At 40.0% G+C, this 71,218-nt stretch overlaps 3 protein-coding genes and 3 long non-coding RNA genes across 13 annotated transcripts in view; 4 read left to right on the forward strand and 2 right to left on the reverse strand.

Annotated features, from left to right (window-relative positions):
- The first annotated feature begins 1,517 nt into the window (after positions 1-1,517).
- Positions 1,518-4,000, forward strand: LOC133735901 (uncharacterized). 5 transcript variants are annotated; one of them, XR_009859345.1, is made up of 7 exons: positions 1,518-1,641; positions 1,782-1,843; positions 2,153-2,250; positions 2,724-2,908; positions 3,417-3,468; positions 3,654-3,772; positions 3,979-3,999. It is a non-coding gene; the product is annotated as an uncharacterized LOC133735901 (long non-coding RNA). The 5 variants fall into 5 exon arrangements; XR_009859335.1 differs by having other exon boundaries at positions 3,417-3,772; positions 3,979-4,000; XR_009859341.1 differs by having other exon boundaries at positions 3,421-3,772; positions 3,979-4,000.
- A 194-nt stretch (positions 4,001-4,194) lies between these two features.
- Positions 4,195-6,146, forward strand: LOC133734890 (ferrochelatase-2, chloroplastic-like). 2 transcript variants are annotated; one of them, XM_062162532.1, is made up of 7 exons: positions 4,195-4,253; positions 4,367-4,425; positions 4,600-4,647; positions 5,339-5,413; positions 5,490-5,591; positions 5,692-5,776; positions 5,869-6,146. In XM_062162532.1, exons 4-7 carry the CDS (start codon positions 5,345-5,347, stop codon positions 5,895-5,897), a joined length of 285 nt encoding a protein of 94 aa, XP_062018516.1. In that variant the 5' UTR covers positions 4,195-4,253; positions 4,367-4,425; positions 4,600-4,647; positions 5,339-5,344; the 3' UTR covers positions 5,898-6,146. The 2 variants fall into 2 exon arrangements, with proteins under 2 accessions (XP_062018516.1, XP_062018506.1); XM_062162522.1 differs by lacking the exons at positions 4,195-4,253; positions 4,367-4,425; positions 4,600-4,647 and having other exon boundaries at positions 5,084-5,413.
- Positions 6,147-6,934: 788 nt separating this feature from the next.
- On the forward strand, positions 6,935-9,798 carry LOC133712864 (uncharacterized). Of its 3 annotated transcripts, none has more exons than XR_009848228.1 (3): positions 6,935-7,841; positions 8,653-8,759; positions 9,476-9,798. It is a non-coding gene; the product is annotated as an uncharacterized LOC133712864 (long non-coding RNA). The 3 variants fall into 3 exon arrangements; XR_009848028.1 differs by having other exon boundaries at positions 6,935-7,161; XR_009847820.1 differs by lacking the exon at positions 6,935-7,841 and having other exon boundaries at positions 7,852-8,759.
- An 11,478-nt stretch (positions 9,799-21,276) lies between these two features.
- LOC133714028 (protein SENSITIVE TO PROTON RHIZOTOXICITY 1-like) lies at positions 21,277-22,584 on the reverse strand. The gene has a single exon (XM_062140373.1). It carries the CDS (start codon positions 22,522-22,524, stop codon positions 21,460-21,462), a length of 1,065 nt encoding a protein of 354 aa, XP_061996357.1. The 5' UTR covers positions 22,525-22,584; the 3' UTR covers positions 21,277-21,459.
- A 4,256-nt stretch (positions 22,585-26,840) lies between these two features.
- LOC133724024 (protein WUSCHEL-like) lies at positions 26,841-27,649 on the reverse strand. The gene is made up of 2 exons (XM_062150859.1): positions 27,124-27,649; positions 26,841-27,034 (listed from the first exon to the last, which is right to left on the reverse strand). The coding sequence occupies exons 1-2, from the start codon at positions 27,647-27,649 to the stop codon at positions 26,841-26,843; spliced, it is 720 nt and encodes a 239-aa protein (XP_062006843.1).
- A 41,072-nt stretch (positions 27,650-68,721) lies between these two features.
- Positions 68,722-71,218, forward strand: part of LOC133714731 (uncharacterized) — a 3,768-nt gene continuing 1,271 nt past the window's right edge. The window contains exons 1-3 of the long non-coding RNA XR_009848912.1: positions 68,722-69,326; positions 70,011-70,087; positions 70,967-71,218. The exon at positions 70,967-71,218 is cut by the window's right edge and continues 1,271 nt beyond it. This is a non-coding gene — a long non-coding RNA (uncharacterized LOC133714731). The remainder of the gene's footprint in view (positions 69,327-70,010; positions 70,088-70,966) is intronic.

Below are 71,218 nucleotides of genomic sequence, written 5' to 3' on the forward strand. Positions count from 1 at the left end.
GTCGAGGCAGCTGTGGTGTTGAGCACAGGTGAGCCATCCGAAGGTGGGAGCGACCCAAAGTTGAGGAGAGGTGCCTCTTGTTGCTTGGGAGCAGCCTGATGGTCCTCTTTCATCTGGCGCAATTCAGCCAACAATTCAGCTCGAAGAGCTGCAAGAGAGTCATGTAGATCTCCAATTTTTGCTGATGTTTCATCTTTATGAACCTAAAGGTCAAATTCAACATGTGATAGTTCACCGGAAGTGTGTGGCTGGATTCCGGCGCCACCGCCCCCTTTGAGCTTCACCATCCCCCGATCGAGGGCTCTGATACTAGGTTGTTAGGGGCTCGGCCCTAACTACTGGAAATCTAGGAAGAGAGAAAGGAGAAAACGAAAAGGATAAAGCAGAGAAAATGAACTTTTGTATTAACTTGGTAATTGCTTCTACATGATAGCAGCATATAAAGCTGGACGTTGACATGCTGGACGCGTGTCGCAGCGACATAGGCACAGTACAATGTAAGATTCTTCTACAATGCTGAATTAAACGACATTACACTTAATGGAAACACCCCGTTTTGAAACCAAACGACCATAATGAAAATACAAATAAACTGGAATGGAAATTAATTAACTTTCCTAGTCACCAGGAGTACCCACTAACTTTCATAACAACTCGACTCAAAGAAACATAATTATAGAGTCTTCTCTTTATTCAATTCCAATTCCATTTCCGATTCCGATTTCATGCTTTTCTTCTCCCATATATCTGCTGCTGCTAAAGTACTGGACCTTCTCATCAATTTCTGCCTTGCAAGTGCAGCCACTAATCCTAACCCTAGTCTTGCTGCGGCTGTTCTCAGTCCCATACCTCCAAAACGCCTAAAATTTTTAGGGTTTTTTTTTTCTTTCCTTTTTGCATGGTTTTTACATTTTATTTTATCCGGGGGCCAATCCAAAATCAATGGAGGTCCACATGCCAAATGAATGATTGGCGGGTAACATTTTAACCTGGATCAGATTCGGAAATATAAAGATGAACTTTGTAAATACTATGCCAATAATGCCTTCAGACGACACATTTCAGACGACAGAATTTTTGTTTTCTGTCGTCTGAATCTTTTAAAATTCTTTAGACGACATATAAATTAATTGTGTAGTCTGAATAGCATGAGAATCTATACTATTTCAGTTTTTTCATCTTTTTAGTAAGTTAGAAAATTAAGACGACAGATATCTGTCGTCTGAAAGAACTGATAAATTCGCAATGAAAAAGTGGAAAGTTAGGACAACATTTATATGTCGTCTGAGTAAACGGAAGACAAGTAGAAAATTAAGACAACATTCATATGTCGTCTAAGTAAATGGGAAACAAACCCTAATTAATCTATAGTATTCCCAGTTCCCTCCCTTAGCTAAAACAGAAAAACTCGGGCTTTCCCACTCATTTTGCTAGGACCTTTCCCTTAGCTGAAAAAAAAAAAAAAAAAACCAACCCTAGATCTAAAAACACAATTGCCGCCTCTCACTCTCAGTCAATCTCTCCCTCGCACGCTCTCACACTCTCATGAACCTGAATCCCTCAATCCACCCTCAATCCCTTTCACCCTCTCCAGTTCACACACACTCCCATCCTCCTGCGATTCCGGCAAAGCAAGTTTGGGTATGTCGTCTGAGTAATTTTCAGATTCCCTCTTTACCCATATCAAATTCCCTCTTCGTTTCATTACAACAGAACAAAAAGAACAAATGGGTTTCCTCTACTTCAGGTCTCCTTGACCTAATTTCTTTATATCAACGCAGATAGAAGCTTGAGGACTGAACCCCAACTCCAAAATCAAGACCAGAGAAGCTTCGACTTTCAGGTACTCTCTTCTCTCCCTAATTTTCAATTGGTGGGTGTTCAAATTTATGGGTTTATGGTAGGGATTAGTGTTTATATTTGTGGGTACTGTTGAAATTGCTTCCTCATGCTCTTGTTCTTGGAAGAGAGATCTCCGGTCTTGAACGAGCTCGTCAAGTACTATAGGTTCCCTTTAAATTTTCTTCTTTGCACAGAATCAGGCGAATCCAAATGCATTTAATCATTGAAGTGTTGGGAAGCACTATTAGTTTTACTAATTCAGTCACAATTAGATGACTAAATGATCCTAGTTTGATGAGTTTTTTTGTAGGGTTGATTTTAAATAGGACCTACAAAAGAGACATTTCAAATCATGAGATCACAATTTGGATGGTCCTCACATGTTGTCCTCAGAGCCTTCAAACTTAGGTCCTAACCAGATCATCTCGGTGTTTTTGCATCTGTATATGTATGCTTCACACGCACGCGCACGCACACGCACAAATACGCATATATATATATTGACTCAAGGCTAAATAATTGACAAGTTTCATGTTGTTTACTAAGGGCATAGACTTGTTCTACCGTTTTAATATGATGTTCACTTTTGAATGAAGAAAGAGACCATTTTTTCTTATAAATTTCGTTACTAGGGACTCTGGGTATATTCCAATCATTCATGTCTATATTATCATTTGACTGATATTCAATTTGTTCTTCATTAACTATGTCAGAGATCCTATTTAGGGAGGATCTAGACGAACTGGAGGTGACTGAGTTGGATCTATATATATATATATATATATATATATATATATATAGATATGTGTGTCTATCAGATGCAAGTCATTGTGCTCCATTAGTCATTGTATTGTTCTCAGTTGTACATCTTTGTGTTGTAGGGGCAGGGCATGTTGCTGGTGTACAGACGATTATGAGTGCTAGGGTTCCTATAATCAAGCTTGTAGACTGTGGAACCGGAATTGAGTGTGATTTATCAATTGAGAACAGGGATGGCATTGTAAAATCCCAGATTGTCTACATAATATCTAGAATTGACGAAAGGTTTCAGAAACTGAGTTTTATGGTAAAGAACATATAACTCATGTCTGATTTCTGATGTTTGACTGTATAAAAGTAGCACTTTCTCCTTTACTGTTTACCCGACAGTCTCAATTTATCTTGCTAAGTTCACGACATGTTGAGTCTAACACTATACACGTTTTAAAACCCCATTTATATCTACTACTTGTTTTCAAAGAAACACTCGATATATATATATATATATATATATATATATATATTTTTTTGTGCTATGCTTTGTTAATAGCGTCCATGCAGTTTTAGTTTGCCTTTTGATTATGTTTCTCCTTTTGATATCAGGTTCTTAGACATAATTGACATGGAGGTTTTTTACTAATTAGATGACATGCATGCTAATGTTGCATTATAGTAATAAGAAAAGAAAGTCTAAAAGAAAAGTTTAGGCCATGGAGAACACAAAAGGTACTGAGAGGGAGATAGGGACTCTGTCACTAACTGGAAATTGTCGGTTGCCTGCTGCTGCTGATGCTTCTTTATTGTATTTCTGCAAGGAAGAGAACATTTGACGAAGCTAACTTCACCCGGTACCTTTAACAGCACCAGGTTATGAATTTTGACGTCTATGATCTGAATTTGTTTAACCTTTTGATTTGGGTATGGGTTTTTAGTGTACTATTGTGTTCAAACTAGTTGGAATTGAAGTGATTTGCAACAAACCAAGTTTCATAGAATTGTTGTTCTTTTGGAACTATTTGTGGCTCTCTGTTTGATTATTCATGTTCCTGCAGCTGAAATTCCGTATCTAACATTTCGACATGAACCTCCTGAAGGGCAAGATCTCATACTCAATTTAGTGGCCATTTGACCAGCCTCTCAGCTACCTGCGAATCTATCTCGCCGATCTATGGTATCTGTCTAATCTAGGGTTTCTAATCCATATTCCAGATTTGGTTTCTTTTTTCTTTTTGTTCGTATTTTTTCTGATTTAGGGTTGTATGATAATTGTTTGATGAGTTTAGCTGTTCGGATTCCAAATTTGAGTTGATTGTTAAGTCTGTTTTGTTCCTTGATGGATTAGTGGAGATGATTGACATGTTGGTGTCTGAATTTTAGGGATACTGGTATTGGGATGACGAAAGAGGAACTCATTGACTGCCTTGGTACCACTGCTCAGAGTGGTACTTCAAAATTCTTGACGGCTCTGAAGGTCTCTCTCATAATGCATTGTTTTGCAGTCTACTGAATCTTGTTTTTGTTTATTGATGCTTTTGAATCTGATCTTTGTGCTTATATCTTGTTTGGAAAATAAGGATATTGGTGCAGACAACGGTTTGGTTGGTCAATTTGGTGTTGGGTTCTATTCTGCTTTTCTTGTTGCTGACAAGCAGGTGCAGTTTTGGTTTCACACTTTTTTTAGTCTTATGCCTTGTAAAAACTATCTGCTCATGGTTGAGCTTCTAGTCTGGATGACTGTCTTGAGCAGTAGCTCTTATGTGATTAGGGTAGAAACTGATCCAGAAAATATCATTAGCCGGGACGCAGATCAAACTATATTTAAGGGTACCTAACCTCCTTCATTTCTTATTTCATGACATTTGTTCATTTTGCATGTGCCTGTGTTGTTTGTTGGCCAATGAATGTCTGTCCAGCTATTTGTTCAATTCTTTTTTTCAACACTATGTCTGGATGGCCATCTTATGTCTGGATGGCCATCTTATATTTTTCTTCTTGCAGCCTGATGACAAGTATGAGTTCTCAGAGACTGCCCGGATCCAGAGTTTGGTAAAGAATTACTCGCAAATTTTTCTAAAAGAACTATTGTATTATTCACTAAATCACTGTACAATTTCAATCTTGCTACATCTCTTTTGTTATAACTACTGGCGCCTGACCTTCTTTTTTGTAGGAAGCTCACAGACAAAGTTGCAGTTGCTGGCTTCTTTGTTGTGGCTTCTTTTGCAGACATTATTTATTTATAATGTCAGTGATATCACAAGTATTTAATTATGTGGGATTAAATTTACATACAAGTTTCAGATACTTACTGGGACTCTCATGTTGAGCTGTTTGAAGTTAATGTTTGTGGATTTGGAAAGACAAACTCCTAGACTGGTGTCTTGCACAACATGAACTTAATACGACTTTAAATAGTGGATTGTGGAACAATTGCTGCTACAATAGTCAAGTTTCTGTTTTCAGATTACAGGGTCTTTATTTTCTTACCTTCATTTTTTTCCCCTGAAATAGACTTGTAGAATTGGCATGCATTGGATTCCTCCTTTGGTTTTTGTTTATACATTTTGATTTTGCTGTTATATTGAAGTTTACATTTGTTATCTATTTCGAATGCAATTGTTGGAAAGGTAAAAGTTATTAGAACCTATTGTTTGTTTATTTGTCTTTAGTTTTTATAATAGTGCTTTTGTGTGAGGACCATATTGATGTAGTTAAATTAATTAATTATAGTTTGCAGGGGTTGATGTTAAACAAGGAAGGGTATGCTTCTATAGGAGGTGGTTCACCCTTGCGTAAGATGACAGATGAGCAGGTAGATATAATGCGGCTTAGTCTGTTCTGTTCATGAATTTTTGTGCTAAAAAGTTTGTTTACTACGTGATATACAGGCAAATGCACTGAAAATGGCTTTGGAATCAAAGGACATGTCGGTGAATGTCTATGTGGGAATGCGGTACTGGTTCCCGTTCACTGAGGAAGCAGTTCATCAAGTGAGTGTTCTAAGTCTTGTAGAAATCATGTGTAATGACTAGGTTGGTTGTAGAAAATATATTGTCCATCAGATAACCAATGAAGTTTGCATTTTTGCAGCTTCGGGACTCAACAAATACATGTAACCCTTTATATGACTGCAATTGCTTCCCAGTCCACTTTGGTACAAAAACCTATTGTCAAGGTACTTAACTTACACTTTGATGCATGAGAGGCCTTTCAGTATTGAATAAATTGGTTTAAGTTCATCGCCTTCGTTTGATGTAACAATTGCAGGTCTTACCAGAAAATGGCCTGTAGGTTAGGTTATCAGGGTCAGGAGTAACAGGGAGCCCTCCTACAACTGTCACCCACAATGTTGAATATTGATTGGAGATGTAGGGTTATTCTTTACTGCAGTGCGTACTGATATCCAATTTATGCTACTGATGGAAATGTACTTTGGTGGGTTAATTTATGCAATGTACTTTGGTGGGTTAATTTATGCAATGAGGAATTGATCTTATAATTAATCTGCCTTTTTGATGACTACTGTACAGAAACGCGAAGTTTTATTTTCTATCAGACAACATAAAACTGAAGTTCAATTGATTATCAAATAACAGAAATGCGAAGTTTTATTTTCTATCAGACAACATAAAACTGAAGTTCAATTGATTATCAAACAACAGAAATGCGAAGTTTTATTTTCTATCAGACAACATAAAAACTTAAAACTGTGGTTGGAATACAAAACAGACGACATAAAAATAAAGTCTTACAACTATTTAGACGACAGATGAGCATAATTTACCCAATTATAAGTGATTTACAAACAACAATTAAATGTCGTTAAAAATGCATTCAAACAATAGATTGTCAAACAAGTCTTTATTTTGGTAACTTCAGACAACATATATATGTGTTCTTATTTGTTTTCAGATGACAGAGGTTTTATTAAAACTGTAGTTTGTACCTCATGTCAACAACATTAATATGTCGTTGTATGTGATTAATAACTACAGAAAGTTCCAAATCCTTCAAAGTTGGGTTGCTCAGACGACAGAGCCTTACGAAACTTCTGTAGTCTGAGTGAGAACAGACGACAGAGGATATCTGTCGTCTGATGCCATAAGAGATGACAGCTGGATAGACTACAGATAATTTGCATATCAGACGACAGATGATATCTGTCGTCTGAAGCTATTATTGGCATAGTATAGGTTATGACAAGCTTAAAAAATAAGAAAGAGAAAGGGGAGGTCAGGTATATATCACATACATATATACCCGGCCGGCCCTCAAGAAATTATACTATATACCAAAGGGCGTCGCACTGTGCAACTGTTCATTCGAGGTGCTACTGTTCATTCAAGCCTGAATTGAATGACGATTTTGCCCTTGGTGGTTACGTGAATTACAGTTGCCCAATTTTTATATTTTGAGCATCGTGTCGTTCAGCAGAAGAGACTGGAAACGCAAAGGGGATAGGTGGTGGTTGGTCCTTTCACTAATCGAAAGAAAGACTGAAGCGAGTAGATCTTGCGTTCTTGGAATCGAAAGAAGAATAGAAAAGGTTTTTGATTGAAGGTGTGTTTTCGGTCGATGCATATGCTATTGGCTATTTGAATTGGTGGTTTTTGTTGTGGTTAGGTTTTGATTTATTTGGGTTTTTCTATGTTTTAGGGGTGGTTGAGGATAGCTGGTATTGCGCTTGAAAGAAAGATTGAGGGGAGTAGATTTCTTTTCTATTATATATGTTTTCAGAAAATGGTGGCATGATGTTTTGGAATAGGTAGATTCAAGTGTACCTTCTTTAGGAGCAGAAAGTACATACAATTTAGAAAAATGGAGATTAATAGTTTATAGTGGTCAACATGACCATTGAATCTGGATTTTTTTTCTTCAGAGATCCCTCTTAGCTGTGGGATATGCAGTTTCTCTTTTCATTTGCGGATTGATTTGACTGTACTGACTACAATTGGAACAATTTTTTTTAACACAAAACTCATAAACTTAAATAAAAATACCAGTACATATGTATAAATAGAAACATCTATTAGTTCATTTACCAGTGGGCAATATTTGATTCTATCTGGGTGTACCTTTGATTCTGTCTGGGTTCTTTTATTTAATAATATCATAGAGCTCTAGCTTTATTAAATCGACAGTTAACTTCTCTTAGAGGAAAGACAGAGAGTTCAAGGTCTGCATCAAGTGGGCAAACAAGCCCGACCTTTATCAAGCAATTTAATTCCTAGATGCTGTATGTACGTCTTGGTTCCTTTCAATAATAACATATACAAATTGGTTTGGTTCTAACTTGATATCCTTTGTACATATATTGTGTATTCGGTAGGTCATTTTTTAACACTGATCTGGTCCCCAAGGTGACCTTGAATATGGCCGGCTTGGAACACTGGAGAGGATGTTACCAATTTGTTCTGAATAATAATAATATGTTTGAAAATATTTATTTTTTGCTGCTTCCTTTTGATATCTTGGAAGTCGTTGCCTTTGTTTTGTGCTTGCTCAGTTCCTCTGAGCTCTAATTTTCCCTCGCTTGGAAGGGTTTGGCAAGCTATATTATAAGTCTAAGTACATAATGGTAAGTCAACTTATCCTCTGTGGTCTAATGGGAAAGAAGCAATCAAGCTATATACTATATTACATTTTCAGTGTCCCACATTGCGTTTGAAGTATTAACTTATCCTCCGTGGTCTAATGGAAAATAAGCTGACAATCAGCCATAATAGTTTTAAGTAGAACCACAAGGTGGTCAACAAATATTATATCGTTCCCCATTTTTTTAGTTGTCTTAGGTACTAAAACATAGATAAGCAGGTTGGGAACATCTATTTTTCAGTTGTCTTAGGTACTAAACTAATGGTCTTCATTATTTAATTTCACAAGTACAGAATGCTTGGGTAGAAAGTCAATTGCTATGATATTGGAATGAAGTACAGAATATCTGTAGGCATTTCATTTGGTTTCTCATACAACTGCTAATTATGTTCACTGCCTAGCACACAGAGTATAGTCATATATGTCTTGATTTTAACTCTGATTATTTCTGTGCAGTTTCAAGCAAAGGGAATGAATTTGATTTGGAGAAATACTGATGGACCAAGGGATATTGTTTAATGTTTATGAGCCAAACAATAACAATCTGAAGTTTGGACTGAAAGGTCAGCCTCTTATAATTGATGCAATTCTACTGAATTATTATTCGTATCATTACTCTGCCATAGAACAGAAACCACTAGATGTAATGTGAAAGCATAGAGTAGTTAACTTCATGGTAAAACCTAAAGAGGCATAATGGAAGATTTAGTCTGTCATGTAACAAATCTGCTTTGCTGATGCTGTAATTGTGTGTTTTAGTCCTTTTTTGAGAATTTTCATTTCATCAGCTGAATGCCAATTTACTATTGCCTAGGACAGTTTCATGTGGAGAATGGTAAATTCTCAATTCAAATTAAGCTTTGATTTCAACCATGTGTGTGATTTTTTTTTTTTTTTTTTTTTTTTTTTTGCATTTTAATGAATGGCTAAGATCTTGATTGAACGTGATTAATCTTTTTTCTTGGAAAAAGTATGTCTGTCAGTTTGAGTGGATAATGCAGTTATTCTTTTGTTATACAAAATTCAATTATATATGCAAACTTTTGGTTATCGAGTGTGTTCAAGTAACAGAATGTAACATAAATACTGTATCGATAGATTGATAGGAAGTATTGACTGCAAGTTTATCTTCATATGATAGCTTATATGTTGGAGTTGAAGTAATGTAAAAATTTTACTTGAAACTTTGCTCTTGCATGATAAAATCAGATTCCAAATATAAGAAAACAAAGGTAAGCACACTGATATTGTGATTTTTGTGAGATGTAATCTAACGCAGACTCAAAAGAAATTGTAGACCAGCTCCAATGGCATGGGTTCTCTCAAGAAGAATGTGGTAACATTGATAGAGTTGTTAACATTGTGAAAAAACTTCAAAAAGCAATATGGTGAAGATAATGAAACTACTGGAGAGCAGATAAAGACTCTAGATATAGCAGTACCTGAAGGTGGGATTCACGTGAAGATGGCATTCGTTTATGGGAATGATAGAGAACTTTTTGTTGCATGCGATTATTTAGCTATTTCACATTCTTCTGTACACTGGATTTGAATAGCTTGAATTCACTTTCAGATTTAATATATTATGATCTTGTTGATGTTCGTTCTCTTTGGTATAGAAAATTGAAATTAGGTCTTACAGTTGCAGCATGTTTTGGAGACTTGGAATGCTTCTTAGATCAAAGATAAAGCGTTTTTTTTTTCATTAGATTATGAATTACTCTATTACGTATAAAATTCAGGAAAACATATCAATCCCGCAGCATCGCGCGGGTTTCCTTGCTAGTATTCCTCTATTTTGGAGCTAAAAGCCATGATCATAGAAATATAGCACTACATAAGACAATTCAATCGGATTTGAGGTCAGAATCGAGCTGGCGGAAAAATGAATGTATGAAACGTGGAATCAAGCTATGAAATTAATTTAACTTAATAAAAAGCGTAATTTGTAGACTCAAAGTTCAAAGTTAATTGTGCTTTTGATGATGACTTAATGTTCACATAATAGAACGTTCAAATTTGAAATTCAGAATTCGATCCCTGTTATTCTTCAAATAGGGAAGTAGAATATATGATTATTTATTAATTTCTTGAAAATTAAGAGGCAAAGTTCATGCTACTCACTAAACTTGTATTCACTTTTCTTACGTACCAACGTTGTTCTATTTAAAGTCGTTTGATAGCACTAGAGAATTTTGTGATTTGGTGATCATGCATGTAATGAGCAAACTAGCAAAGTCATGATGCAATAGCCTTGTGATGGAGCTGATGAAATTTTTGCTTTAACGTCCGTTTAGTCTTGTGAATACCAAGACACTCATGTTCCCAAAATCAAACATAGGCGCCATCTAAACTTGAAGTGGACATCTCCTTCTTTGGCTTCTTCATCGAGCTGAACAATGCAGCTTGTTGATTTTAAATTTTTCGAAGTTATTCCAATTATCAATGATGTAATTTCACGTGCTCAGCTTCAAAGTATTTAGTTTGTGAGGTTCATGGCATTGAATTTTGTCTTTTTTATCAAAGGTATTAAATTCTGCAATGTATACCCATGGCATGGTATAAAACTTCCGTCGTAAGATCTTGGCACGGTTTGCAATCTTCATGCCTCATCAGATCAACTAAAGCTTTTGAGCTCCGATCTTTATGTAACAGACACATCATAAACTCGGTGCCGAAATAGCCAACTATTGATTGCTATGATTTCACATGCAGCTCTTGTAATACTTCTTGCGCGTACTGCATTTACTTGGGTAATAGACTCATTTGAATAGATTAATTACTGTACAATTCGTACCGAAACGATCCATTCAAAGTTTCAAACTTTACTGGAGTATTTTACTCCATAAAACTCCCATGCTACAAGCTAGCCTACAACATTATCTGATTACATTTTTTGATGAACAATTCCTTGAAAGACATACAATCTCATTCATGGAAGCAACAGCCTTTGCCCATGCCCGCATCCTTGCTTTCATCTCTTCTTCTTTGTCCGCCATCGTAGTGTCTGCTTTACCACCTGTATTGTTCTGAATCTGAACTCCATAGCTTAAGCTTTGCTCGCTTAGAAGATATGGAGGCTCTTTCCAAGCACCATTAATCTCCAACTCTTCTAGATCAATCCCGGACTTCGCATAATCCATCCCTGCCATTGCATAAGCTTCAACCGACATTTTTTTCTCAAGTATTCCTACTAGTTTTTTTTTTTCTTTCTCTTTCTGCAAGTGATTTGAAGAAGATATTAATGCACAACATTTATATATGCATTAGTACTAGAAAAGGCACGGGTACTTCATGCTCAAAAATCAATGGGGAAGAAAGATAATGCTTCTGTCACTGCAAATGTCATAAACCATCCATATGCATTCTCAGTGTTCTTGAAATTCCCGTGACCAGAAATGTCATAGTCCTGCTATATGTAAGAAATCTCAGTGTTCACATGTTATCGTTGAGAATTGGTTAAGGATTGGTAAAAGTACTTCAGTTGATCAATCAAAAGTGATCCAGCTTTTGGCCATTACTACTCTTGTTTGGACAAGGAAAATCAAACTGCGACCAAATTCATTTTGTATTTTCTATTTTTCTGAATTTCTTCTTTCTGATCTTAGTAAGGAAATGTCAAAAATTTAAGAAGATGAAATTAAGCGAAAAGAAAGGGAAAAAAATTGCACATGAGTCCTACGTGCAATTTAGCATTTGTAAAAACGATAAGCTCTTCATGAGAAAGATGAGTAACCCAACCTTATGAAATCTTGAATATATGGCGAAATTGATGAAATATAGTAAAATTAAAGAAGAATATTAATAACATGAAGGAAATGAGATATGATGATAAACTATAATCGCATACTTAAATTTGAAACTTGATAAAAACAGAAGGACTAAAATTTATATCTAGCTAAATTTAAACCTATCAATCGGTGACGAGCGACTCACATCATGCATGCTTATAATACTCTCAAAATGTATTTAGCTATTATTAAAACTTTCTTTCCCCTTCACGTGAACTAGCTTGGGTTTAGAATAAATTACCTTTACTTCCTAATTAATAGTTGGAAAGAAGATAAATTTAGCGTTTAGTAGCAGTTGTTTTTTTTTTTGGTAAAAGGGTTTAATTAGTAGCAGGTTCAGGTGGGTGTATTGATGGAGTAGAGAAGGATTGTTATTTTTCTTCAAGCTCTATAAATCCACCTATATGACAGTTCAACTTGTATTCAGTTGAGCTTGGATAGTACGTAAAATTAACCAGCTGACCTCAAACAAAGTATTAAATTTGTAAGAAAGCCGAGCTAAACTTAAGCTTTGAAATACTCGATCCGCTCTTAAAGTTGAGTTCGTTTCACAAACAAGTAGAGCAAATATGAGCTCAAGCTTGAGCTTGATGAGCACCCGTCCAGCTTTACCAGACCTTGTACGTACTTGATAAATTGTATTTGACGGCTTAAATTTGGACATGCACTTTGATACTCGACTTGACTCGACAACCATTAAAACCATGCCATCTTTTGTTTATAATAGAGGCTGATTTCACACATTGTGATTTATGATCAGTGGACAGTAAAAGCCTAAAGGGAGAACATACATTCGTATTTATACTGAGGGGACTTAACAACGGGTCATAACTATAATTGATGTAAACAAAAGAAATGGAGGCCACAAATACAACAACTAATTCAGTAATGCAGTATATAATATATCCTCTAACACGTACATATTAGGGTTTCTCCTCTTAAAGTAACTCTTTTTAAATTATGGTAAAATTAGCTTTTACTTCTCAAAAACACTCAAATACAGACTCAGAGGATGGGAAAATCCATAGACAAAAAGCAACATCAGATTGTTCATGGAAATATTAGTGGGACTTATACATCTGGAGCTCAGGATCGCCCAATATCGGCTTTGTACTCTTCTCTAGTTAAGCTTTCCAGATAGGTTGCAACGGCTAGCTTCTATGTTGGTGACATTAACCCACATTTTCTTACTAATAACCTGAAGTTGCTCTCCTCTTTCTGGGCTTCTTCTTAATTTCTTTCCACGATCTGCTTCCTCTTTTCCTTTTCCTTGTTCTTCTTCATCATCCGCTAGTAAATGTGGTGGAGACAACTCCAAGTCTCTACGCTCCCATTCTTCAAGATCTATAGCAACGGAAAAGCAATCTGTACCAGCCATAGCCAAAGCTTCCAATGAGACAGACATGATAATATTCTTGCTGCAGTTTTGGTATTTTGTAGATTCTTTGAAAGTGAGCGCTGCAAGTTCAATTCTGTGATAATGAGCTGATGATCACTTGAATGACAATGAATCATCACATGCATTATATAGGCGAGCAATTTTTATCAAGAAGAGTCGTATTGGTTTCATAGTTTTTTTTGGAATTAATGTTCTCGTGAAGTCTATCGAATAATAATGAGCTAGCTAGCTAGGTCAGACTAGACTTTTTGTATATCTATACATGGCATATGGACATATGGTGAAGTAGGATCGATTAAAACCATGACGCAAGCTTGTCACGTATAGCTAGCTACTAACCTTGTATTTACAAGCACCAACTAAACCCTTCAAGTGTAATGATTCATATTAAACGTGCTTGTTGTTCAAACTTCATATTAAGAGTCCCACCTTTTTAAAGTAACAGAAACTCAAAAAGTAAGATTTTGATCTTGATGCGAGTAATTTGGCAGAGATTAGTGAAAAAGAAGAAAGAAAAAAAAAGTTAGTAAAGTGTGTATGGTGTACCTATGCAAACATCATCAACTCAATAACATATATTAATTAATACTAACCTGATGATGATGCCATTATTCTCAAAATTAAGCCCTTCTATTCTGCACAGATCGACGTATTAGTGCAATCTATTATAAGGCAAGATTAATTATAAATTGCTGGTGATTTGTGAGAGTATGAATCCGCTTTTTGTAATTATGCACGTACTTGCCAACAGAATTCTTCCCAAACCGGCCAAAGACCCACTAGCTAGCTAGCTAGCAATCTAAATGCACCTTTAAATGACCTAATCCACATTTTACCTGGATTTCGTAGCGACCAATAAGTATTGGGTTTTGAGTCCATCTGCAACACAAATTCTATGTTAAACAAGGATGCTGGATCAAAATTAAGTAATTACATGTTACAATCCGGTAACTTGTTCTGCAAGCTTATGCAGGACAAGTTGTTCTTAGTATATTAAAATGGATCTCACATGAACTGATTCAGAAAAACAAGGCCCAAGATAGCTAGGTATCCTTCACGATTGCGTAAATATTGGAGTAAAAGGATACTCTTTAGTTACTTTAAGGATGAACTTTGGACATCAAAATAATGGGTAACAATATATAAAAGCATCTAATTTTGAACCTGGAAAGTTTTATTTCATACATGCATTAAGCTAGTTTCTTAGTAGCATCTATATATGCATATACTATAGCTATGGATAATCAACAGAAATCGGAATAAAGAGAAAATACATGAACTCAGCCTTGTTAAATATATATATATATATATATACACACACACACAGATTCTATCCAGAACGGAGCTCCGCTTTGAAATTAATGTGTGAAGTTCGAGTTTTGGTCACTTTTCGGTCGCATATCCACATCTCAACCGTTCAGTTTTTAGGTACTAGTGTATAGATCATCGCTGCAAATTTTCAGCCAAAATCCACCGCACTCACTACCACTCTGCAGCGCTTGGTGGGCCCCCTCCACCCCTCATGGAAGCTCCGCCGCCACAATTTCATCTCCACCTCAGTCGTCGTCCCCACTAAGCTTAGCCACCTCTCCTCCTCCTCATCCTCCACCACTCCCACCAATAAGCCCCGCCAAAACTGCAGCTTCCTAACCTAAAACGGCTCTGTGACGCCACTCTACCGGCTGCCGGAGCTCGACCTGGAGCTTCTTTCCCTCAAAAGCTCGAGTCCTACACCTCCCTTAAGGACCTCCTCCCCTCCTCCTCCTCCTCCTCCTCCTCCTCCTCTTTAGTCGCCGTCCAGTCCCCGATGCCCAACTTAACCACCAACTCCGGCTACGAGATTTCCATTCGTAACCGCCTCGTCAAGCGGGTCGCCTGGGCTTATCTCCAGCCCATGTCCTCCACTTGCGGCCCACACTTGCTCCGCCGCCTCTGGCTCAAGTGCACCCCTGCTTCTCCTTCATCACCCACTGCCTTCTCCCCTTTCTCTCCCATACTTCGTTGTCTTCAGGTGCAGCGCCGCCATCCTTTTGGGAATTTCATTTAGAGAGAGAGAGAAGGGCAGAGACAGTTCGCCGGAGTGGTTGTTGGGTTTGCTGTCGGATTTTCTCTCCAATTGAGTTTTGCTGGAAACTTAACCGGAAAAGCTTGAACTGGAGCTGGAAGTTATGGCGAAGAGAAGAAGCCAGAAAGAGATGGAAAATTATAGAGAGTAGTGAGGAGGACAAGATCGATCTGTGGAGAGGGAGAGAGAGAAAAGCAGAAAAAATAAATAAAAAAAGAGAGAAAAATTAAAAAAAGAGAGAGAAAAAAATAAAAAAAGGATCTTGGGGGTAGAATAGTCATTTTAGACCTATTTTGAACCTATTGTGTGAGAATTAGAAAGAATAAGGACTATCCAGTTTAATTTGAAAGACGAGGAACTAAACTGTTTTTCAGGGAAAAGTTTGAGGAGTAACAAGTATTTAATCCTATATATATATATATATATATATATATATAGATTCTATCCAGAGCGAGGTTAGAATTTAGGGTCATTTTTCGGTCTCATATCCACATCTCGACCGTTCAGTTTTTAGGTACTAATGTATAGATCATTTCTGCAAAATTTCAGTAAAATTGATAGTCGTTAAGGCATTGATAACTGCCTTAAAGCTAGCACGGTTCAGGTTGGATAGATTCAGTTCGTCTATTGGTTTAAGCGAGTTAGATACCTTAAAGATCATCAATTGGGCTGAAATTTTGCAGAGATGATCTATACATTAGTACCTAAAAACTGAACGGTCGAGATGTAGATATGCGACCGAAAAGTGATCCTAAACTCTAACCTCGCACTTTAATTTCAGAGCGAGGCCTCGCTCTGAATAGGATATGTATATATATAACTGGTTTGTTTGTATTGCAGGGTTTCTTTTTTGGCTTTTGTTTTCTTAAGTTAGGGAGCTAGCACTAATTAGATTCTACTCCTGGAGCTCTTTTATGGATTAAATCCAAATTTTGCATATATATATATATATATTTGAGGCCTCACACTTTAATTTTAGAGTGAGACCTCGCTCTGGATAAATATAATATATATATATATATATATATATATATATATATATATATATATTTTATGAAAATTGTGCATATATGTTGGTTGGATTTTGTTGCTTCCTATTGCTGAAGTGCATGTTTCTTGTTTTGTATGGGAAATTCTAAGATATCTACATGTATGTGATACCCACATTTATAGATATGACAACAAATTTGTTGTCATTGTAGTAAAGAGAGTCATTTTTGGGTAATTTTAGTTTAGGTTTAGGGTTCTTACTCCACCTATGATATTTTTACATGTTTAGGAACAAATTATTGTTGATGTGGTAATTTGGTTCAATTATATGCAAATGTATGAAACAAAATATGGTAACTTTGTTGTCAGTGTTGTAAATTATTGGTTCAATTAAATTGTAATTTTGGTTCAGTTAGTTATAAAATGAGTGTGTAATATATTCATCCAAGTAGAATAGACTTGTATATCTCTTTTGTACATTATAAAAAAAAAAATTAAAAAAATTCCCGTCTTCGGAGCTTTTAGTTCACAAAAAGAAAAGACTAAACAAAATGAAGAAAACATTTATGCATGCATGGTCTTCTGGCACATGCATCAGAAGCATTTTAGTTTCTTTGATGAAACCAAAAAATAAATAAAAAAAATCAAATTGAATGCTAAGTAATACTTTACTATCCATTTATGCGCGCATAGTGTGGAACATTACAATCTCAGATTGAAACACAGCTTTAGCCATTCCAGAACCTTAATCTTCATGTAATAAAGATCATCTCTTTCAGCAGCAGTAGTACCACTCTTTTCTCTGAATTGGAAGAAGTGATGATCAGTATCAGTACTTTGCTGATCACCATCATCATCAGCCAACATATATGGCGGCGGTGGATCTTCGCCAGGCTCCCACTCTCGAAGATCAATACCACATTCGTTGTAGTCTGCACCTGCCATTGCCAGAGCTTCAATCGACATGATTCCTCGCTCAAGTTAATCTCTCAAACAATTACTATACTGAAATCTCACAACGTTTGAAGATATCTATCTGTTTATGTATTATGCTTCCACGGCCGTTTCTTATATATGGTTTTCTTCTCAGGGAAAGTGATTAACACGGGAAGGCATTGCATCCATGAACAAGACCGGAGCAAGATTGGTCAATCCAAAGACTCTGACATCATGACTTGGCAAATTTGATTATGTGAATGCATTTAAGGGAACCACTCGTGCGGGCAAGTATTTGACGTCACTTGGGAAATCAAACAAAAGTTTGACATGATTGTTTGCACGGTTGCATACGTAGTACTTGTCGACGAAGGAATTGTAAGAATATGGAGTGCTCTTTCACATTGTGAAAAATTAAAATTATGAAAATACATATTACAGAAATTTAGGCATTTTTATCAATTGCCAATTGGTTTGCATATAATACTCAAATTATTTTGCCATAATATTAGAAGCAGGTTCACTTGCCTACATGTGCGCAACAATTATACATGTTCCACGTCACCAAACATAAGTTGTCTATATATTTAACTTAAATACGTGAAGAAGTGTGAGAATTAATGTTTCACATTAAAAAAAAAAATATTGAAAAAACAATATATAAAAAATTTAGACTCTTCATCCATTACCAATTAATATTTCAGATTACATTATAAATACTGTTCTTGATTTGAAACTATGAATTAACTACATAAAGTTAGTAAGTAGAATTATCTGTCTTAGTTATATGGGTTTGACTTGTCATCATTTGCCAAATGCAGAATATACACACTAGTGTTGGAATATTACTAAAAAGGGGAAAAGTCATTTGAGCGATTGCTTTGGTGAATTTAGTTATGTCATGCACTACGTTCGCTCAAAAAGAAAAAAAAAATGTGCGTCTTGATTAATCAACTCCTCTCACCTCTTCCTCCCTAGCTCCCTATTATTCCAGAGTTTAGTTAAGAGAGATAGATTCTAGCTAATTAAACAGCTAAGTCATGACTTCCCAGAAAAGCTAGACCACCATTAGCTTCAGGTTTAGTCTAACAATGTGATCGATGCATGTAGATATCTAGCAGAATCATGCATCACCCAGGGTAGTCTTCAGTTCAAAGTTCTAAGTTATGGAATTAGATTGCAGATTTCATAATCCAATTTTCGATCGGATCAGACTCATCTCAGTTAATAAGAATCGAAGTATCGAACTGGCGGAAGAATTAATGTGTGAAATTTGGAATCATGCAAACTAGGAAATTAATTTAACCTTAATTTTCTTAGAAGCGTAATTTGTTGACTTTTGGAATTAGAATTAGAAGATGGACTTGAGTCACGGGACAGCAGAAAGTTTCATTTTCCCTAGCCTGTTATTCTTCAAGAAATTCAAATAGGGAAATTTCCATATGATATTTTCTCACCGGCAGTGTTCTCGTGAGTACGGATAACCTATATTCACTTTGCTTACTAATTAGCATTGTTCTTCTATTTGAAGTCTAAGGTTGATAGCACTATAGAATTTTCTGATTTGGTTATCATGCATGTATATGCAAAGCCATGATGCAAGCCCTGTTACGTAGCTGATGACATTAATTTCCAACTTATTTATCAAACTGTCTATTTGTATAAGAATTAACTATTTTAAAGAGATGATTCATGTAAAACACATGGTTTTAAAGTTGAGCACAAAACAAACAAAAACAAATTAGTGTAGAATTCGAATCTGGATAGAGAGTATCACAGACAATACGAGAAAGATGGAAGGGCGATTTGTTTTGGGGTTCTCTTGTGGACTAGCTGTTGACTAGCCTTTGCCTGACCTTGGAGTTAGCGGGATTAGAGGTTGAAGAAAACATGTTCTTTTTATTTAAACGGATATTCGCAGGATTGAAGCCTTTCGGAAATCCTCCGCTTCACTTGAGCGGTTGACGCAATCCAAGAGGAAGAGGAAGTCAAGCCGTAATCAAGCTTGCCTTGAAGGATCTGGACAAGTTCTTTCTTTCAATATAAGTTACCTAATATAAAATCGGCGTTCTTTGCTACCTATAAAATCGGTGCAGTTGACAGACTAAACAGTGTCGAAACGGTTTCCATAATTGAGGTGCAGTTTTGGTTTGATGTTTGTAAAACTTAAGTCACGGAATTGGCTTGTAGACAATAGTTCAAATACTGTCAGTGATGTTTGAGTAAGAATTTGAAGACAGCACTTGACAGTATATTTGATATATAGACCATAGGCAGTATAGCTAAATGTATGAATTGGGTTCTTTGGTTAATCCCATCTTGTAAATCCTCGTATGACGAAGTGCTCCTAATAGCTCAAAAAGAATCTTGATGTAAGATATAGCCGGACCTCCCCCTCCAACCAATATTCCTAACAATCCCGCTGCCAGATTCCAAAGGTAAGTTGATCTACATCAATTTGTTTGTCTGAGCCTTTGAAAAATTAAAAGATCCGACCGTGCGAAAGGGGATCTTGATTCTCTATTGTGCTTGTTGTTATTGTTTCAATCCTAACCGTGCATTATAGATTCAAGAGTTGATTTATCATTTAATCTCACAGCATATGCCCCACCTTATAACCTCACATATCCATGGCCCTTGTAACTCAAACACACTTGACCTCTATGAGTAACAGTCGAGCAAACGCAAGCGCATAAAACCCTAGGACCCTGAAGAGAATCTTCCCAGAAGCCATGGATCCAGCTGATAAATGACACCAAAACCCTCTTGTTTCCATAATAGAAATAGTGTAAGAGAATCTTATCACAAAAACTTAGCTGGAACTTAACCAAAACCGTACGTGGTTTCCCATACAATATCCTCTCTGTGTGAATATCTGTGTGATGCTAATCTGAAATTGCTAGTTTTTCTATTAGTATAAATACATCTCACCGTAGAAGGGTTTGCTTTGAAAACGAAACCCCCAGTACCCCATCTTAATAATGCACATTGACTTCTCTCTGCCATTGCGTGCCAACAGAAGAAGCGAATCTTCCGAAAGGAAAAACAGCTGCACAGAGAATCTTCAATGTATTATAATCTCTACGGTCCCCAGTGTATCTACCCATCTCTATTGGCCTGCCAACAACTCCTTCGTAAGTTATAGGCACTCAAAAACAGAGCATTTTCAGTAAACAATGTACAGAAATGGCCACAATATGATGCTATGTGCTCGCTTGCTCAAAAGCAGCTTTTCCCGAATTATTCTCTGCTCCCCCTTTTCTAAAAGTGGAATTTGTAGCAAGTAGAGGTTCGGTTAGACAAAAGGCACAAGCCACTAAATGCACTAAAAGCCAATAAGCAGGTGGTGGAAATATTAGAAAGTATCCAAAAGAGAGAGAAATAGTACAGATCCTATCCTAATTAAGCATTCCACAATTTTGGCCTCTCTAACAAAATAGCACTGGCCTCAGGACTTTGAGCTTGTCGCAAAAGAAACCCAAGTCACCCAAAAAACTACACACATTAAGCACCACACAACCCATAGAGCTTCAAATTAAAACCATTTCTAACCATTCTCATCCTTGGGAGCTATAGAGAGGCTAGAAGAACATGTAAATCTTCTTTTGCGAAAAAGTTTACATAACATTAATGTATCATTGCATTAACTAACCGTAGAAAGACCGGCTCCCTACAACACCTGTACATCAAGACCGGATTGAACTAGTCCGCCACTACATGGACGCAGTCTACCAGTGTACGAATCCGGTCTACACTAATGTATTGTAGGCGAATCCTTTCATGTACAACTTTCATTGCTAACAAGTAGAAATCTCCTACAGTTGTAATCCAACTATAACAATACTGCAATCTAAACCCAATCCATGATATCAAGCTACAACAGTCGAGAACAAACCATATTGAACGAAAAAGAATGTGATTTTATTAGACATTGCAACAGAGATTGCAAAAAAAGAATAAATCTTCAGCAACAAATTTGCAAATCTCCAATCACAAAAATTATTACACTGCATCATATACACAGCTCTATAATCTAAACAACAAAAATCCAGACCCAAGCAAGTAACTGATCATCATCACTGTTACAAATCAACAAACATATCCTCCAAACAAAACCCTTCAATAGATCCCAACCCACTAAACAACTCGTACGAAAAATCAATGTCCTCATAAACCGGATTCGAACCCTCACCCTTCCACGAAGTCGTTCTGTGCCTTTCCTCTCCATCCTCCTCCTCCTCCTCCTCTTCCATAGCCGTCGTGACCACACAACTCGCGGCGCCCTTGCTGTCGTCCTCCACGGCCGGCATGTGGCCCTCGAACAGCGCCATGTGCCCGAACAGCTTGCTCTTCCTCGAGAAGCTCGTGCCGCACGTGCACCGCCACCGCGCCTCGCCGCAGTGCTTCAGGTGGCTCTTCAAGTCCGCCACCACCGAAAAACTCTTCTTGTTGCAACGATTACACGAGTACATCTTCGGACAGTGGCTCCGCTTGAAGTGATTCTTCACGCAAATCACCGACTTCAGCGCCCGGAATTTCGCGTGCCCCTTGTTCCGGTTGCAACCGACGTAGGGGCACGAGAACCGCGTGTTCCGTCCGCCGCCGGTACACACCTCGCCGCCGCCGCCGGCAATCTTCTCCGGCTTCGCCAGCGCTTCCGGAGTCTTGAACTGGTTGCCGTGCGCTCTCATGTGCATCCTCAAATTCGCGTCGCGCTTGAACCCCTTGCCGCAAATCTCGCAGTAGTGGATGTGCTCCGCCAGCAGCTCCACCGCGTCGACCTCCACGATCTCGGAGTCTCCGCCGCCGCAGCCGTCGTCGTCGTTGTTGTTGTTTTCCTGTTCTTTCTTGACCTCGGGTTTCCGGGTCGGGTCGGGGTTCGGGTCGGGTCGGGGGATGCGGGAGCAGGCGAGGAGGGCGGCGCCGTTGGAGATGATTTCGTGGATGGCGGAGGAGATGCCGGCGGAGACCATGTCCATCTGGTGGGGGGTGATCAGGGCGTTGTTGTTGATGGATTGGGTGAGGAAGAGCTGGAGGGAGTCCATTCGGGTTCGGACCGTGTCGAGATTCTGGAGCGGGACTCTCGGGTCCGGGTCCTCGGAGTAGTAAGCCGTCGGGAACTGAAGTGATTGGCCGGGAAACGACATCGTATCATCAGAAAGGGAGGGTCTTCCTTTTCTTTGTTTATGGCTCTGGGTTGGATCGACTTGATATAAACTGGGACAAGGTGGGGACTAGGGGGAGGGGGAGGGGGAGGGGACTGCACACGTGGCGAAAATGACTGGGCTGATCTGGGACCGTTCAACGAGGCGGGGAGTGTGGGACAGGGAGGGGACAGAAGCCGTCAGATACTGTGATCGTGGATCCCACTAACGGAGTAGACCAATCGGAGATAATGGACCAGACTGGTGTAAGAAGCCAAGTCGTATCTGGGTTTCTATGAATTTGGGGTTTCTTCTGGGGAGGCTTGGGTTTGGGTAAAAAGATTTAATAGAGAAAGGGGCTTGGGAGGAAAAAGGGTCGTGAGAGTAGTCAAAGAGGTGGGATTGAATATAAGAAAAGGGATGATGATTTTAGAACAAGACATGTAGAGTAACGTAAGAAAGAAAGTGCAGTGTATCGGGTGAGAGAGCTTGTGACTGACGATGTTATCCATGCCATTGCCGATGCCAGTGGATGAGGAAGCTTCATAATTAAGCTCGTTTACCCATTAACTCTTCATTATGATTATATAATGTATTTTCACTTCATACTTCATTATAATACAATTTTCCGTAACTTAAATTACCCTTTAAAAATCATGATTTGTAAGAAATAAATTGAATCAGAGATTGTTTAACTATTCAATTGGATAAAATAAATAGACGATATTGATGACAATTACTATAATGAAATGAAATGAAATGAAACAATCATATATTTCATGTAAACCAATGACTAAGATGCCTCTAATTTTAACGCTTGGGTTGGACTCAGGTTTGGGTTTTTTTGGGAGGTGGCATATCTTGCTCTTTATCCTGTACTTGTTCCTAGAATGCTGCTATGGCTGGGTTGACTGTTGCGACGTACACCAAGAAGATCTTAGGCGTCAAGATGTTCAAACCAGTGGATCCATTTTAGAGCAATGTAGGGCTAGAGAGTTTTTTCAATTCCGTATTTTGTTTTCTACAGTTCCTTTAGGATTTTAGTCTTTTAGAAGCTTCTGCTTTGGATTTTAGTCGTTTTATTCGAGCATTAAATTGTAATTTGGGGGATCTTTGGAACTCTCTGATAGGAGCATTTTAAAGTGGTATTTTAATAGTTAATTCCTCACATTTTGCTTAGTTAATTCCTTAACGAATCGATTTTTAACTCAATTTCTATTTTCTTAGGTACATTGGAGTAAATGATGGTGAAATGAGCATTAGGTCCACACTTACCTATAAATGGTGGAGAAAAATGGAAATGTACTAAAATGTCAATTTTACACATTTTCCTACTCCGGCTAGGAGAAACCAAGCCAAGCAAGGAAGAAGGAGCGGCCGCCGGACCAAATGAACTTCAAATGAGCTGAAACTTTCCAGATCCATTCTGCACATCCTAAGGATCATTTCTTATGAAGAGTGCCAGAGCTATAATTGAGTGGAAGGCCTTCAAACAGTCAGCCCAATTTCCTGCAGAAGCAAAACTGGAAAACTGGACCTGTAAGAGGTCCAGCAGCATTTCCAGCCCAAAGGCATGGAAATAAATTCTGAAATTTTACCAAAATGATCTACACTCATGGTAGATCATTTCATATGAAGAAGTCACGAGCCAAAACTGAATTCCTGTTGGAGAAATAATTGAAGGAATAAAAGGGCAGAAACTGACCTAAAACAGCTCAACACCACATGTTCAAGTTTCCTACCCACATGAAGAAAGCTAGATGCTTTTCTCTTTTTCCTTGGATATATTTTTCTGCTCCAATAGATCATCATCACTTCCATACTTCTGCACCTTCATGCCTTGCTTTCATTTCATCATTACTCCATCTTTTCATATTTTACAAACCACTTTCATTATTTTTCTTCCATTTATCATTTCACTCTTCTTTTTCTTCCCTATATAAACACCTTCTCCTCTCACTCTAAGCAAATTCCTTCATCCATTCCATCTTCTTTGTCTCTCCATTTCCTTTCCATTTTCCTTTCCAACATCCTCTAGGGCAAGCCACGAAGTTCAAGCAAGGCCAAGGAAGAGAAGAACCAAGCCGTGAGCATCATCTTCCATCCTCCACCTTTGAAGCTTGCTTTCAAGTCTCAAAGGATTCAACATTATTCACCCATCTTCATCTTCCATCCACGGTGTAATTCGACCTCTACTTTGTAACCTTTGCTTTGTATTTTGTTGGTTTTGCCTTAGTTGACATATATGTTTGAACAATTGTTAATTTCTGGAATTTTATGATTAATTGAGAATTTTCAGATTCATATATTGTGATTCGAGAGTTGCTTATGTGGGTTTGTTTAATTAAATTTGCGTTATAGATAACTTTTGTATTTTAATCTTATGTGGTTGTAAACACTTAGGGTTTCGATATGAATGGTGCTAGGTTTAAGAACATGAAATCTACTTTTCGTTTTGTGTAAACTTGAATCAAAGTAGTAAAGGTTTTGTACAAAGATCGAATTTAATTAAAGAGAATTGCAATTAGGTGGACTTTTCCATACTAAGTTGTACACTTGAGTTGATAGCCTTTCTCTATGTGTAATGCGTTAAACATGACATGATTGACTAGCTTTCTAGGGTTTGATTGCATGTTTGATAGGATTAATCTAGGTGCTTTCGCTTAGGTTAATTAGCATTGAAAAGTAAAAAATGGGAATTCATTTGCTTTCGAATGTTTCACATGATCAACTCCTTTCTCATGACTTAGATGAACAATATTAGGGTTTGAATCAATTTTAATCATAAGTTTCGGTTTTGATCTTTGTTCCTTCATTCCATTCGTATTTTTATGTTTTTGCATTTTATTTGTTTTCTTAACTTAGTTTATTTTCGAATCCAAAATCCAAAATTCCCCCTTTTTCGTAAATATGTTTATACTTGTGAATATCTTTGTGTTTATATTACTTTGTTTTAATTTTAATTGTTTAATTGTTTGACAATGACAGGTGTACCCTCAATCCCCGGAATAGAACGATCCCTATTTGCCATATACTAACGATGTTTTCAGGGTTAAATTATGCGCTTGCTCAAAGCGTATCAATTTTTGGCGCCGTTGCCGGGGAATTGAAAAATCACTTGTTTTTGTTTTTAATTATTGTATATAAACTGTTTGATACTTAGTTTAAATTAACTAGGTTGTTTTTTTTATTGTTGAATACGAGTTTTAATTGTAAGTTGTAAATTGAATGGAATAGGTGAAGTCGTTTTTATTAATATTGGCCTAAACCCCTTATTGGTACCTAGTTCAGGTCCCTTAAGGTTGAGGGCGGCCTTTATTAACATTCATTGAACTGTCTAACACACTTAGGACCTTTTACATCCTAGTAAGAATATCCTATGTGAGATGGTGTCTAGGAAGGGGACAACGTTCATGACGGGTTTTTGAATCCAGAAGTGCTTATAAATGGGCCTAGCTCATGCCAAAATGGATTTTTCCTCTTGTGTTCGCCCTCCCCTACCTGGCCATTTCAGTAAGGTTGCCCAACGGATGTAGGAGGGACTTTGTGTCTAGACGACTATACTTGGGCCGCACGTCCACTTGATTTACCGCTTGGAATTAGATTTGATATCAATAATGTTTATAACAAAAGAAATACTTGTGCATACTCTTTACGTGTAAATTATTTTGTTGTTTCACACTTTATACTTGTAAAAATACTTTTTTTACGTTTTATACTCACTTGTATACTTAACTTGTGTCTTATGTACAAAATACTTGTTAATTATACTTGTAGTTTGTAATTCATAGTTACTTGTTTATTTTTTTTGTATTTCTTTGTTAATATTAAGTTACTAACTTTATTTAATGTAGGTACCGTCTGGCTGCAAGACGTAAAATACAAGCGCTGCTTGGGAGACAACCCAATTCAAAATATAATCAGATTTGCTTTCTCTTCCCCTTTTACTCCTCCATTTTCTTTTTGTTTTAGTAGTTATTTTCGTAAATTCCATCCCTATATGCTTACTTATTTCATTGCATGCTTTTAATTGATTATATTGAGGATAATGCAATATTTAAGTGTGGGGGAATGGATTTATATTTTTGTCTTTCATTTTGAATCCTATAAATATTTTTGTCTTTCATTTTGAGTCCTATAAATATTTTTGAGTCCTATATTTTAAAAAAAAATAATAATAATAATAAAAAAAAAAAATAAAAAATAAAAAAATAAAAAAAAAAATAATAAAATGCATTCATTCAGTCTTATTAAATTCAGCTTTTTACAAAAAAAAATAAAATAAAATAAAATAATAATAATAAAAATAATACACTGTACTATGCCAAATCAGCAGCTCCGGAGGAGTTGAGACTGAGCTCAAGGGAAATGCGAGAGCCACCGCCATAACCGCTACCTCCCTCGGAAGTAGTCTTCATGTTGCCAAAGATGTCCTCACCAGGCATGGGGAACAATGGAAGGGTTTCAATCTCCTGGTGATCTCCTCCTCGTTGTTGCAGGGATGTTTGTCCTCCTGTTGTGCCAAAAGAGTTGTACTGGTATTAGTGTTGAAGTGTGAGGAAGAATATGAAACAAAATTTAAATCAAGAAATCCTTCATTACCAGTAGAATCGGTGGAACCAAAATTGAGATTAATGGATCTACCATCATCAGTAGAACTAGTGGACCCAAAATTGATGTCAATGGATCCACCAGCTGGCCCAAAATTGATGTCGATGGATCCACCAGCACCAGTAGAACCAGTGGACCCAAAATTGAGATCAATGGATCCACCAGTACCAGGAGAACTAGTTCCCATGGGCACTTGAGCAGCCTGATTGCACCTCTTCATCTGCTTCTCTCGAGCCCTGACATTCTGGAACCAAAAATAAATGTTCTTGCCCTCAACATGTCCATACTGGTTCAGCTGGAGACAGATCTCGTGAATGTGCTCTGTAGTTGGGCACTTAACTCCCTTGTCGTAGTAAAGATCCTTGAGGATCCTTATTTGATCTGGAGTAGGAACCCACCTGGCACGGCTTCGCCAGAAATCTGTGTTGGCACTACTCCCGGCTGCTTGGTTGTTTCCTCCATCCTCGATTTGTTGCGGGGTTTGTAGCTCCATCAGTTGCAGAGTTCGTGGTTCCATGGTGATGGGTTGAGGGGATGTGAAGATCGAAGAGTAAAGTTGTCAAGTGTTTGAAGGAGTTGTTGTTAAAGGGATTAAGGATGATGATGGTGTGTTGGAGATCTGAAAGTTCAGAGGAAAGATGGGATTGAATCAACTAGATGGGAGAGAAGATCAGAAGAGAAGGATTGAATCGAAGAAGAAATATTTTGAGTTTTGAAAGAAGAGGAAAGCTGAAGAGTTGGGAGAGAGGGGCTGGAACTCAGGAGAGATTTTCGTTCCTTTGGAGTGAACAGTTGCGCCCTCAGAATGCACCTATTTATAGAGCGAGGTGAGCAGATCTCCACCGTTGGATGGACGATTCCTGTGATTCATTCTACGCGTTGGATTAAAGTCGCCCTGAAACCCGGAAAAGTTGTTGGCGCGTGGAGAGCGTGTAAGGGGACCGAGGGAATCTCGAGGCGCTGTGGCAGACAGCTGTAGCCGAAAGCAGATTTGACTGCCGTAAATCACGGAAGGGATAAGCCGTGACACAAGTGGGCCGTACTTGGGCCTGTCTCGGATCAAGGCATCACTGTAGCTGTGGGTGGAGGCCTGATGGGCCGAGTTTCAGAAACAGTTTTGGACATGATGGGCCGAGTTTCTGAAACAGTTTTGGATGAGTTGGGCCGGATTTCTGTAACAGTTTTGGATACGTTGGGCTGGGTTTCTGCAACAGTCTTGGATTTTTTGTGCCGAATTGTTGAAACAGTTGAAACAGTTGGTTTAAATAAAAGGATTGGTATGGATAATAACGTGAGCAGCCGTGCTCGAGTGGTTGAGTGTAAAGTTCGTGTACAAGAGGTCTGAGGTTCGAACCTCGCCTCTCGTTTATTTTTATTATGTTCGTTTATGACATAATAAGTATAAAATTTGTACACATTATATTAAGCACAGCTTGTGCTCCAGTGGTTGGGGACAAAGGTTTCGTGCAGCAGGTTAAGGTTTCGAACCTTGCCTCCCCCGTTTTTTTTATTTATTTATGTCACTCCATCAGAACCCTCCTCCGAAGGCTGAAACCAGCAAGAAGGCTGCCACTCGCCCGCATACCGCTCCTCCAAAGGAGTAAATGGAGGTACAAGTCTAGGCTGAAAGACTTTAAACATTAAGCGCTGCATGGGAGGCAACCCATTTCAACCGTAGCTGTGGAGGAGCCATCAACGCAGATTTGCTCTCTTAAACTCTATCTCCTCTATTACTATTTTCTGATTGTATCTTTGTTATTTGCGTTTTTAGTTTTTGTTTTTAGGTTTTCTTGAGTTAATCATTCCATTCACATGATAATTGTTCATTGCATGCTCTAACTTGTTTAACATTGAGGACAATGTATGATTTAAGTGTGGGGGGAAGGATTAATGCTTGTAGTTAGTTTTTGTCATAAAAAGAAAACAAAATAAAAAATCAGAAAAATCAGAAAATTAAAAAAATTAAATTAAAAAAATTTAAAAAAAAAAAAAAAAATCGTTAACTTTGTTTTAGGTTTTATATTCATGTTTTGGTTTTTGTTTATCTTTGTTCTTTAGTTTGTTTGTTTTGTTTGTTTGTTGTTAGAGTCAAAATGAATTTTGGGAAAATATCTTCTTCATCGTAGGCGCATCCAATGGGATATGATGTCTAAAGGTCTAGTTTGGATATGAGAAGTGCTGACAAAGGGTCTCGTCCCCTGTAAATCAAGTGAGTTGAGCTCCGCCAAAATCGTTCCTCTCTTCACCTGGTCATGTTCCAAAGGAGTTACCGAAAGGAGAAGAGAAATATCCCTAAGTCCAAAACGTTTTTTTTCTTGTATGTTGCATCACTTTATGTGTTGTTCTTGTTTTTGTTTTGTTTTGAGTCTTAGGATGCCTTTCAACTGTCTGGATGATTCTATATCTCTGAAATCATGACTAAAAGAGGATCACAACATTGAGATGATTTTAACATGGTATTCTTTGGTTAATTGAGATATATGAAAAATGTATGCACTTGTAGTGGATATGGATTGCATGACCTTGGTACAGAATATGAGCATGTTAAGATGAGTTGTGATTCATAAAATCCATGTGAGATAATTGAACCATGTCCCTTTTTCTTGGAGTGAAATGAAAAATATATTCTTAATTTCTTGGCGATGTTTTGATGATCTCATTATTCTTTCATCTTGATTGACTGCTTGCCATAGATTAAGTTTAATTGACTAGAGAATGCTAGAATTCGCTCTTGTGCTTGTTGAGACGTGATATCAATACATGGCCCTGATTCTGGAAGGGATAGAGGTTCTCTAGGAATTACCACCATTGCTAAATAAACTTGTGTCCCCATTTGTGCCCGTCGTGGGACCCCCCTAGATAAACCCCTTTGAGCCTACATTAAGCCTTTTCTTTCATCACCCTAAAAATCCTTAACCCCTGAACCTTAGTATAGTGATAATCCTACCCTTTGTTCTAAAAACTTAGTGGAGCTATCTTTTGAGACATACTACATGGGTTTGGTGCTAAGGATGAAAATTGAGAAGAGGTGAAAGTTCAAGTGTGGGGATAGACTTGTCCATAAAGAAAATGATATGTTGAAGCCGTGAAAAAATGAAAAGAAAAGAGAAAAATTGTGTACGGCTAAAAAGAAAAAGAAAGAAAAAAAAATATATATATGTTTATGGACTTTCATCCCCCATACTTAGTGATTTTGGAGTTTGCTTTGAATTGAAGGCCCACTACAGAAAAATTTGACCTTTGTCCATTTCACTAGAGTTCAAAGGAAGTTTAGAAGGAAGGTTGGGCCCAACATGAAGACATTAGCCCTTTTATTTTACCTCTATGGGTGTGGCGTTTTGAGTTGGTGGATTTCTAGAAGTCTCTCTACATCTGCATGAGCTCTGCTAGGTTTTTAGGATACTTTGACATTCCATACCTTTCATTTCTGAAAACTTTGAGCCTTAGCCCCATTACAACCCTTTGAGAAGACCTTCTTGATCCTTAAGATGGGACAGCCTTTGATGTGGAGATGAGTTACAAGAGTTGAACCTATGGCTTGGGTCCATTCGTGCAAGTAGTTGATATCCTTCATGAGATCTTTTGAAAAAAAAATTATATTCACAAAGTGCTTTTCGTTTCTTATATATGTGAGCTATTTGACTGCCTTAAAATATGTTCTCTCACATATAAATGAGTGATTATAAGCTTTTAAGCATTGCCTTGATCTGAGAGAAGAAAGAGTGGATATACCTTGTGAGGATATGAATCATACTTGTCTGAAGCATGCTAAGCTAAACCCCATCACCATTGTTACAACCAAGTCCTACTTGTGTATGTGTGGATCATATGTTTTAATTAACTCTCGAATGCTTAACATTGATTCTTGGTTGAGTGCTAATCTTGGTGTTGTGAAAGTAAGAGATTTCTGAGACAATATATTAAAGGGCAATAGAGGTCTTTGTGATGTCAACATCTTGGTCTTTGTCTTTGAATTTACTCTTTTATGTGTGACATTTTTTTCTTTGTGTTTTGCTTTGTGTTTTACGTTTTTGGTTTCTTTGAGTCTTTGTGTTTTTGTTTCCATACTTAGTCATTTTTTTTCGTTGGTTTCTTTGTTTTGTGTCATAGTCTTTTTAGTTTGTTAGTTTTTGATTTTGCTAAGGGACTAGCAAAAGCTAAGTGTGGGGGAATTTGATAGGAGCATTTTAAAGTGGTATTTTAATAGTTAATTCCTCACATTTTGCTTAGTTAATTCCTTAACGAATCGATTTTTAACTCAATTTCTATTTTCTTAGGTACATTGGAGTAAATGATGGTGAAATGAGCATTAGGTCCACACTTACCTATAAATGGTGGAGAAAAATGGAAATGTACTAAAATGTCAATTTTACACATTTTCCTACTCCGGCTAGGAGAAACCAAGCCAAGCAAGGAAGAAGGAGCGGCCGCCGGACCAAATGAACTTCAAATGAGCTGAAACTTTCCAGATCCATTCTACACATCCTAAGGATCATTTCTTATGAAGAGTGCCAGAGCTATAATTGAGTGGAAGGCCTTCAAACAGTCAGCCCAATTTCCTGCAGAAGCAAAACTGGAAAACTGGACCTGTAAGAGGTCCAGCAGCATTTCCAGCCCAAAGGCATGAAAATAAATTCTGAAATTTTACCAAAATGATCTACACTCATGGTAGATCATTTCATATGAAGAAGTCACGAGCCAAAACTGAATTCCTGTTGGAGAAATAATTGAAGGAATAAAAGGGCAGAAACTGACCTAAAACAGCTCAACACCACATGTTCAAGTTTCCTACCCACATGAAGAAAGCTAGATGCTTTTCTCTTTTTCCTTGGATATATTTTTCTGCTCCAATAGATCATCATCACTTCCATACTTCTGCACCTTCATGCCTTGCTTTCATTTCATCATTACTCCATCTTTTCCATATTTTACAAACCACTTTCATTATTTTTCTTCCATTTATCATTTCACTCTTCTTTTTCTTCCCTATATAAACACCTTCTCCTCTCACTCTAAGCAAATTCCTTCATCCATTCCATCTTCTTTGTCTCTCCATTTCCTTTCCATTTTCCTTTCCAACATCCTCTAGGGCAAGCCACGAAGTTCAAGCAAGGCCAAGGAAGAGAAGAACCAAGCCGTGAGCATCATCATCCATCCTCCACCTTTGAAGCTTGCTTTCGAGTCTCAAAGGATTCAACGTTATTCACCCATCTTCATCTTCCATCCACGGTGTAATTCGACCTCTACTTTGTAACCTTTGCTTTGTATTTTGTTGGTTTTGCCTTAGTTGACATATATGTTTGAACAATTGTTAATTTCTGGAATTTTATGATTAATTGAGAATTTTCAGATTCATATATTGTGATTCGAGAGTTGCTTATGTGGGTTTGTTTAATTAAATTTGCGTTATAGATAACTTTTGTATTTTAATCTTATGTGGTTGCAAACACTTAGGGTTTCGATATGAATGGTGCTAGGTTTAAGAACATGAAATCGACTTTTCGTTTTGTGTAAACTTGAATCAAAGTAGTAAAGGTTTTGTACAAAGATCGAATTTAATTAAAGAGAATTGCAATTAGGTGGACTTTTCCATACTAAGTTGTACACTTGAGTTGATAGCCTTTCTCTATGTGTAATGCGTTAAACATGACATGATTGACTAGCTTTCTAGGGTTTGATTGCATGTTTGATAGGATTAATCTAGGTGCTTTCGCTTAGGTTAATTAGCATTGAAAAGTAAAAAATGGGAATTCATTTGCTTTCGAATGTTTCACATGATCAACTCCTTTCTCATGACTTAGATGAACAATATTAGGGTTTGAATCAATTTTAATCATAAGTTTCGGTTTTGATCTTTGTTCCTTCATTCCATTCGTATTTTTATGTTTTTGCATTTTATTTGTTTTCTTAACTTAGTTTATTTTCGAATCCAAAATCCAAAATTCCCCCTTTTTCGTAAATATGTTTATACTTGTGAATATCTTTGTGTTTATATTACTTTGTTTTAATTTTAATTGTTTAATTGTTTGACAATGACAGGTGTACCCTCAATCCCCGGAATAGAACGATCCCTATTTGCCATATACTAACGATGTTTTCAGGGTTAAATTATGTGCTTGCTTTGAGCGTATCACTCTCAAGCTTGACCGAATGAGGTCGTATGATTTAATATCAATGGATCAGTCTTCCGTTGCCCTAAAAAAAAATGCCTCTAATTTGGTTGACTTCTTACAAACTTAATCTTTACATCATGTATTTATGTTATAAAATAGAGAAAAGTTCAGCTACCGTCCCCAAACTATGCTGCCAAGGCCAATTTGATACCCGAACTCTCAAAAGTATCAATGTGATACCCAAACACATATTTTGACACCAACGTGATACTTCCGTCCAAAATTTCTTACGGCACCGTTTCTTTGCTGACGTGGAGACACAATTTTTTTTTATCAAGGGCAGAATAGTCTTTCACTACAAGCTAATTAAAAAAAAAAAAAGGAACGAAACTATGAAAATAGCTCTCTCTCCCAACTCCAAATCTTCTTCTTCTTCCCAACACTACCTCCTCCCACTCCAATTCTTCTTCTTCTTCTTCCCAACACTACCTCCAATCATAACTCAGATTCACCTCTTCCTTTCTTCGCTTTACTTTAGCTCTTGAAATTTAAGTCAAACATTCATGCTTCCTGGGTTTCATGTAGGAATATCTTCCCCATGAGTCAAAGATTCAACCCTGTTCTTGCCACTGGTGCCTACATCCGATATACTCAATTTCAAAATATCTTAAACCACATCAAGCTCAACCTTTGCTACAGAACTATGTGAATACCCAGAAAAATCAATGTCATCATCATCAATCAATTTGTCAAAGAAATCCTCGTCGGTTTGAACAAAATTTTCCGCAGGTGTAGTAAAAGCATAAATTTACATGAATAAAATATTTTTGCAATTAAAAAGAAAAAGAAAAAGAAAGGGAAAAACTTGCATCGTAATGGTGGAGGTCTCTGTCTGCAACCTACACCAGGAAGTGATTGGCTCTGACTTGAATTTTCTTACCGACCGTCCCGAACCCCGGCCTCTGCGGAAACCTCACCGCCTTCGACGACGCCTGCGGCACAACAACCATGGCTTATTGGAGGACGCCAGATTGGAGGAGGCTGGGGCAGAAGACGACGAGCTTGTGGAGGGAGGACCAGCGGCCAGGAGGCTCGAAGGAGGCGGCGGAGACAAGATCGTAGATGACCAAGGCGGGCCCAGTTGCGAGGGTCGTCCTCCAATTCTTGCAATTCGAAGACTTTGATCAAGACTCTCTGGGAATTCATCGGCCTCTCTGACACCGACTCCGACGACAACCACCCCTACCCCAACTGTAACGACGACCACCCCCACCCCAACTGTAACGACGACCACCCCCACCCCAACTCCGACTCCGAACCACCACAAAACTCCTAGCCCATTGTGACCAACACTTCATTTGACTCCCCAGTTGCTTCGCCAGTCACCGACCAGATCCGAGCCCACACCCGTCTCGTTTGCCTTCTCGATCTGCCCTTCCAGACCCCCCTCAATTTCGATTATCGCCATGGCCATGATGACATCTAAATTTCAAGGTGTTTTCGAATCTACGCAGCCCCTTTAGGTCACCAAGACCACCTCTTCATGGGCATAAGAGGACCTGGGGAGGCTTAAGCATCATCGACTCTCTTGATGATGATGATTCCAAGTTTTCTGGGAAAGTCCCAGATCATCTGAGAAGAAGAAGAATAAGAAGAAAAAGAAGAAGGAAAAAAAAAAAACAATTAACAAAAGAAAAGGGCAAATTGGTCTTTTTCTTTGTTTTTGGTCTTTACGTGCTTGCCACGTCAGCAAAGAAACGGCGCCGTCAGAAATTTTGGACGGAAGTATCACGTTGGTGTCAAAATATGTGTTTGGGTATCACATTGATACTTTTGAGAGTTCGGGTATCAAATTGGCCTTGGCAGCATAGTTTGGGGACGGTAGCTGAATAATGAAATCCAAAGTTTTTTTTTTTTTAATCAAATAAACAACTCATATACAACAACTAGTCTTTTGTGAGTCGAACTCACAACCTCCCACTTATAAAAGAGAGACTTATACCACTAGAGCAAATGATACTAGGCATGAAATCCAAAGTTTGGTGTTGAATACTTCATCAAATTTTGAAATGCCCAAAAATATATTTTAGGGTAAAAATAGAGCTCATAATGAATTATCTAAAAGAGGCTATTATGGTAAATATATATATATATATATATATATATATATATATATATATATATATATATATATAAATTGAGGATGGGTGAGACGAAAACTTCCACGTTCTCCTCATTTCAACCATAACACGTGCATCTCACAGGTATAAGGCTAGTTTAGAATAACTAAAGACGTTAAGTTTACGGTTTAATTCTCAAATTTGATATCATGAAATAGATGAGGTGAAGTGAAGTGGATAAGAAAAAAAGGAAAAAAAATAAATAAAAAAGAGAGTGAGAAATAACCAACTCCAAATGAGCAGACCCTAATAAGTCTCGAGCTATATAGGATTCAGTCAAAATATGAGTTACAGATTCCGGTCTTGACGGTTATCATATAATAAGCAATAATTCAAATGAACCGGAACACATATAATATGGACGCCTTAATTTATTATGGACTTAGCTGGCAGCTTGATTGTGCTACGCGTAATTTTGTTATTTAATTGCATTCTCTCACTTATATTTCTGTCTAGAAGTTTAGCAAAACAACCCCCATCATTTTATAATCTGGCCATAATGACATTTCGTGATCTCGTCTGTTCATGTGCTTATTTCTCTTATTATTTGGCCTAAGAAAAGTTCACCTCCCTTAATCTGAGATCCCATATTCCCATTCAATAGTTTATTATCATTATTACAATTTGATAAGAAACACCACTTCTCTAAGAAATATAATGCACTAAAATAAGAGAATGCTGCTAACAAAAGTACAATTGTAGAACAGTATTGGTATGGGAAGGTTATTGCAGAGCATCTTGATCTGACAATTAGATGCAAGTACCATATAAAATAACCACCATATTTAACAGATTGGATGGAGAGTGATGCTCCGTCCTCTAAATTGTTTGTTTGTTAAGCAAATGTTCCATACTTTAAAGTCAAATAATAATGCATTTTTTTTAAGAGTTCATTTTACTATTTTCTCTCGTAAAATTTTACGGTGAATGCTCTAATTAGTATGGATCACTTTTTTGATCAAACGTTTTCGGAATCGTGGTTTACCTTATATGCTCTATGAACTTTTAGGTTCGGTTGTTTTAGGGATATGTTGTGGGAAATTACATAAAATGAGCATGTTCCATAGTTTGTAAATAAAAATGACATCTTATTATAACTAAAACAAATATTTGATATGAGATATAGGGTGCTTCTTTATCTTGCCAGCCATGCATATATGAATAAAACAGTATGAAAATGAAGCATTATCCTCCATCTTTTTCTTGCTTTCTTTTTTCATATTTAGTTTGCTAAGATTGTATAAAGGCTTTGAAATAGAAATTAAGCAAGTAAATGGCCTGCAAGATAACTTGGCTACCTCTACTAATAGAGGCAGCATTAAAGCGTTTGGTGCTGCCAAATCGCTGATCGGAGTAAAGCGGGTATGAGATATGTGATCTTTGTTCGAGTTTTCTTCATGGTACGTTTTTTGTCACTTGTTTTAATTGACCTCCTATTGCTCGTATAACTGAAAATAAAAGAGAAGAGTATCGAAATAGCGCCTTTTTACTTTGTGAGTTTGTGTAATAATGTTCTATAATCTTATTTCGGAAATTTTACCGAACCAATTTCAGAAACTTCCTTCTTTGTGATTTCTGAGTTTTTAAAGTAGTTCTGTACGTGCCCATGTTTGATGGTTGACGCAGTCGAAATGATAACTAGGTTTACAAGCGATAAACCTAAACAAAGGATTCTGGAATCCACCAGAGATAAAAGAGAAAATTCTCTATTTGATTGATAATAAGATGAAAGATAGTTCTGCAGCCGTTTAAGGTTGCTTAAATAAGAGAAAAGAAACTCTAGGGCGACTAACAATGAAACCCTAAAGCCCATGGATAAAAACGAAAACAACCCAAAAATAAACTAGAAAACCACAACACCGAAAATTAGAAAAATGCAGTTTTGAGGCCCTAAACGACCCCGAAAGCCCACATGTTGTGACATAGCTACAAGTCTTGTTCCTGGCGCGATTCCCTTTCCGGAAAGCTATGGCACGACCCAATCGGACACCGAGCGATGGCGTGGCTACTAGTCACTTTTCGTTTTCCTCCTCTTGCACGATCAAGCTGCTCTTCGAATTGGACTGTCATCCGTTCTGCATCAATGGTAGCTTCAAAAAGTGCATATTACCTTGAAATGAAGGACAGTCTAGGTAAGAACTAAAAAGTGTAATATAGGTACAGCATACGAGCAGGTAGATACAGCATACGAGCAGGTAGATCGAGTAGGTTTTTCTAATGCGTAATATATGGGTAAAATTGGTGTTTGATTCTCGGTCGGTCTCGTTGATCATGAATTATGGCTTTCCTATCAAACTGCCTTCTACTGCGAGTCTAGCTAGTAAGTAGAGCTTCTAAGAGCCTTCTGCAGTTCTGCACTTATTTTTCTTATAGTGAATTGCTTTTCATACTGGCCTAAGGCATGTAGCTATTAACTCAGCTTGAAAGTTACACTGCATTGACAAACTGATTATGTTGTTATTTAAATTTACAATGACTTTTGTTGCGTTTTTTGTCTTGCAAGTTAGGTTCATAATGACCGACTAATTCGACTTTATGACTTCTGACAGTGTTGCAATCCTGTGCAAAACGGTTCGAATTTGCTTTAACAAAGCAAAATATTTCACATCCATGCATATTAGTTTGACAAAGTTATATAAATTCCTCATGCCTATACTCTCTACGAAACTGCTTCTTCTCACTAAATTAAAATAGACTTCTTATTTGTTGGCCACGATAAATTGCCCTTCATATTATTGTCCTGTATGAAAAACTGAGTCCACCGATTCAAATTGAATTTTGCATCACTTGAGAGTTGTTCACGATCACCTTAGGTTCAAGATCGAGTCCAAGTGTGAGACCAATTCAAAGACGTATGTGCCCTACCAACACTCTGTTTGACTAACCCTAGCCTCAGTCATTTCTTCATGGCATCAAATCCTTTTGGCCTTCCGCTAGGAATAGGAATGATTCCTTTCATCTGATAACACTTTTGATAATACTTTTGTTTATTGAGGAAACCATTGAATAATTGCACACAAGTTACAAGTTTGAAAAATAACAAATTTGCCTTACCAAACATCTTGGCCGGAAAACAATCAATGAGACTCTGAGACTCTAAGGTATTTTCAGAGATTCTGAGGGCTTGTTCATGGATGCTTTTGCCCATAGAGCTACCGTTCACAGTGCAGTTGAGGCTGAGCTCTCGGCAGTCATTGAAGCCACTTTTGCGGCTTCAGAAAGAGGTTGGAATAAGCTTTGGCTAGAATCCGATCCAGCTCTAGTGGTTCATTACTTCAAAGCACCTCAGTTGGTTCCTTGGAAATTTAGGGTGACATGGGTCAATTGCTTGCATTGTGCGCACTCCATGCAATTTAAAGTGACCCATATTTACAAGGAATGGAATGCACTGGCTGACAGATTAGCTGATTTTGGAGCTACCAAAATGGGTTCCATCTGGTCGATTGAACTCCTTACTTTTGTTGCAAGTCTTTTTTTTTTTTTTTTTTGAAAAGGGGTTTGGAACCCAGCCTAACTGGGAGGTTCAGCCCCATGCCCGCTATTATTATTAATATAAGAGGGATGATTGTACAGCGAGGGGGACATGTTACCTACACCTCGAGTACTAGTACAAGAATTCTCATAGAGTACATCATGGATAATCACAGGAGTCTCATCTAACCAATAATCATCTAGGTAAGAGACACTAGCAAGATGTGTCAATCTATGGGCCACACCATTTGCTTCACGAAAAATAGGTTATAAAGAAAAAGAAGCAATAGTCGATTAGTCTTATTTTGTCATAGCATTTAGAGTCAGTAAAAATGTAAAATGTATTATTTTACTGTGCCTGATTTTAATGTACTTTTCACTTTTGTATTTTTTTTGGCTATGTTTTAGTCTAACCCCCATTGCTATGTATCTCTGAGTTAGCTCTTACTCCGCTTCTCTAAAAATACCAAAATTAAAAATAAAAAAAAAACCTTAAATTAGATAAAATAAGAAATGCGCCCTTTATTGGTCAGAATTTTGTCCACACCTCTGGACCTCTATAACTAATCTCACCACCACACACTTCCCCGGCCATTCATTCTCCGCCACCATCACTCTTCATCGCCACCTTACTCCAATGAATACATTCCTTCAATAACAGTTGTTTGGCTCCAAAACCAGTCTGGCGTGCAAACAGTCTCTTTTGAGTGCGCAGGCGTGCTAGCACCGTGTGGTGCAGTCGTTGGGGCATCCATTGACCTGACTTCTTGATCAAATGCTGTGGACGAGGAGAGCACCAACCTCGTCACCAGGTTCTTTTCTATGCCTTTCGGAAAAGGACTTCTTGCCTTACGGATAAGGACTTGTGGTGTGATCTCTTGCATCACCGAGTCGATACTTAGTGTTGTAGACTAAGCAGAGCAATCACCGGGAAGTAGGAGAAAGCACGGGTTTGCTAAAGCGTGACTTTAGCTTCGCTGGATTGCGAGGGCGTTACCCTTGCTTCGCTGGTTTCAACTAGGTTGAAGGTAGGTTTGCTCTGGAGAGACTTTGATAATCGTTGAGATTGATTGGAGAGTTGTTGTTGTTTTTTTTTGTGTCCTTTAACCCCGGTATTTATATCTAGGGTTTCAACTGTTCCTTGCCATAGAAGGAATATTGACTGAAGATTCTTAATTGGTCCCTGCTACTTGATTCCTATAAGGGCTCGTTTTCCTTATGGATCTCGGAATGGGCGAAGCTGTAACCCAAACCCAAATAGACTTAATTTTGGGCCGCAGGTATCGGCCCGCTATGCTGAACCCCCTTAAGGGATCTTGCCTAAAAATTTTTTGGGCTTAAACATTGCCCCCCAGGCCTCGAGATCAGGCCCACGAATGTATAACTGATTGAAGAGGACTTAAGCGACACGACTTATGACATAAACGAGGCCATAAATGTGGGTTTGCGTCTGCCCAACTGCTAAACGTCTTTTCGTCACATCGTTTCCCTCACAAAATCCTCTATCTAAATCTTGTCGCACAGACCTGTCACATCAGAAACTCTTTCAGTCTCTAAACCCAGAACAGTCTCTCCTTCCACACTTTCTTCCTTCAAAAACCCAGAAATGGCTCCACAGAAGAAAATAGTTATCGATCAGGAAAAGGAAATCAACGAAGAGACCGCCCATGCCTAGGGAACCGGCATTGACGTGCGGTGTTTCACTCGAACCACCATCCAGAGGCTCTTGTTACTCAGTTTCCCCAATTCTCAAGTCGGATTGGGCATCCTACTCCGCGAGATGCCATCCCAGAAGATGCCATGGCCTTATATGGCCTGCCCATTCGTCGCCCCATTCCAGTCCTCCGAAGGACTCCTGGAGATTTCAGTAGTTGGGGCCAACGTCAAGACAAAGCCATAATAGGGTTTTGGCCCTCGATTAGCACGGAAGAACTCGCTTGGTATCACGAGGTTAGAGGAAGAGATCTGGCTCGCTGGGACGCGGTAGGCATTACCCACACCATCGATTTGTGCTTTCAACTCCCCAGCGGAGGCAATCGCACACCCCTGGCTCCCATCCTTTGCTTTTGGAATATTGCCAGCAACATCTTCGACTTCAGATTTGGTCAGATGAGTATAACGTTGCTGGACATCCTCACCATCACAGGGCTTCCTATTGATGATGAGCCTTATGTGCACGGCCAATTCGACGCCGTCAAATTTCCCTCGCGAATGGTTCAGACCGGCCGCAGCCTCCACAACCGTTCTTATCCTCAGTGGCGGACGCACTATTGCAAGGAGCACGACGCGACTGGTGGCATTGCCTTTTTGGAGTACTGGCTTTGCAAGTTCATTTTCTGCACTTCCTCTAACAAGCCCACCGGTTCTTGGGCTTCTCTGGCTACCGCCCTTTACAACGGCCGCCACGTCGACCTTAGGCAACCTGTATTGGGCTCGCTATACCGTGCCCTCTATCAAGCCACCATGCATCCTTTTGAGGTTAGCATTTCTGGCCCCTTCTGGATCCTAGACTTCTTGCTCCAAGTCTACTTCCCTCACTTCCGCTGATCAGACATTCCGAAATACCCATCGGCTAATGCGCTTCTGGGTCAGTGGTTCTGTCGCGAGGAAAGGTACACCTCCCTTCCTTATTCTGAGTGTTTTTCATACTTGTACCTCCTAAACGAGATACCAGACTCGGATCTGGTTCTCGACAGAAGATTCCCGCCTCCCTTTGAACAAGGATTCCTGCCTGGGGACCCAGATTATAGTGACCGCGAGCATTTGGCTTTCCGCCGCGCGATCTCCTGCTCAAATATTAGGCTCGCGGCTGACGACATCAGTTACGAGCTCTACGCCCCCAATCACTTAGCTCGCCAACTTGGATTAGCCCAACTGGTGCCTTCCCTCTCTATGATTCCTAGAACTACAACACCTCATGGCGAAGGATTGGCCCCGCGATCGGGCCTCCTCCAGCCCAAAGCATGCTTTCCTTGATCAACCTCCCTAACTGGGCTGACGAACTTTGTCCCGTCGACGGAGTCCCCGAGGAATATGACCACTGGTGGGAGGAAGTTTCTATTAACTGTTGGACTCTACCGGATGATGAACTCTTCACGATAATCTTTCGCCACCTGAACTACCCCCAAGCGCTCAATTCTGAGATACTCGCTCGCTTCCCTGACCACGGAGAACAACCACCATGACCTGCGCAAGCTCCGCGACCCACACGAGCCCTACGTCTTGCTCAAGCTGGAATTATAATCTGCGAACCAACACAAGAGGTAACTTCTTTCTGTGTTAATAAACTTCAACCTTCTTGCCTTCATTATCTAACCAATACTTTGTTTCAGCGGGCAAATCTGAGGGTCAGGGGTGCACCATCGTCTGGTGGTCAGCCGGCCAATACTTCCTCCGCCGCCACGGGTCAGGCTGCAAAGCAAAAAGCTGTAGTAGTGGAGCCTGACATCGCAGACTCTTCTGATGATGAAGATCCTGAAGAGGTAAGAAATCTTACATAACTTGTCTTTATTTTTAGTTTTTGACACCCTCTATAGCATCAATTTAATTCCACCACCCTTCTCTAGGTTGCCGCCGCTCTAGCCCGCAAACGTAGTCGTTCTGACCCTCGGAGCAACCCCTGGGAAGATGATGAACCACTCGCCTATCGACTGGTATTTTTTGTGATTTCAATGAGTAATGAAGTTATTTCTTTACTTTACCTTTCCATCTTATAACGTTCCTTGCTTACAGGTTCGTCATAAGACTACAGGCCCTTCGAGGCAGAGTGGGGAATGCCCTTCTAATACCGGGGAAGAAGTGGCCTCCTCGCAGGCCCAAGGGCCTTCAAGGCCAATCACCTCCCAGCCTTAAGTCCATGCTACAAGCCCTCGACCGCCATCCCCGGTGTCGGTCCAGATAATCGACGACAGTTTGCCTGAGGCTGAGGAAAGGATGTGCCCTCCTGATGCTCCCAACGAGGAACCACCAAGGACTGGTATTCTGGAACAAGTAGTGCCCGACTCTGGGCCTGATGTCGTTATGGGTGACCAAGAACAAGCGGTGGCAGACACGCCAGTTCCCACAGTAAGAGCCCAGGACGTTCCTGCTGCTACCCAAGCGCCACCTGTTGATGAGGTACTTATTGTCCCAAACTTACCATCCGCCCTAGTTCGTTTAATTTAGATTTTCTTGACCGTTGAAATTCGTTCCTCAGGGTCAATGCCCTGTCCGAACTGAGGAGGTGGCAATAACCGCTGAGGAGACCATTGGCGAGAACCTTATTGATCCAAACCTGGTGGATGAAGCCGACAACGACCCTGCCTCCCATGCCCCCCAAGTCTATGAGGTAGCAGTAGAAGCGGGTCCTCAGGCGGTACCTGAGGTGGTAGGTCCCGTCGCGGAGCCTCTCGAGGCCCCTATCATTGTTGGTCCTGTCCCGCCACCATTGCCTCCTGCTGAGCCTTCCAGGTCAGAGCGGCTAGCTTGCGTCCTTGAAGTAACTCCTCCTGGCGTCGTGGAGGATGCAAGAGAAGGTCTTCACCGACTTATGGGTCATGACTTACTAGCGCCTGGCGCACCCGCGCGAGCCTTAGAATATCTCAGAGTACTTCGCCGCGAAGCCGCCATTTATGAAGCTCAATTTCGCGCCACAGACAAACTGCTGGGTGACCTCCCTAGGTGGTGCAGGCGCAAAGCGGCCGCGGAGGCGCGAGCCAGACAGGCCCATACACATTACCAAGCCCTTGTCCGATAGATGGATGCTTTGCGAGACTCTTTGGGTGAACATGCCGTTTCTCTCAGAGATCTGGAGCTCAAGGAGAAACATCTCGAGTCTCAGATCCGGGATCTTCAGTCCCAATTGGCCACTCTGAGGGCTAGGATTGCTCATGAAGAAGCCCAGCTGGAGCAACCCCTAGCCGCTTCCAAGGCGTTATCTCAAGATTTGGATCAGGCCCCTGCAGCAGCCCAACAAGCCGAGCATAATGCTATCCAAGCTGGCTTCCATCTGAACGATCATCTTCTTCGCCTGACTCACACGGCCCAAGGGCTTTAGGCCTCTAGCAGTAGGCCCATCATCTTTTGTAATTTAAATTAGTCCAGTAATAATATTACTTATTTGCTCTAGTCCACTTACCGACCCAATGCGCCTGTGTCCTCGTAACCATCAATATCTTTAAATATGCCTTAATTGCAAATTAAAACGGTTCAGACCAGATAATCTCGAAACTGAGCGGTTATCTCCTTGAAGACTGTTCTGTTCCCCACGCGTCTTATTTTTCCTTCATTTCCGAGATCATTGCATTTACTCCCATTGATGGCGTTGATCACCCCTTCACCCGTCCATCCAAGGGTTTAGGCCACTCGGATTGGCCCTATATATACCTATACTTTGGGGATGAGAAAATCAAAACCATGGCTTACCCAGAAATGGCCTTGCAAGCCCTACTCCATGACTTCACCTCTAGCCTCTAGATCTTAGGCCTTATATCGAAATCTCAAGCCTGAGATAGGCCTTATGGCTTAATCTCAGGCAGCCGCGTGTCTTTGGCTTCTGAAAGCCTGGATGAAACATCCTAGGCTTCGGATAGGTTGAAGAACACGAGGAGCTCCTAGCTTGGAATACCACCTTCTGGGGATTCATCCTCTTGAGGTTCCCTTGCGCGGAGCATGCCGGAGAAGCGTGGGAGACCCCCTTCTGTCAACCGCTCTTCTTCGGCGCCCCACCTCCTGGGCTTAACGGACCGAACTTCCGTTTTACCCCTGAGATGAATGGGGTAACTTGGCTTTGCTAACCTCTGATGTCCATCTTTAATGAGGCCTTTGGCCTGAAGGATGGACAACTAGAAGAGTTGGGATGAACACGAGCGCTTCCCTTCCCATCCTTCGAGTACAGACGATAGCGGCTGCCAAGGTTCAAGTGAGAAGGGTGAAGAGACAAAGGCCGATCACTGAGTCCCTCTTGAAAGAAGATCCAGAAGACTTGAAAGTTTGCATTTTTGAACTTGTAATTTTTCGATTGTACTGTATTGCTTTTGGCCGCAAAGCCACTTTATGAATACAATAATATTTTGCCACTTTCAATCTTCTAATGTATATTATAAAGCCTCTGGTATAGGCCTTGTTACACATATTTTTAACACTCATTGTCAAAAAAGAATAAGAATAAGAATTGTGAAAAGTGAAAATTTGCACTTCAAGTCAAAGGGCCGCGAAAACAAAGCCCATATATATATAGCGTATTGCCCCTAGTCTCGCTAGGCGAAGCGAGTACATTAGAGTGGGGCCACTAAGTAGGCCCAGACGAAGATGAGGACGCGAGCAGAGAAAGGCTATGGTTGCCCCCCCTGTCGCGGTGGCCGGGGTGTCAGGTGGATCTTCAAATTCCCAAACACTTGGGTAGTATTTCGTTAGAAAACGACCATTGATAGGGTTCCTGTGAATATCGCCGTCCAAATCTTTAAGATGAAAGGCCCCTTTTTCCAAAACCTTGTGAAGGACAAAAGGTCCTTCCCATCATGGTGTCGATTTGCCTCGCCCGGCCAACTTCTCACCTAGCGGTAAAACTGCCTTCCAAACGAGTTCACCCTCCTTGTAGCTGCGGCCTCGTGTCCTCTTATCATAGGCTCGAGCCACGGGCTGATTCTCCATCACTAAACTGTCCAAAGCCTCTAATCGTCTCTCGCCAAGATCTTCATGCTCTTGCCACATGGCCTGAACATAATCTTCGCCAATAAGATGATGTTGGTCTTGAACTCGCAGAGACTGAACGTTGATCTCCAAAGGTAATACCGTGTCATGATCGAACATGAGAGCATAGGGCGTCGTGGCGGTGGGGCTACGCTTGGAGGTACGATAAGCCTAGAGAGTCTCATACAGCGTCTCATGCCACTAGCAAGGGTTTTCCGCCAGCATCTTCTTCAGGAGGGTGATGACAATCTTTTTACTGGCCTCTACTTAGCTGTTGGATTGAGCATAATATGGGGTGCTATGAATGAACTGTATGCCTAAGTCAACGACGAGTTGTTCCACTTCACGTCCCATGAATACTGCCCCCCTGTCCGACACCAACACCTCCTGGGATGCCAAACCTGCAAATAATGTGATTAAAGATAAATTGCCGAATGGTAGAGGCTGAGCCTCTACCCATTTAGTAAAGAAGTCGGTGGCGACGATGATGAACTTGTGCTGAAGAGAAGAATGGGGGTGAATCATGCCAATCAAGTCCAGTGCCCAGCCACGTGCCGGCCAGAGCTTAATAATAGGCTGCATAGGTATATTTAGAATGTGCTGGACCGGGAACGCCAGACTTTAATGTGATGCCATTAGCCAACTGGGCAAGTTCATTGGCAGCAAAATTGCACTCGCGAGGAATATGCTCTAGGTCCACATCATCAAATTGGACCAGGAGTTCAAGAGCACGATCCAAATATGGAGCGAGCAAAAAGCTCGTGCACCTGAACTTTTTCGCGAAGCTGATTAATAACGAGTAAAGAGTCTCCACGGACCTGAATGTCTTTGACCCCTAGCTCCAGTAATACTTCTAGGCCTATAATGAGGGCCTCATATTCAGCTTGGTTGTTAGTACACCAGAACTCTAACTAGAAAGAGTATGAAAAACGATCTCCTGCTGGGTTTTCCAAAACGACCCCTGCCCCTGCCAGTGTTTCCGTTCTAGAACCATCGAAATATACCCATGGTTGGAGTGAGACTGTGGCCTGATACAACACGGCGTACTCTGGCAAGCACGCTAGGTCCGGTCGAGTGATCGTCTCTGTGGCAACTTCCAAGTCACGTACGGCGGGTGTGTCCAACATAGGGTGGTGTGCCAGGAAGTCTGCGATCACTTGCCCTTTTACTGCCTTCTGTGGAACATACTGCAGGGAAAACTCCGACAAGGCGAGCACCCACTTGCCAATGCGACCTCTTAGGATAGACCGCGAAATCATATATTTGACTAGATCAGTCTGAGCTATGATGCAAGTAGTAAAAGATAACATGTAATGCTGCAACTTGCACGCTGAGAAGTATAATGTGAGGCACAGCTTTTCCATTGGAGTATACCTTGTTTCGCAATCCGTTAGGGTTCTACTGAGGTAAAAGATAGTGTGCTCGTCACCGTCCTCATCGTCCTGAGCGAGCAGGCTCCCAATGGAAGCCTCAGCCGCCGAGATATAAAGCTTTAGTGGGAATCTAGGCTTGGGAGGAACAAGTACTGGCGGGCTCACGAGATAGGCCTTGATTTTGTCAAAGGCCTTTTGGTGTTTAGGCTCCCAAACGAATTCATTTTTCCCTTGCAGCTTCAGTAGCGGGGAAAACGGCTGAATTTTGCCGGCGGAGTTAGAGATGAACCGCTGCAGGAAATTGATCTTGCCCAGTAACTGCTGCAACTCTTTCTTCGTTCGCGGGGGAGACGCATTGATGACCGCGTTTGCCTTATCCTCAGGTATTTCAATGCCCCTTTGATGGACGATGAAACCCAAAAAATCGCCGGCTTGGACCCCAAACACGCACTTGGCAGGGTTCATCTTCAATTTGTGGAGCCACATGCGTTCAAAGACCTTTCTGACATCCAAAATGTGGTCCCCTCGTTTTCTGGACTTTACAACCACATTGTCTATGTAAACCTCTAAGATCTTTCCAAGTATGTCATGGAAGATCAGGTTCATGGCTCTCTGATAGGTGGCCCTAGCATTCTTCAAGTCAAAGGGCATTACCACATATTCAAAAACTCCCGCGAAGCTAGGACAGCGAAATGCAGTCTTGTGTCTATCTTCCTCTGCTACCGGAATCTGGTGGTACCCTGCTGTCCCGTCCATGAAGGACAAAAGCTCATGTCCTGCTACTGCATCTACCAGCATATCCGTCACCGACATGGGATAGACGTCTTTGGGAGTAGTAGTGTTAAGGTCTCTATAATCCACGCAGACCCTCATTTTACCATTCTGGCACACACCGGCATGGGATAGACGTCTTGCGCACAGGCACTATGTTGGATAGCCACTGGTTGTATTTGGCCACCCTAATGATGCCGGACTTGTGCATATTTTCGACTTCTTCTTTGACCAAAACTTGGGTCTCCGAGTTCATTCTTCGCGACTCTTGTTTCACGGGCCTCTTATCAGGCAACGTTAACAGCTGGTGGCAGACCAAGTCGAGTGATAGGCCTGGCATGTCTTCGTATTTTTCTGCGAAACAATCCTTGTATTCAAACAACAAGTCAATGAGCCTCTGCTTCTCGCTAGGCTCTAAGTAGGTACTCATAGCCACTTCCATGGGCTCAGCTGTCATTCCCAGATTGACCTTCTCGATAGGATCCCTAACCTTTGGAGGTGTATCATCCAATGCCGCTGGGGCGAGTTGAATTTCTTCCTCTCCCTCATGATCAGAGAACTCTTCATTAACGCACTCCAATGTCGCGACTCGATTGTAGGCCTCCTTCTCCACCAAGTACGAAGACAGCCTGTCGTACAAACAATGGAGAGCCTCTACTCCTTCCTCTGGAAGGTCGTAATCCATTAAGTAATCTCAGAGTGAGGCACAGCGTGGCCAGGCCTTTCTACGTCTTCTTTCATGAGCGTAAGCCCCCACTGTGCCAGTTCAGAGGTCGTCACCCCGGTGGGGAGGCCTTTGTTGTCTATGTCACTGACTTGCAATGGAGTAATTAATTGGCTCCAAGTAGTACCTGGCATCTACATAGTTTGCGGAAACAGGGATAGGTCGAGGGTCTGCTTTAATCACCTCTGCCTTATCGGTAACCCTGTTCCACATAATCAGTTCCTGGTGGAGAGTTGACGGAACGCAATAGCTCCGGTGAATCCAATCTCTGCCCAGAATGACGTTGTATGCTACGTAACGGTCTGTTACAAAGAAAGCATAAACACCCTTGGCAGGACCGACCTTGATTCATAGGAAAAGCAGCCCTAAAGTCTTCGTCACAGTTCCTGCGAAGTTCTTGAGTGTGAGGGAAGTGGACTGGATCTTTTCTTTCTTCATTCCTAGCAGATGCATGGTCCTTGTCGTAATGATGTTTTCAGCCGCCCCGGTATCGACCTTGATTTTGCTAACTTTGGTACCATCAATCTCCATTGTGATGTACAAGGGTCTCATGTGTTGCACCATAGCAGGAGTTGGCCTTCTGAAACTCATGAAAAACCCCCTACTGTTAGCAACCTCAGTTTCCAGGAACACTGCCTCTTCCACCGGTGTTGTTGCTGCTGAGGTGATCTGCAATGGCTGCTCGCCGGTTGCATAAGCTTCTACACATTCTTGTGCGGCACCGGAAAGGCGTACTTGGCAGGTAATACATATACCATGCCGCAAGTAGTGTCTATCATCTCTGTCTCATCCATGTCGTCATCAAGATTGAGGTTAGGTTTGTCGACTGGGATTTCCGAATTGAACTGTTTAGCGACAAGCGTGACCAGAGACTCTTCCGCCGGGATCATTCCCTTCTCCTGTTTTTGGTCTTGGGGTGCGGGAGTCTGCGTTGGTGGGTCCGGCTTTTGCTCCGCTTCCGGGGCCTCTTGTGGAGCTGCGACCACTATGCTCTGAAGCTTCTTAGGTCTCTATTGCAAGGCCTCCAAGTTACTATCCTTGCCCCCCAGTCTCTCAAAAACTGAAGGTTTGGCTTTAGGTTCTTCACGAAACAGTCTGCGTAGGACACTTGGCCTCCTGGTTGGGGAACTTTCCTTCCTGGCTGGTGGAGGTGTCCTCTCCTTGGTAATCCTGCAGAATACACTAGGCTTGAGTGCCCCCGGCGCTGCACCTGCTTGTTTCTGAAAACTGCGGGGAGCCACTAAAGGTTTAGCGGCTAGTGCCTCCATTTCTCTCTGTTATTGCTCGGGAGACTTGACCAATTGCGAATGTTTAATCAGGCCCTGATCCAAAGCCTCTAGTGTTCGCTTGGCTTCTCCAAACCTGCGCTGTAATTTTCTTTTCTTTGAGGGGCTGATCTCTACAGCCTTACCCTTTTCCCTAGTATACCACTTGCCCTCCTTGATGGCGGATGTTGAAGCAGGCGGGATGTACGGTTTAGTCAAGATATCTCTGTGCTCGCTTCTGCCCTTCTCGTCTTGTTTCTTTTCATCCTTGGCGGCCTTCAATTTTCTGAACAAGTTGGAATTTTTTGGCGATGGCGGCGACTCCGTTCTGTCCTTCACTCTAGGGCTGGAAGGATGGAAATTTCGCGAGGGAGAGGCCCATTTGATTGGCGGGAATGAGCAAAAATGGAATGTCTGCTCAACCTCTTCATGCGACACTTGGATGCCGCACTCCTCTTTGCATCACGAGCACAGGACCACTGGTGAGGCCTCGCTGATGGATTTAGATTTCTTCCGCGCTGGGGTTTCCTCCTTCTCGTCTTCTCCTTTTGACCCCTGGTGGTTAAGTCAAGAGTTGGTTTCCTCTGGCCTTTTATATTCCAAGACACGTCAACCATGTTGACCCCGGTATCAGGGAATGGATTCAGATCCACTAGTGCTACAACGGTTGTTGGATATTCAACCTACAGACTACCATTGTTGAGCCATATCTGAATCTGATCCTTCAGCTTGACACACTCGGTTGTGTTATGGTTCCACAGATTGTGAAACTTGCAATACTTTTTTCCTTTCAGTTGTTCTGGTCTGGGGAAAGGCCCAAAATCTGTATTCACCATCTTCGCGGCTATCATCTCATCTAAGATTTCATACGCTTTGTTGGCATCATACATGTAGTCGCGAACTCAGGTTTGGTGAAGGCCACGAATTTAAGCTTAACCGGCTCCTTAGTTAACTTCAGCTGCTTGAGAGCAGAGCTTTTCCTTCCTGTTAGCTCGAAGGTAGAGATATCATTATCTTCCTCTTCGTCTTCCTCTGGGAGCACCTCTTCGCCATGATAGTAGGGGTCATATGTTGGCTGATAGTTTAGAGCATCCATTGTCTGGTGTTTCCGGGAACATATGTTCCTTTGGATGCATTCTTTCTAGCATCTGTCTCTTTCAAGAGGTGATCAAAGCTGCCTACCTCCGTGATCAACTACCCTATAGATTTAATCATGCTACCATGTTGTTTCTTTCCCTGGCGAGGTTCTAAGTCCTTGATTGCCAACTTAACCAACTCTCTTTCTGGCAGAACCATGTTCAGCTTGGCCTTTTGAATCTGGAATCGTTAAAGATAAGCAACTGCAGATTCAGTGGGCTGTTGAGCCATCTGGGTAAGGGAGGCCAAGTCAACTTCGGGCTCTATGGCACCGAAGGTTTCCCGAAAGAGTTTTTCCATCGCGGGCCAATTTGTGACTGATCCCGATCTGAGTTTAGAGAACAATGTAAAACGGCACCTGATAGAGAAGTACCAAACATCTTGCACTTAAGACTGTCATCGTTCTGGTACTGGCCGCACTGCACTTTGAACCTGGCCAAATGCGTCGCCGCATTCTCTGTATCGTCACTTGAAAAGGTAGAGAATATGATATTTTTGTAGCCCCTGGGAAAAGGTGCGAGCATAATATGTGGCGGGAACGGCCCCTCATACACCTCATCCAAATGGGCCCTTGGATTAGCCAACCTGATCATCTCCTCCACCTCTTCACGTCTCACGTAATCTGGGCCGGGAGGAGGAGGTGTTGCCACAGTTTGGTGAGCAGTTTGCAAAGTAGGTGCAATCTAGCTAGCGGCCGCTGGTCCTTCCCCTAGGCAGATGGTCTGAGGTATGTTCGACTGTTGAAGCGTGAAATTTGGTGTAGACACATCCTTTTCCAAGGCCGTTATCCTAACAGGGTTTCTTGCTTGGTCAATGCCATAATAGTTCCCTGGAAGCTCCTGGTATACATTCTCTGCCCCATCGCTATCGTATTGGGTAAATACGACAGGATCAGCTAAGGTACCTTCACCGATTTTCAGAGTTCTGCTCTTCTGCGTGACCGGTGGTGTAGCCTTGTCCTTGCCACCAATTACCAAGGCCTTCTCCTTACTCTTGGCCGATGCGGCGATGGCGGCTGCAGAGGGTGTAGCAGTGCTGCTGCTAGCCTTATCTCGAGCATTTGGCGGCACATACTTGCCAGATGCGGCGGGCTGGCCAAGTGAACTAAGGATAGCATTGGGATCTCCCAAGGTTTATTCTGAACCTCTTTAGCCTGATCCAATTGAGCTTTCTGCATGGCCACTTGGGTCTCGAGATTGGACCCATCATTGCGAATTGCCGCCAGCTCTGTTGCGATGTGCTTGCTCTGGGCAGCCTGGGCATTTATCATAGCCACGAGATGTTCATTGTTTTCCTGGGTTTGTTGCGCCGTATTCCCCCAACGGCTACGTGCTTGCCGTGACTCCTGTTCGAGTCTCCGGATCGCTCTATAAATGTCCTCATACCTCTGTTGCTGCTCCTCGAAGCCTTTTTTTGTCTTCTCATAGAATGAGGCATTGTTCTTTTACATTATGGCGAGTCGCTCCTCTATGCTCGCATTCTATGGGATGGGAATTGGCACATGGCCATCTGTTATCACCTCGTCCTCGACCACCTGGGTGGCGTTAGACACATTGCCAGCCTCATTAGGCTGGACGATAGGGATATTGTCGCCCTTAGTAATGGGTTGGGGATTTCCTCCCTGTTCAGCTGACATGTCGAATGATGGAGGGTTGAGAGAAAATCTTTGAATCACTTGTTCCTCAGAAAGACCACGACAGTCTGCACGAGTGCGGCCTATAACTGGAGGTCTTGTGTTTCGGGCAGTTAACGTAAACCTTTTGATAAGGATTTCCGCTTGACTTCCCAATGGTGGCGATCGCGAAGAAACGCTAATGCAGGTCCCACTGGGCGTGCCAAAATGTTTGGCTCCAAAACCAGTCTGGCGTGCAAACAGTCTCTTTTGAGTGCGCAGGCGTGCCAGCACCCTGGGGTGCAGTCGTCGGGGTGTCCCTTGACCTGACTTCTTGATCAAACGCTGTGGACGAAGAGAGCACCAACCTCGCCACCAGGTTCTTTTCTATGCCTTTCGGAAAAGGACTTCTTGCCTTACTGATAAGGACTTGTGGTGTGATCTCTTGCGTCACCGAGTCGATACTTATTGTTGTAAACTAAGTAGAGCAGTCACCGGGAAGTAGGAGAAAGCACGGGTTTGCTAAAGCGTGACTTTAGCTTCGTTGGGTTGCGAGGGCGTTACACTTGCTTCGCTGGTTTCAACTAGGTTGAAGGTAGGTTTGCTCCAGAGAGACTTTGATAATCGTTGAGATTGATTGGAGAGTTGTTGTTTTTTTTGTGTTCTTGAACCCCGGTATTTATATCTAGAGTTTCGACTGTTCCTTGCCATAGAAGGATTATTGACTGAAGATTCCTAATTGGTCTCTGCTACTTGATTCCTATAAGGGCTCGTTTTCCTTATGGATCTCGGAATGGGCGAAGCTGTAACCCAAACCCAAGTAGACTTAATTTTGGCCCGCTACGCTGAACCCCCCTTAAGGGATCTTGCCTAAAATTCTTTTGGGCTCAAACAACAGCACCCACTCCTGGAAAGAAAACATCACATTCTACGCCCTATTGAACTATTGTATGATTTTCATGAGTAGAATTTCACACTAACTGACTGTTTACATTTAATGAATTCCGCAAGTTTCCACTAAAATAGTAAATTCTTTCCAATAAAATTCCCCTGAAATTTTGGATGATTTTGGATGGCATATCGTCGTCAACGATGGCTTTCCTTCCCGTCCTCCCCCCCCCCCCCCCCCCCCCCCCATTATTGCCAACATCAATTCCTCGCAATATAAAATCAAGATCATTCTTTTTTGTTACTTTTTTTCTCGGAAAAGACTTCAGTACATTAATGTACCAATACATCAAGTAGATCGACTAGTTCAATACTGAGGTAGACTAGTTCGGTACAAGGGTAGACTAACTCCATACATAAGTAGACTAGTCTACCCATGTACTAAGCTAGTCTACCTCTGTATCGAACTAGTTTACTTGATGTATCGGTACATTAATGTACCGTAGACGATCCCTTTTTTCTCCAGTTTTGAAGAATACTACAGGATTTCCAATAGTCCAAAAAGAAAGTAGGAAAAATGAAAATAGGAGATGTAGTAAGAAGATGCGCAGGTGTAAACAAAATTTCTCTCATCTAATGTATGTTCAATCTAAGGTGTGGTCACAATTTGGGATTGGGCCAACTCATGGACTCAACTCACAAATTTTATAAGTACCAACTCTTGTTTATCAAGACGAAAGATTGCATTGAACTAGTACAACCCAATCCATTTTGAAAAGTCTCCTTTCCAATTTTCAATCCAATTACAATTTAGAAGAAACTATGGATCGACAAGCATGTGAAAACATCTCATTAATCGAAACAAAAGCAAGTGAATATGACAGAGAAAATGTTTCAAAATAATGGAATAGGTTCGATTTCGATTCAAAAACTGACATCCAATCCAATTTAATTGTGCTTCTAAAATTGACATCCAACCTTATCCAAGATTCCATTAAAGTTGGATTGAATCAATCGTTTTAGTTCGTGTTATCATACCTCTAAAATATATCGTTTTGTCATTTGATCATACACTCATGGACTATATCGATCCCAGTCCAACTAAGTAAGTAAGTTATAATCCGAAGTTCACCCTAACCTCTTCCCGTTGGGTGGTCTTTGGACCTTTGCCGGGCCAGTCTATTTCTGTCGAAGATGAGATCGATCGATGGTTACTATTTACTGAGTTCGCCTACGGTCTCTACCAAGGGGGAGAGAGTTTTCATTGCTCTCTAATCACAAGCCTTCTAAGGTCGCTGATAGAATAATATGGATTCTTTCTGTAGAACTAATAGCAACATATATGTGTGACATTGGTCTTGAAGAAAGGTGAACTTTAGTCATCAACCAAGTAGGATTAGGTGGTAAACTTATATTTCTGTTTTAAAGTGTGAGATTAAGATTTGAGATGCTTATTTTGACAAGCATAACCTGCTTGACTTTAGTGACTTCCACCTTTTTTTTTTCCACAACAGCTCAAATATAGCTTACTCAACCAGACCTACATCAACAACTCAGCGCCATATGAGTTTGATGGTGCAGACACGCCATCCAAATAATCTTTTACCTCTGGATAAATGGCTTATAATTTGACTAATGATCTTAATGGAACAGTTAAGTGGAAAGCATATTACAGTCAAACCCTTGTTAGAAAAAAACAAAGTCACCAAACTATATATCTTTGAGTAATTACTGATACTACGTACTCAAGTAGAAGATTCTCTAGTATATAATATACTTACATTTTCATGATTTTCAGGCTACAACGATGTTCAACAGACTATGAATTATGCTCAATTACCCTTAGCTTTATATCCAAAGGTGAAAAATAAAAAAGTTAATCTACTTAAAAGTATCTCTTTCTACCGTTGAATGTAGAGCATAATTTTCTTAATAAAGTACTGATCATGAAAACATTATTGTTTTAGGCTATCTCTGACTTTGTTCCACAACTGTTATGATTCCATAATTTTACTCAACTACTCCTATCGATTTACTATTTGTTTCAAAAGTTTTCACAAAAATGCTCCGTTAAGTTCTAATTTATTCTTTTCTCGATCACATCCCTTAGTTATAGCGTAAGTCATTGTCATTCGACATTTCATTAAAGAGATATCCGTGCATATTTCATAATTTCATATTGCTACTTACTACCCTTGATCCAATGACTCCCCTCAATATTTCTCTCCATTCTTATTTCTTGCCGATCGAGTTTTAATTCTTTACCATTTATAACACTCAATATATCCTAATCTTATCCATGAATAAGACTACAAAGTTGAAGATCTACAACAATGACAAATTGACTAAACATATATCCAAACGTGACGGTTGAGGACAATATGGAAAAACTGAAACTTAAGGGGACATCGAAATTAAGCAAGTGTTTAGTTACAGTACTTGACATTTACCCTATATATTATTAGCCTAGCTAATTTTTACCAACTTAGCCTAGTTTCCGAACATAATATAATCAAGCACTCAAGTTCCAAAACTGTCGAGCTTATTCAACCCTCATATATTCACTGGGGAAATTCTAGTATATGTTGACGTATGTCATACATTAAGTTTTTTCAATATTTTACACCGTTTGCTATAATTAAAATGTGAATATATCTAACGCTCTTGAATATTCAATAGTGGTAACCTGCTTACCCGTTAACCTGTAAATTTTTTTTTTTTTTTCAAGATTCTTAATTATATATCCAAAATAAAATTTAGAAAATCCTAAATTGAAAAGAAAAAGAAGAAGAAAAGAGGAAGAAACTTGTCCCCGTCGAGATTACTCGTCCAGTTTTTACAAAAGTCATTCAATTTTTGTCTCATGGGCCACTTTTAATGCATATCTCATGGACCTTCAAAGGTTCTCTGCGAACGCCACAAAGACCCTGAAGAAGAATCTCGATCAAGGGCTTCAACATGCTGTGTTTCTATAATTCCTAGACCATGCTAGGGCTGATTACTCACTTGATGATACAATCAACCTCACGAAACCCAAGGGTGAGCTTTGGGTTTGGGGTTTACGCCAAGAGGAAGAATGCAAGTAGGGAAATAGAGAGAGGAGGTCTTCCTTGTTCTGGGTTCTGTTTTTATTTATTTATAGAAATTGTTCTGGGTTCTGTTCTACATTATCTATTTTCAGAAAGAAAAAAAAATTATTGTGTCATTAATTACTTACTTATTTAACAATATTCTCTTCTAATTTTATGATAATTGAGGTAAAAAAAATTCGAAAATAGTAATCACGGTTGTATTTTTGGTAATGTTTGGATATTCCAAGCCTAAGCTATAAGATTGATAAGAGAACGAATTGTGGTAAAAAGTGGTAATCAAGTTGTAATTAGTGTTAATACTACACTATTACAAGTTGGAGTACCGTTTTATTAATAAAGTTACAAATTGTGGTAATCTAGTTATTATAAGTGTTAATACTTATTACAAGTTTTCAAAACCATTTGGGAAAAATGCATAGACAGTGTCTGAACACTCTGAGGACTGTCAACATGATACCTGGACTTTCAAACGTATCAACGTGATACCTGGACTTCTAATTTGTTGTCAACGTAGTACCTACGGGGACTTTCCGTCACGGCTCCGTTAAATAGGTACAAAATGAAGGTATAAAGACTGATTTGCCCATATAAATGACATTTTAAATTATTATTTTTTTTGGTAAAAACATATTAAATATTTTTAATAAAAAAGATCTATTTACCTTTAATTTTTTTAATTAATTTTTGTTCACTTCTCCACCTCTCGTCTTCTTCCTCTCCCCTCGATCAACCACTCTCTGAAAAGACTGACTTGGCTCGCCGATTTTCCCATTCAAAGCATACCCATTGATCATCGAATGCCACAAACTCAAATTTCTCTCAGGCATTCTATCAAACACCTTGTGTGCATCTCTCATACTCCCACACCTCTCATACATTTCGATCAATTTCACATTCAACTCGATATCTCCCCCTTCATGTACTGTTCAATCTTTCTCCCAACCTTCAAATCGTCACAAAACTCCAGTAACATCCAGAAAATATGGGGCACCCAATCACTCCTCCCTCCTCATCCACCACCACAGCCACCATTAGATCATCTACGGCCACCACCACCACCACCACCAATTGGGTCTTACCTTCTTCAAACTCCAGTAGCTTCTCTGTAATGGCCAGAAAACATCCAGTAACATCCAGAAAACACCATAATCAGCAGAAACGCCATGACCCATATACTCCAAGGCCTCTTCGACCTTACCCTCCTTGCACAAACCCATCAAGTCCACATCTTTTCGTGATGCGTCACTCACATTTCGATTGTTGGACTCATTTGTGGGTTCATTTGGGTTCGGGTAGTTGCTGTTCTTGTGTAAAGGTTGGGTCTTGTAGACGGGTTTGGAGCGAGGCCTGGTGGTTTGCGGCTGGGAGGAGCAGTCGTAGCTCCTCGATTTCAGGCACACAACGCCGACGCAATTGACCTCGACGAAAGGATCAGCGGCGCACTCCATCGCTGATTTCAGATCTTCATTTTGGAGGACGAAATTGAAATTGAAATTGGGATTGGGATTGAGATTTGGATTTGGATTGGGTTCTCTGTAAACTTTTATGGTACTCAAAGCATGACTTGAGATCGAGGAAGGAGGACGGAGAGCCCAGCTAGCTATGAACACCAGAATAGAATCATGATGATGATGATGATGAATATGAAAGCCCAGCTAGCTATGAACACCAGAACTGATTATCATCATGAAGAAAAAACCCATATTCAAAAAATACAAGAAAACCCAATATACGTGAACAATCAATGGAACTTATAGAAAGGTAAAGGATGATGATTCTTCGTTCTACCTAACAATTCTGCTTGTGTTCTTCGTGGCTTGAATACCCAGAAGCGAAAAGTTGAAGGCTTTGGACTTTAGAGAGAGAAAGTCTCAAGCTTTGGACTTCAGAGAGAGAAAGGACTCTTTTTCGGAAGAGGTAAAAACGTTTCTGCGAGAGAATGAATGAATTCATGAATGGGTTCAAGCACTACAACAGAAAGTCTTTTTAGCGACCAAGTTTTTTGCGAGGAATTTATTTTCCTCAGTAAATATCACTTTTTACGAGGAATATGTTGATTCCTCACTAAATGTCATTAGGTTTTCTGCGATAAACATATTTTCCTCACTATATACCACTTTTTACGACGAATATTTCAGTTCATCACTAAAGGTGACCATAAATTGGTCTCCTAAATCATCATGTTATTACCGAGGAAATAGGAGACTTCAGTGAGGAATTTTTTCATCGCGAAAAAGACATTCAACGAGAAATTAACAATTTTGTCGTTATTAGTTTGGCGGAAAATTATGTAAAACCCGCCAAATTCAACGACGACAAAACTATGATTTCCTCGCTAACAGTCCATGTTTTGCGAGGAACTATTTCCTCGTCAAAAGAAGCATTTAGCGAGGGAAATACACTTTCTTCGTTATTTGTTTGGCGGAAAATTATGTAAAACCCGCCAAATTCAACAACAACGAAATTATGGTTTCTTCGCTAAAAGTCCATGTTTTACGATGAACTATTTCCTCGTCAAAAGAAGCAATTAGCGAGAAAATAAAGATTTCGTCATTATTTGTTTGGCGGAAAATTATGTAAAACCCGCCAAATTCAACGACGATGAAACTATAGTTTCCTCGCTAAAAGTCCATGTTTTACGATGAATTATTTCCTCGTCAAAAGAAGCAATTAACGAGAAAATAAAGATTTCGTCATTATTTGTTTGCGGAAAAATATGTAAAACCCACCAAATTCAACGACGATGAAACTATGGTTTCCTCGCTAAAAGTCAGTGTTTTGCGAGGAATAATTTTCTCATTAAAAGAAGCCATTAGCGAGGAAATTACACTTTCCTTATTATTAGTTTGGCGGAAAATTGTGTCAGACCCGCCAAATTCAATGGCGACAAAACTACAGTTTCCTCGTTAAGAGTTCTTGTTCTGCGAGAAACCATTTTCTTGTAAAAAATAAAAAAAAAATTAGCGAGAAAATAACGATTTTGTCGTTATTAGTTTGGCACAAAATTGTATAAGACCCGCCAAATTTAATAGCGACAAATGTGAGCATTCCTCGCTAAAAGTCTCATTCCAGTGACGAATGATTTCCTCACCCTTTATACATTTAGCGATGATCTAATTATTTCATCATTGCAAGTTTTGGTGGGAAAAAAATGTATTTAAGGGAAAAAATTGGCTATATGAAAAAAAGAGCGGGTAGATTTTTTTTCCTTTGGCGGCACTAAAAAAAAATGATTAAGATCGTGATAAAAAAAAAAACCATATATAAAAGAAAATAAGATGACAAAACCCTACTAGTTAGATTTCTCTCTTATCAGTTCTCTCTGAAACTCTTCTTTGTGGGTAAGCGTCTAACATCCTCTCTCTAAAACTCTTCTTTAAATTTGTATACCTCGATTGTCTTGGTCGTCGTTACTGTTCAATGGCTTTGCCTTAATTTGCAGCTATTCAGTGTATATTTGATGAAATATTAGAATGGTTTGATGGTCTTCCTCTTAGATAGCAAGCAATCGAGCAAGGCAGAAAGTTAATGCCATAAACAAAGGAAAAAAAACTTGCGTACGAGCTAGTCAACTAAATCCATGTATAAGTTGTATCTCAATTTATTTGTTTCTAGTTTTTCTTTTCCCTAATTTAAATTGAAGTTGTCCTTTTGGTTAATCGATTTAGGAGTCCATTGTTTATCTTATAGCTTAATTCCTCTTATATAAAAAGTTCTTGTCGTAGTTAGAAGATTGAGGATTCATCTTTTTTGGTTTTTTGCTTTGCGGCTTCATATTGCCTTTTTTTTTTTTATGGTCATCTTCCTTTGCTGCGATTTTCTGTTTTACTTTTGTAGTCTTCTTTTGTAAATTTTGCATTAGCTTGTTCCTCTCTTGTGGGGATGGGACTAGTAATTGCAGACGGCTTGGCCTGTTAAAGTCTTGCTATGTGAGATTTGACTTAGTTTTTTTTTTCTTTCTCTGATTGTTCAATTAATATTTCTTTACTTGTGGTTATTATCTCTACTTGTGATTAATGCAATACTAGCTATCTAGCTAGCTGACTTGTCAACTAAAAGTTCAAGTTCATAATCATCTGTGATCGTGTGTTTTGTTAAATTGACTTATAGTATTGTTGTTTCTCTTGTAGTCTGAACAAAATGCTTTAGGCTTCACAGTTATAGACTTGGTATCCTAGCCCTATATAATAGCACTACACATTCATAATACTTTGCTATGAAAAGGAATGATTTCTTTTTGTGTGTTTTAATTTATAGATTTATCTGCTAGCCCTATATATGCTTGGACAGCTTGGTTCAGTGATTAAATTATTAGGTTTCTCTGAAAAGAATTACAATTAATAACCAACCAAATATTTTGTTATAACGTACTTATATATTTAGCAGTTATAACAACAGTTGCCATAATGTGTCTTCAAACTTTTAAGAAGCGGTTGACTATTGCTACAACTGACGAGCTAAGTGATATTGTAATGTCAGCGAATATTCAAAGGCCTACTTTAGGTACGCATTGTATTATCTTTGTTAGAATTAGAGAACAAGTTATTATGTGATTCACTGATCAAAACTTCTGTTAAAGGTTTAGAAAGAGAAGAGCGGCGAAAGACAAGACAATTGCATTCTAAGAAGCTACATTCCCAACTCAATCGTAGAATACCCATCACTTTGATACAACATAATGGAAGACCCACAGGTCCATATGCAGAACTATTTGTGAATGATATCAGCTTAATAGTTAGGAACCTTGCACCTCTGAATGTAGAAAAGTGGAACGACATTGGATCAACTGATGTGACTAAGATGATTGAAAGAATAACCGTGAGCAATAATTTCTTATTTCTCAAAAACTTTACATTTTTGTTTTTCGTTAATAATTTTTTTACATTTATACTAGTATTCTATTTAACAGAGTTAACTAAAATGTATGCAGAGCAAGTTCGACATTAATATGTCCCTCCCTTGGGTCGACTACTATGTAAACAAGATGTGTATGGCAGCATTTTTAAAATTCCGTTATGATCTAAAGAAGCATTTTGAGAAATTCCCAACAGTAGATTGTAATACCCGAAAAAATCCAAATTAAATTCCGTGGATTTTTAGAAATGATTTCACGATAGTAGGAGCGAGTACGAAGCTTGGAGAAGTCGTGGAATTAGTTCGAACGATTTTATTTTCAAAACGAACGTTTTTAGGGGGTCAACAAAGTTGACTTTTTATACGTTCAAAATTTGGGAAAACTTCCTTCATGAAAGTTGTAGAGCTCGTCGATACGAGTTCGTGGACATGTGGAACGCAATATTCGGAGTTCGTATGATTAAGTTATGAATATTTTAAAATTGGGTTTTTTCTATAAATAGAGAAATTTTCCAAATTCTTTCATTAAGGACGAAACTTTTCCCTTTTTGCTAAATAGTCCCTCCGGTTCTCTCTCTCTCTCGATCGAAAACCCTCAGACCCGGAACTATTCGACTGACCCGACCCGGACCCATCTCCGGCCTCCGGCCCTCCTTGTGATCGCCGCAAGCCGCCCAGTCGCCTGGTGCCACTGTCTTGCACCGCCGTTGCCCCCAAACCTGGATCGAAGCGACCCCAGGCGAAGTAACCGACCCGACCGGATCTCATCGACGCCGGCGTTGCACGGGCCGATCCTCCCCATTTTCGTGATCTCCTCCTTCCCCTGATCATCCTCATATCCTCCTTGCTTGACGATTTGGAGTGTGGAGTGAAAGATCACGAGTTGAAGATTTCGACGTCCCTGATTCAATCTAGAATCTGATCAGACGCACGAGATTAATCCAACTTCAACGCTTGATCTAGGACGATCTAGGCCGAACCAGGCTTAGCTCCAGGTATGAAAGTCGACCACCCTTTCATTTTGAACCAGTTTGTAGTTGGTCACTTTGCCATCTGAGGTGGTTGACCGGCGTTGACCGCCGCGTTGACCGCCCACTGACCACCGTTTGTGGCGGCGCATCAGACCATATTTCGAGTTTTCATTATCTAGGCGATGATCTATGCATCCATACGAGCGTTTTGATATATAACATGGTCATGTTAGAAAAAGTTGATAAATAGTGGATTTACGTTTTGACGTTACTATTTAACGTTTTTACGTTTATCTTCGGGTTACGATCTGTGAAGATCTGACCATCGGTTTTGCTTCAATTTTGGATATGTTGATCGTATGACTGTCCCGGTGACCTTGTGAGGTCACGGGCGAAGATCCGACCGTTGGATCTTCGTATAATTGAGAAATAGTGATTCGGAAGGCGATTCGTGAGAATCTGACCGTCGGATTTTCATATAATTTTGTGGAGATGTTAGTAAAGGCGATTCAGGAAGATCTGACCGTTGGATCTTCGTGATAATTTTGGAGGATGATCCTAAAGGCGATCCGTGAGGATCCGACCGTTGGATCATCATTAAATTCAGATCCGACCGTTGGATCATCGTTTAATTTGAATCTGAGCGTTGGATCGTCGTTTAATTACATATTTGAGTTGTTGGCTAAGTCAAGATCATTATTGGACTAGGTGATTGACGGTTTGAGTTGGTGGACGATTGTGGATCGTATTTTGAGCTGAATTGAAGACGCAGCGGGATTATCGAGGTGAGTAAACCTCACGTGGTTCATATTACGAACCCAATACAATTAATTGCTTTATTTTGTTGCAATCATATGAACTATTGTTGGTGTTACTAGACATTCCTGTGTGAATGTCTGTATATATATTATTACGTGAAATAATATGTATTGTTGGAGTTGTGTTGAGTTATTGTTGAGAAACAATATATTGTGAGAGATATTGAGTTTATTGTTGAGAAACAATATATTGTGAGAGGTGTTGAGTTTTATTGTTGAGGAACAATAAATTGTTGTGATCTGTGGAGATCACTAGGTCACGAGGTGACCATGGCATCTATTAGTGAATCACGCTCTCGTACCGGGCTGGTGGTTATTAATAGTATTAAATCGTAATCACGTCTGTGGCCGGACGAGTGGTTACGTTCAGTTAGAGCTCTAGTCTGTCTGCCAAATGTGGAGTGAACTTATGAGTGAAATTGAGAGTAACTCATAAGTGTCAATATATATATGGTAACCTTATGAGGGAAATTGAGAGTAACTCATAAGGGTCTATATATATATATGAGTCTGTCTACCAAATGTTGGGAAATCTTATGAGCGAATTTGAGAGTAACTCATAAGTGTCTATATATATATATGAGAGTGAGTGATCTTATGAGCTAAATTGAGAGTAACTCATAAGTGTCTATATATATATATGAGAGTGAGTGATCTTATGAGCTAAATTGAGAGTAACTCATAAGTGTCTATATATATATATGAGAGTGAGAAAGTAACGTGGGTTTGTGGTAGTCTTGAAATCTAATAAATCAACAGTTCTTTCTTGTTTACTCATACTGGCTGTAAAAAGCTTACCGGGTTTTGTGTTGTTGCAACTCCCGGTACACTATTCAAATTGTGTAGCGGGTAATCCTACAGGACAGGAGAACCAGGACGGTGATCGTGCGGTTAGAGCAATTGTTAGAGTTTTACAACAATTGTAAGTTGTGAGGTGTGTTATGCTCATTTGAGCTTTATAATATATTGTGAGAGTGAATTGTAATAATGAACTCGAAGTTTCGAGATTTGGTTTTTTGTAATTGTAATTATTCAGGTTTCGGATTTGAATTTATTATTCAAAATTCGGGGAGTGACAGTTTGGTATCAGAGCGTAAGGTGCATATTTGGTGATGTGTCAATACCTTCCGAGTGATGGCCCGTCTGCAGCGGATCCCCATCGTGTGCTCTTCGGTATTGGCTAAGTCATTGGGTATGCGTGAGTGTTGGGAGTTGTTTAGGCCGCTAGGTCGTTTAGGGAACGTGAATACCTTCCCTATAGTATTGACTTGGTTAATATGAATTTGTATTTGACTTATACTGTGTTTTAAGTGTTATACATGTCTTAGCCAAGCATACTATACTCCTTAGGTGATGGAGATTCGAAGGGGTTGTACTTAGAACCTTACAGTTGTCTTGTAGGTTCGTATTGGAATAAGTTCAGTGGCCGCGAGTTACAATCCTTGAGGAATAGGAACCTCTTGATTCAACTCTGTTAAGTCAACGAGGATTGTTTTATGGAAATGAGGTTCTTTTGATTGTTGAAGTGTTTGGTTGAAGACATGGTGTGGACCTATGCACGTACCTAGTGTGGATACGAGTATGAATTGTTATAAATTTTGTCTTCTTAAGTTGGACGTACAGATGTTTAGATGAGGTGTACGTATCAAGGATTAGATATCTTGTTTTATAAAGAGACGTCTTAGTGGAGTTTTGGTAATTGACATGTGATACGTGATTAAAGTGACTCTGAGGCAATTATGCTGACCTTGTGTGAGATTGAATTCTTAGTGTAGACTAAGAAGGTTGTGTGGTGATTTTATATACACTACGTGATGAACTTTTAGAAGGAAAAGTTATGAGTAAAAGTATGGGTTTTTCCCTGATGTCTATAGCAGACTTGTGAATATAGTTTTGTTCAAGTGAATGAAATTGAATTTTGAGGCCTATGTATGGTGCAGGAAGAAGCATGGAGGACATGTTAGAGTCAGGCAAGGGTTTGCCTTTGGTGATTGATTTTAGGTGATATAGTTAAACGCAATTTCAGATATTGATTTTAGTGACTTTGTTAGGTATCCATAGTGGTTCAAGTGAATTACTATGTGATATGGAGTTTGATTCGATTTCTGAATCGCTAAATGTTAGGGATTGAATTGTGGTGAGTTTTTGTTGAAGCAATTGATAGATGGAATTATCGAGATTCTATAAGAGTTGTAAGAGTAACTCTAAAAACGTGGGTTTTTCCTAGCTAACTCAGGATGTGTTTAGCTTTATAAATCCCTAATCCTATCGATGAAATTGTTGTGTTTGGTTTGACTCAGAGGATACTAGCTAGACCTCGATGCGACTTAATTGATTGTTGGATTCTTTTTGAGTGATTGTTTTTATTGCATCATTATGAAAGATGTGTGCAGTACAGTTGTTTATGGTTTTGAAAATAGTATTGGGTGACCAAGGTTCGATCCTTGGTGTTGTTGTTGGTTAAACAAACAGGAAAGAAAACATGCACACCATCTTATTGAGTTTATATTACAAAAAAAAAAAGAAAAAAAAAAAAAGAAAAAGGAAAACGAGGACTATGCTGTACTAAGCCTAGTCAGCAGCTCCGGATGGGTTGAGGCTGAGCTCAAGAGAAACTGGAGATCCACGGTTGTAACCGCCTGAGCCACCGAAATAGTAATCATGTGCACTACCTTCCTCGGAAGTAGTCTTCAGGTTACCAAAGACGTCCTCGCCGTGCACGGGGAACAGAGGAAGAGTTTGAACCTCCTGGTGATCTCCTCCTCGTTGTTGCAGGGATGTTTGTCCTCCTGTTGTGCCAAAAGAGTTGGACTGGTATTAGTGTTGAAGTGTGAGGAAGAATATGAAACAAAATTTAAATCAAGAAATCCTTCATTACCAGTAGAATAGGTGGAACCAAAGTTGAGATCAATGGATCTACCATCATCAGTAGAACTAGTGGACCCAAAATTGATGTCAATGGATCCACCAGCTGGCCCAAAATTGATGTCGATGGATCCACTAGCACCAGTAGAACCAGTGGACCCAAAATTGAGATCAATGGATCTACCAGTACCAAGAGAACTAGTTCCCATGGGCACTGGAGCAGCCTGATTACACCTATTCATCTGCTTCTCTCGAGCCCTGACGTTCTGGAACCAAAAGTAAATGTTCTTACCCTCAACATACCCATACTGGTTCAGCTGGAGACAGATCTCGTGAATCTGCTCTGTAGTTGGGCACTTAAATCCCTTGACATAGTAAAGATCCTTGAGGATTCTTATTTGTTCTGGAGTAGGAATCCACCTGGTACGGCTTCGCCAGAAATCCATGTTGGCACTACTTCCAGCTGCTTGGGTGTTTCCTCCCTCCTCTGTTGGTTGCTGTTGTTGTGGTTCCATTTGTTGCGGGGTTTGGAGCTCCATTAGTTGCAGAGTTCGTGGCTCTTGGGTCATGGGGTGAGAGGATGTGGAAATCGAGGAATACATGGTTTAGTGTTTGAGGGAGATTTTGTTAGAAGGATTGGAGTTGTTGAACTGGTGATTGGAGATCTGAGATTCTCAGAGGAAAGATGAGATCGAATCTTCAAATGGAAGAAAAGATCTGAGAAAGAAGGATTGAAGATTTGGAGGAAAAGATTGAAGATCTGAAAGTTCAGAGGAAAGATGGGATTGAATCAACTAGATGGGAGAGAAGATCAGAAGAGAAGGATTGAAATTGATGAAGAAAGGATTTGAGAAGAGAAAGGCTGAAGAGTTGAGAGAGAAAGGCTTGAGCTCGGAAGAAAATTTCTTTTCTTTTGGAGTGAACAGTTTTTCCCCAGAATGCACCTATTTATAGAACAAGGTGAGCAGATCTCCACCGTTGGATGAACGATCTCAGAATTTGAATCCACGCGTTGGATTAAAGTCATCCGAAAACCCGGAAAAGTTGTTGGCGCGTGGAGAGCGTGTAAGGGGACAGGCCGAACCTCGAGATGCTGTGGCAGACAGCTTTAGCCGAAAGCAGATTTGACTGCCGTAAATCACGGAAGGGATAAGCCGTGACACAAGTGGGCCGTACTTGGGCCTGTCTCGGATCAAGGCATCACTGTAGCTGTGGGTGGAGGCCTGATGGGCCGAGTTTCAGAAACAGTTTTGGACATGATGGGCCGAGTTTCTGAAACAGTTTTGGATGAGTTGGGCCGAATTGTTGAAACAGTTGAAACAGTTGGTTTAAATAAAAGGATTGGTATGGATAATAACGTGAGCAGCCGTGCTCGAGTGGTTGAGTGTACAGTTCGTGTACAAGAGGTCTGAGGTTCGAACCTCGCCTCTCGTTTATTTTTATTATGTTCGTTTATGACATAATAAGTATAAAATTTGTACACATTATATTAAGCACAGCTTGTGCTCCAGTGGTTGGGGGACAAAGGTTTCGTGCGGCAGGTTGAGGTTTCGAACCTTGCCTTCCCCGTTATTTTATTTATGTCACTTATGACATAATAAATATAACACGTGAGCATATATTAATGAAGGCAGCTCTTGCTTCAGTGGTTGGGAGCAAAACCTTCGTGTTTGAGGTCGGGAGTTCGAACCCTACCTCTTACAAATATTTTTGGGTCTCGTATATGCTTGATATACGGATGTATATACGGTATGTATACGTATATACGGTATGTACGGTATACATACGTATATACGGTCTGTACAGTATGCATACGTATATACAGTTGTACGGTATGCATACGTATACACGATCTGTACGGTATGTATACGTATATACGGTATGTACAATTTCATACCGTAGCCGAGCTGGAAGTTGGTGGGCCGATTGGTAGGTCCAAATAGTAAGCCCAATTGTTCGGCCCGAATAGTAGGCCCAAATGTTAAACCCAAAGTGGTTTGGGCCGGTTCGAAATGTGGATGGTCCGATTTCTTCAGGCCCAATTGGCCAGCCCTAGTACTTAGCCTAAGGATTGAGCAAGCCCAAGTCATCATCATTGGGTGACATAATTAATTGGCGTGCTTTTGGGGATGATTTGTTTTGAGTGATGCATCTCTATGGTTGTGAAGAGTGGTGCATGCTTAAGTTTTACTATGGAGATTTACCGTGATGCTAATTGAGTAGCGAAACACTTTGTGAGAGTGTTTACTGTGCTTGTATGCCAGCACAGAGTGATGATCTATGTGAAGATCTATGTGATGATCTATGTGAAGATCTATGTGAGGATCTATGAGATGATCCATGTGATGATTTTGTGTAATTGATGTGGATTGATGTTGAACAGTTGTGTTGTGCGTTTACGTTTGTGATGAAAGGATTTAGTGGCCATAGGAATGTATTTTTATACAAAGGGTTGAGGCTCTGTAGATTACTACAGATTTGGAAAAGATGGAGATTCTATGGTTAGGTCAACCTTAATCGAGAGGAATTGACTTACGCTCAAATTTCGGGACGAAATTTCTTTAAGGAGGGTAGATTGTAATACCCGAAAAAATCCAAATTAAATTCCGTGGATTTTTAGAAATGATTTCACGATAGTAGGAGCGAGTACGAAGCTTGGAGAAGTCGTGGAATTAGTTCGAACGATTTTATTTTCAAAACGAACGTTTTTAGGGGGTCAACAAAGTTGACTTTTTATACGTTCAAAATTTGGGAAAACTTCCTTCATGAAAGTTGTAGAGCTCGTCGATACGAGTTCGTGGACATGTGGAACGCATTATTCGGAGTTCGTATGATTATGTTATGAATTTTTGAAATTTGGGAATTTTCTATAAATAGAGAAATTTTCCGAATTCTTTCTTTAAGGACAAAAAAATGGGAAATTTGCGTTTTGGCCCCCAGCTCTCTCCGTTCTCTCTCTCGTGCGTCCCTCAGACCCGACGGGTCGCGACCGACCCGACCCGGTCGGAAAGCCCACTTCCCGGACGCCACCGCCACCGGACCCGCACCAGACCGGCGCGCCTTGCCGAGCATAGCTGCTCTGTGGCCTCGCCCCGCCCCGCCGCTGCCTCCAAGCCGAGATCAAAGCCCGACCCAAGTGCAAAACGGACCCAGCCGGAAAACCACTTTTCCGGCGTTGCATGGGCCGATCGTTCCCATTTTCGTGATCTCCTCCTCCCCCTGATCATCCCCATATAGGCCTTGCTTGACGATTTGGAGTGTGGAGTGAAAGATCACAAGTTGAAGATTTCGACGTCCCTGATTCAATCTGGAATCTGATCAGACGCACGAGATTAATCCAACTTCAACGCTTGATCTAGGACGATCTAGGCCGAACCAGGCTTAGCTCCAGGTATGAAAGTCGACCACCCTTTCATTTTGAACCAGTTTGTAGTTGGTCACTTTGCCATCTGAGGTGGTTGACCGGCGTTGACCGCCGCGTTGACCGCCCACTGACCACCGCTTGTGGCGGCGCATCAGACCATATTTCGAGTTTTCATTATCTAGGCGATGATCTATGCATCCATACGAGCGTTTTGATATATAACATGGTCATGTTAGAAAAAGTTGATAAATAGTGGATTTACGTTTTGACGTTACTATTTAACGTTTTTACGTTTATCTTCGGTTTACGATCTGTGAAGATCTGACCATCGGTTTTGCTTCAATTTTGGATATGTTGATCGTATGACTGTCCCGGTGACCTTGTGAGGTCACGGGCGAAGATCCGACCGTTGGATCTTCGTATAATTGAGAAATAGTGATTCGGAAGGCGATTCGTGAGAATCTGACCGTCGGATTTTCATATAATTTTGTGGAGATGTTAGTAAAGGCGATTCAGGAAGATCTGACCGTTGGATCTTCGTGATAATTTTGGAGGATGATCCTAAAGGCGATCCGTGAGGATCCGACCGTTGGATCATCATTAAATTCAGATCCGACCGTTGGATCATCGTTTAATTTGAATCTGAGCGTTGGATCGTCGTTTAATTACATATTTGAGTTGTTGGCTAAGTCAAGATCATTATTGGACTAGGTGATTGACGGTTTGAGTTGGTGGACGATTGTGGATCGTATTTTGAGCTGAATTGAAGACGCAGCGGGATTATCGAGGTGAGTAAACCTCACGTGGTTCATATTACGAACCCAATACAATTAATTGCTTTATTTTGTTGCAATCATATGAACTATTGTTGGTGTTACTAGACATTCCTGTGTGAATGTCTGTATATATATTATTACGTGAAATAATATGTATTGTTGGAGTTGTGTTGAGTTATTGTTGAGAAACAATATATTGTGAGAGATATTGAGTTTATTGTTGAGAAACAATATATTGTGAGAGGTGTTGAGTTTTATTGTTGAGAAACAATAAATTGTTGTGATCTGTGGAGATCACTAGGTCACGAGGTGACCATGGCATCTATTAGTGAATCACGCTCTCGTACCGGGCTGGTGGTTATTAATAGTATTAAATCGTAATCACGTCTGTGGCCGGACGAGTGGTTACGTTCAGTTAGAGCTCTAGTCTGTCTGCCAAATGTGGAGTGACCTTATGAGTGAAATTGAGAGTAACTCATAAGTGTCAATATATATATGGTAACCTTATGAGGGAAATTGAGAGTAACTCATAAGGGTCTATATATATATATGAGTCTGTCTACCAAATGTTGGGAAATCTTATGAGCGAATTTGAGAGTAACTCATAAGTGTCTATATATATATATGAGAGTGAGGGATCTTATGAGCTAAATTGAGAGTAACTCATAAGTGTCTACATATATATATGAGAGTGAGTGATCTTATGAGCTAAATTGAGAGTAACTCATAAGTGTCTATATATATATATGAGAGTGAGAAAGTAACGTGGGTTTGTGGTAGTCTTGAAATCTAATAAATCAACAGTTCTTTCTTGTTTACTCATACTGGCTGTAAAAAGCTTACCGGGTTTTGTGTTGTTGCAACTCCCGGTACACTATTCAAATTGTGTAGCGGGTAATCCTACAGGACAGGAGAACCAGGACGGTGATCGTGCGGTTAGAGCAATTGTTAGAGTTTTACAACAATTGTAAGTTGTGAGGTGTGTTATGCTCATTTGAGCTTTATAATATATTGTGAGAGTGAATTGTAATAATGAACTCGAAGTTTCGAGATTTGTTTTTTTTGTAATTGTAATTATTCAGGTTTCGGATTTGAATTTATCATTCAAAATCCGGGGCGTGACAGTTTGGTATCAGAGCGTAA

This window comes from Rosa rugosa, chromosome 1, assembly GCF_958449725.1.
Source record: "Rosa rugosa chromosome 1, drRosRugo1.1, whole genome shotgun sequence".
Lineage (NCBI taxonomy): Eukaryota > Viridiplantae > Streptophyta > Magnoliopsida > Rosales > Rosaceae > Rosa > Rosa rugosa.

What these genes read in the sequence shown, in the direction of transcription:
- LOC133714028 (XM_062140373.1), bottom strand. Translation starts at nt 22,524, where the DNA reads ATGTCGTTTCCCGGCCAATCACTTCAGTTCCCGACGGCTTACTACTCC.
- LOC133734890 (XM_062162532.1), top strand. Translation starts at nt 5,345, where the DNA reads ATGTTAAACAAGGAAGGGTATGCTTCTATAGGAGGTGGTTCACCCTTG. An exon ending in GTAAGATGACAGATGAGCAG is followed by an intron (nt 5,414 to 5,489) that starts GTAGATATAATG and finishes CGTGATATACAG; the next exon opens with GCAAATGCACTGAAAATGGC. An exon ending in TACAAAAACCTATTGTCAAG is followed by an intron (nt 5,777 to 5,868) that starts GTACTTAACTTA and finishes TAACAATTGCAG; the next exon opens with GTCTTACCAGAAAATGGCCT.
- LOC133724024 (XM_062150859.1), bottom strand. Translation starts at nt 27,649, where the DNA reads ATGGAACCACGAACTCTGCAACTGATGGAGCTACAAACCCCGCAACAA. An exon ending in TGGTTCCACCGATTCTACTG is followed by an intron (nt 27,035 to 27,123) that starts GTAATGAAGGAT and finishes TTGGCACAACAG; the next exon opens with GAGGACAAACATCCCTGCAA.